This window comes from Bactrocera latifrons, unplaced genomic scaffold (assembly GCF_001853355.1).
Source record: "Bactrocera latifrons isolate USDA-ARS-PBARC rearing strain unplaced genomic scaffold, ASM185335v1 scaffold_599, whole genome shotgun sequence".
NCBI classification, from domain to species: domain Eukaryota; kingdom Metazoa; phylum Arthropoda; class Insecta; order Diptera; family Tephritidae; genus Bactrocera; species Bactrocera latifrons.
This window is the reverse complement of record NW_017537266.1, coordinates 35,277-107,365: the sequence shown is the minus strand read 5'-3', so window position 1 is coordinate 107,365 and position 72,089 is coordinate 35,277.

Here is a 72,089-nt window from a genome sequence, read left to right as displayed (position 1 = left end):
TGAGGAAGAGTCTGTTTAAAATTGTATGCATATATTTAAAGGATTATTACAAACCTGAATTCTTAACAAATGGCTATGAAAGTATCCTATGTCCTTACCCTGGTTATAAGCTACCTCCCCACTAATTTTCAGCCAAATCGGTTCAGCCGTTCTTGAGTTATAAATGGTGTAACAACATTCTTTTATATTAGGTTGTCAAACAAGTCTTGCGGTATTTTCGCTAGTTGGCGCTGAGAGTGCGTAGCTCTAGTTTTATTCGTCGCATCGGGGCATGCTATACCTTTTTGGAAAGCTCATTTCACGCGCTAACACGTGTTTGATTGATTGCCGTTTCTTTAAAGTCGTTCGTGAGTTATAGCGTCACAAACATGGAGCAAAATAAAGAGAAAATACGGCATATTTTACAGCACTAATACGATAAAGGCAAAAAACCATCTCAGGCCGCCAATAAAATTTGTGCAGTTTATGGACCCAATACAGTTTCCATTTCCACTGCACAACGATGGTTTCAACGTTTTGGTTCTGGTGAAGAGGTGGTCCGGAAGGCCTCTCGTCGAAAATTGTGATAAAATGAACTGGTCGAAAGAGACCGGCATAGTAGCAGCCTTAGCATCGGTCAAGAGCTGGGCATGATTCATCAAAAAAAAAAAAAAAAAAAAAAAAAAAAAAAAAAAAAAAAAAAAAAAAAAAAAAAAAAAAAAAAAAAAAAAATGTATGGACAAGATATACCGCAAGACTTTTTTGACAACCTATTATAAGTATATACATGTTAATAAGAATATTGGAAAAATCGACAGCAAACTGAGCGTTGTTTATTTTCTGCCAACTAAAAATATTAAAATTTGTTGCAGTTAATATACTTGCACATAATTCCCAATAAAAAACTCCTTACCTCTGATGGTGTAAACACAAAGAAGACAGACTTCAAGCGACATCTGTCAAACAAATAAGTGAAGAATGCTTTCGTAAATAAGATAGCTCAAATACTTTGGTAATATTAAATATTTCGCTTTCTATCTCTATAGTGATTAATAAGATAATTAGAATATCTGCCCAAATATTTTACTAAAATATATTTTGACAGTGTATTGAATATCCAAAAAAGTGGTTCGGGGGCTAGCATTCTCTATATATGATTTTTGAAACAGATAAAATGTAAAAATTCGGAGCTTTCCTTTTTCATTCTTCAATACTATTCGGTAATATTTAGATTACTGAAATTTGCATTTCTATGCAGATATCTGAAATTGAAGGTAAGCTAAAATGTCTGCTGTTTTACGCCTTATCAAATGGATGCAAGTAAAAGGGGTGGGAAAACTTCTTGAAGTTGAGTGCAACTTAAACTTTGTAAACTACAGCAAATTTAGTCAAGCAAACTTAAATGAAACAGTCAGAAATTAAAGGAAACAAAATTGACAACAGAAGATGAGATGGAGTCGAAAACTGAAAATTTACAGAGCTGGGGGTTGGCTTTAATGTTATGTAGGCGGTTTCCCAACTAATTTATTGTCAAATATAACGAAAACTAAAGATCAAATGTAGCAACAACAATGAAAAGAGAACACAACATTCGCCGGACCACAAACAGCTAAACGCATTCAACTGTGGAGCCAAAGTGGGAGTTGTCGGCGTGTTTGTGCGTTGTTGTTCTGGATAATATGAAACGATTAATTTGAAAATGTTGGCAACATTTTGCATTTCTTGGTTGCGCTTGTTGCAGTTTTTATTCGCACATTTCGTGGATTACAATTGCATAGCTCTAGAAGTCGATCTACAAGAAATGGATAGCCAAGGTGAAGTAAGGTAGGTTGGTGATATATGCATATATGTATGTGCTTAAAACGAACACTAAGGCCGAATAGCTGGTGAAACCGTTTAAATTTTTAAACATTAACTTTTTAAGGAACATTCGCTATTTGAGTTTGCAAGTTGATTTTTCTTGAGTATGCATTAAATATTAATTTAAAATAAATATAATCATTACTAATTTTGTATTAAAAAATGTTTTTTTTTATTCATAATCAAAGTTATCTGCGATAATTGGTAAAAAAAAATATTTCAAATAAGTAAGGCTATTCCTTACCTACTATTTCCACTGAGAAGCCAACTGGTTTCGCGATGCTTCACCTGATCCACTCACTCACGAAGTTCATTTGACCATTTTTCATAGACGTTGGGAGTCGTTAGTTGGAAAACGATTTTGATGACACAATTCAATAAACGTTACTCCCAACTCTCCCGGCGGAGAGTTTGCCAGAGAATTCGGCAGCAGCATAAACTTCCAATGTGCGATAAATGACAAAATAATTTTTCACTTTGCCCCCAAATTGTGTGCCAGAGTTCACTTTCGCGAAAAGTCCTAGTAAAGGTCATGAAAGAAGAGTTGTTGCTTAAGAAATCCTTCTGACTTTCTCATGTGTATGCCAAGCCATCATCAAATTACAGTTTGTTAGGTTATAACAATATACTTTTTGTAACACGTGATTGATTGATGTGATACTAAATTCATTTTTAGTCTACGCTTAGCAAGTGGGAAGCAGATTTGACGTATTTTCGCTTTTAACTATTCACCTTGACCTTTAGCTTCTCATATTTCTAGTCCTTCGTGATAATATATTTACATGAACTGAAATAAGGATTGTTGTTAAATTAAGCTTGTAAAGACCAAAGAAAGCCAGTATAAATTTTGATTTATTTAATGTAACATAATTTGACGATATATCTTCACGAAATTTGGTATGAGCTATTGTTCATAGAAATAATGTAAAATCGGAAGAAGTCATTCAGATCGTCTCACTACAGCATATAGTTGCCATACAAACCGAACGATCGGAATCAGGGGATTGTATGGATAACTTTCTCATGTGACGTGGTATCTTCACGAAATTCGACATGGGTTACTGCTTAAGGTAATAACATAACGTCCGAAAAAATTGCTCAAATCGGATTACATTCGCATAGAGCTTCCATACAAACTGGCCACAAAGTTACTAAAATGAATGGACCTGTGGAGGGTATATTACCTTGAAGTTAACATGTTTTCTTGTTTTTATCAAAATTAGTAGAAACTTACATTTACCACTATATATAAGTAGAAGACAGTAGATTGAGCTTCGCTGAGTTCACCACAGGGCTCACTATTCACTTGTCGAGGGAAGAAAACCTAATAAACAAATGAAGGATCTGAGAAAGGCACTTGAGATTATTTGTTACTATTTCCTTATGTTTTGTTTTGCCGTGAGGGCTAAGTTTGGACTTGGAACTTCATTTACTTTTAAATAAACTCTCGTCCAAACTTAAAGTGGTACGAGATTTTCTTCCCAACTGCAACTCAATCACACTGGGAGACGTTAGCGAAACAAAGACTGTGCTGTTTCCATTTTGACTTTCGCTTCTTTCGCATTAGTTTCAGCGCTTCTTTTGACTGCCTCATATTTCAAGTTTATAAAGAAAAGTTTGTGAAGCAGCAAGAAACTTACTTACAACTCAGTCAGGACAAGGTTTATTAAGCTCACAAATTAGTTTAAGACCTCTGAGAAGTGAGCCAGGAAAAATATTCAAAATCAGTTTTTTTTTTTGCAAATATAAAGATTTTTAAGGTTTTTAACAAAAGTAGCAAGAGAAAACTTATGTAAACCAAGTCAGGAAGGGGTAAATTCATGTATAACCGCTAAGCGAAGTTTTGATGCGATTTTACCGTTTTTGGTAGAAGTTATAGTTCGATTAGTTTTGATTCGATAGTTTTGAACGTAAGATAGAATAATTTGAGGACTCTTGATGTTTGATTTGTGTGCTGTCCCTGGAAATTGCAGTCTCCTATAATGAAATATTCGTTTTGTGTTTTAATGAAGTGCTTAGTCAGTGTGTTTCAGAGGTGAAATGGCGTTTTGTGAGCGTGGTAGTGGTAAGCAACATGAAACTAAATTTCATCGAAATATTACAATTCTTACTCAAGTTACCGCTTGCACGGATATACGGACGGACGGACAGACAGTCACCCAGAACTCAACTTGTCTCTTCATTCTTATCATATACATAACAAAATATCTATATCAAACAACAATACGCTAGTATACTTCTAGTAGCAATATATGGTAAGAGTATAAAAATTGTATGGGATAAAAAAAAGAACCACGCTGTAGAAGAAATACTCATCATTGTTGTATTGCTGTGCGGAATACTAGTTCAACCATTACACTTCTCTACTGTTACATTTTGTAAATCATGGTCCACCGTACTGCATTCTCGTTTTCCCCCTGCATTTCTGGACATGCTTCCGGCGTCTACTTGCGACTCGACTCCAGCTTTCACTTGCAGTGATGGGTGTTGAAATTTTGCTTTCAAGTGATTCTTTCTTGGCTTTTGTTTATATTGTGATGTCATGTAACTGTTTGCACATTTCGAGGTTTCTAAATGTTATCTGCTTTCAGTTAAGGTTAACAAATAAACAAAGTTATGTTTCAGTGCAATTAAGTCTAGAGCAGGAATAAATAAAGCATGTATAAAGCTTCAGCATAAGCAAAATCAAGAAATTGCCTTAATTGCTGTTAATTTTCAAGTATTTATGTAGTGAAGGAAGCAATTTTCGTGATAGAAGAAATTGTTAAATAGCACTATAAAATTTCCCCGCTTGCGTGGAATAAACATTAATACCCTAAACACAAAATGACGAAGCCTTTCTCATCTTCATTTGAAATTAGTAATCCACAATATTTCCAGTGTAGCGGTGTATGTGCTCGTAGTCAACTTTAGTAGTGGAGAATACAGTTGACGTTACCGTAGTTGTTGCGAAATGTGAAGTAGTACGGCACTGCCTAATCTGCATTTCTCAGGCGGGACCAGATACACAAGCGAAATTGATGCAGGCGCGAAAATGACTGGAAACTGCCAGACGCTTTGATTCAATTAATTCTGAGGCAAGCGAAAATGTGCCTGAGAGACCATCAGCAAAGGCTTTTATGAATGAGGGTAAGCGGGTATGGATTTAGTGGAAGGTGGGGAGATGTGTGGTGCAGTGCACACTGAAATGGAGCGGGTGATGTGGAAATATTTGCATTTGTCTTAATTGAATGCATTGAAGTGTGCATAAGTCAATATGAATCTTGCTAAGATATCTACGGCGTTGATATGTATACTGGTAGAATATATGGTATCTTCATAGCTTATAAGAGTATATTTTTACGTATAGACACATGAACGTATTTATAGGGCTAGCTGTGAGTCTATCCGTATTTGGTCACGAATAATGAGAAATTACTACACTTATACCAAAAACTGAAAAGCAAATGAGTGTTTTTGATCTAATTGGAGCCGTAAAACCAAAATTTCGGTTATTTTTCCAATCGATTGACCCAAATGTGTAATGAATTCACAATTGAACTGAATCTTTAATACTCGCTTGTGTATATTTGCATTTGTTTTCTCAACGCTTTGCCTTTGGTGACCTCAATTTTCGCTCCCACTCTAAAAGCTATAAGTGGAGAAAAAGGGCAGAAATACGGAAAAATTTTGCAAAATTTTGGGTCACTGGGTGGTTTCGTCTAGCACCAACCCTTTTTTCTGCATTAGCAGTTAATTCGATTTCCTGCCTTGTTGCTGTTATTTTGAGTAAGCAAATTCGGCGCATATTGTATTTCTTTTTGTTTCTTTTTTTTTTATATATTAAGGAGTATGTGTGTTGTCGTGAAAGGCACTTCTGTCATCACATTGGTTATTATAATGTTTAGAAAATTGGTCATGTTGAATAAGCTCTTAGTTAATTAAAAAAAATTTGGTTTTTGCCCTCATAACACTATACTGTGGCTACTCAGAACAGTTGCATGCCAACATAATCACTTTTACTTTATTTTTTATATGCGATAAGCCCATATGATATAAATATTGAAAGTTTTATTAAACTACTAATTATTATACCCTGAACAGGGTATATTAAGTTTGCCACGAAGTTTATAACACACAGGAGGAACTGTCGGAGATCCTATAAAGTGTATACTATATATATAAATGATCAGTATGTTGAGCTGAGTACATTTAATCATGTCCGCCTGTCTGTCTGTCTTCCGTTCACCCGTCCCTCTGTCTGTATATATGTGGCGACACCCACATTAAACATATCTTTAAATTTATTTAATTCATGCCTTCACAGGTTAATACTAAGTTCATTTATATTAGTGCAACTAATGGTTAAGTTATCCTACATTCTACTTTACATTCTTATCCTATGAGTTACAGTACTGCTTTCTCTCTTACATACATTAATTAAGCTATAATAATATCATTAGATATTGACAGCAGCATCACCTGATGCTTGTCGATCACCGTTGGATTTTGGTTATCACGTCACCCAGACGTATTCTAATAAACGAGTACTCCAGATATATATGAACTAGTTTCTCAGTTTTTAAGATATCGTTTTGAAATTTTGTAAACGTTATTTTCTCTTCAAGAAGCTGCTCATTTGTCGGAACTGCCGATATCGGACCACTACAACATATAGTTACCATACAAACCCACCGTTCGGAATCTAGTGCTGGTATGGAAAACTTTTGCATTTGACAAGATGTGTTCAAGAAATTTGGTACGAGCTATTGTTCATAGGAATAATGTAATATCGGAAGAAATTATTCAGATCGGCTCACTATAGTATATAGTTGCCATACAAACCGAGCGATCGGAATTAGGGGTTTGTATGCAAAACTTTCGCATGTGACGTGGTATCTTCACGAAATTTGTCATGGATTACTGCTTAAGATAATAACATAACCTCCGAAAAAATTGTGCAGATCGGATTACATTCGCATATAGCTCCCATACAAGCTGGATACAAAGACATAAAAGAAATGCACCTGTGGAGGGTATATTACATTCGGTGCAGTCGAAGTTATCGGTTTTTCTTGTAAAAGCTATTTCCTAAGCTACTTAAAGTACAACATCCAAGTTTGCACAAGACAAAACATATAAGCACTCCAACCGTCACTTAAAGTTAGTTGAAATCGGGTAATAATCCAAACCACTCCCCAAATAACGGTTCGTTCATTTCGGTAACAACCCATATCTCATGATCTCTACCGATATCAACCGTACTTGGTATACAATGGCATCTATTTCTATTCTTAAAACAACGCCTACCTCCCATATAATCCAATTTTAAGTGCCATCTGATTTTTTCGAATAAAATCGTGTGAAAACTTGCCCTAGATCCCATATAGTTTACAAACCTTCTTAGTTACAGCTGAAGTTAGTTTTTCCTTACTCACTTCGAAGCCTGTTTGCAAACTACCTGCAGCTCACCAAAGCAATATCATGAAGTTCGTTGCTTCCGTTTTATGCAAATCTTTCCTCAAATTATGATGAGTTTGTGTGGCTAAATAATTCGGCTGTACTAGCTGTACTATCTTTGCGCTCTTTACCCTCCCTCTTTGATCCACTTACCAATTATCAGGCTTAAATTATTCTGAGATACATAATTTTAAGTAAAAGACCTGTGAGGTACTAAGGGTGCTTACATTGCTTATTAAAATACTATGAGTAACTTTGATAATACGTGTAAAGCCTCTCGATTGTACAAAAAGAGAGTGAGTGCTCCTACAAGTAAAGACCAAAACATACGATATACATATATCGCACCCACAACAACAAATCTTCTGCTCTGGCCAAAAACAACTTGCTGGGTGGAATGGACGCAAGAATGAGGGAAATTTGTCGAAACGATGACTGCAGTGCAAATAGAAAAATGCGGCAACATCAATAATTGATAGCACATTTGAGGCGCATACACATGAAACCAAACATCAGAAACATTTGTTACTCAGATAACTAGTCATCGAGGAATAAATTGCCGAAGGACGAAGCTCGTTTTTAGAAAATGTCTTGAGTAATAGTTCACGTTATGTTTAATATACTCCTTACATTAAAGTTTTGATGTTATGTTTTTAGAGAGTTCTCTAAAGATCTTCAAGTGAAACCTGTTGTAATGTAAATAACAGCAAGCTTTAAATTTATACAATGATGTATGTGAATATGTATCCTACAATCTCATAACTGTATAATAAGACGGAAGTTAACTGAGTTTCGCTTGTAGCCTTCATGGTACTGTGATACTTGTAATGTTGTTTCTTAGTTTGTGGTCAAAAGAAAATAAAGCGCACTTGTGGGAAACATTCTCTTCTATATATTCAGATATATATGCATTTTTCTTGTGTTTTGAAATTTCCAGCAGGGACTATTGACAGTGTTTCCTGGAATCAACAACTTAATGCCCTTCCTTCGCATACATAATTTATAATTAAAGCTTAATTTATTGAAATGCAATCTATTTTAATCTTTGGTTTAAGATTCGAAATTGTTGAAGCCGGAGGTTTTGAAAATATCGTGACTGGAAATCAGTAAAATTCACAAAAATAACTAAAAAGGCAAGAAGTTGATAAGAGATATAAAAATTACGGAAATAAAGTTGACAGAAAAAAGGACAGTTTTCTGATGGGTAGCATTTGCGTTGCCAATAAACTTGGTTATATTCGAATAATATTAGCCACACTGCAGAATGATCCTATGATTCCGTACGTAAACGTAATAAATTGCGTATACGCAGTGGTATACATGTTTTTGTGTATAGAGGAACAAACTCGCATTTGGCTTGCCCGTGTAACTGGATCATATGCCGACATATTTCCGTTATGAGTGATGAGCAAATAACAGCTGATTCAGCGCGTCATAATTAAATAAAAGCTTAAAATAGGATTTGTGACAATTGTCGTCAGCAGCATTCAGCCGTTTGCATACGGTGATCCATTTCGGCAGGTAGACTATAGCCATGACTAATTAGCAATAGGTGGTTATAAAGCCCTTTTAAATCATATCAGTTATTTTCATGTTATGGAAATGTCAAGAGTGCATTACAAGGCACCCTGTAAGCAGAACTTAGTGTTTCGGGAAACACAAAAATGGAAATAGTCTCAAATAGTATGGTTGCAGCAGTTCATTTCTGCTTAAATTACACCATTTATTTTTACTAAAATTTAATGAAAATTCAAATAATTTTGCTTGCAGTGGCGAGTGTATTTACCATGAAGCCTCAAATTTTTTGCTAAGTGAGTGTCTCATATCACTCAATTCAAACCAGTACAACGTGTGAAGTGCTCAACCGTTCCGGTAAAAGAATAGCAAAAATAGCAATTAAAAGAAGTGTAGTCCATTTCTTACTAAAAAGACTAAGATTACATTAATGAAAATATTTCAACTTCATAACTAATTCTAGATAACAACGATTCTGCAGAACTTTTTTAGAATTGAAGGTAATGTTTTCTTTTAGCAAGTGAAGATGGTAATAACCTCGGAAAATAGTAAACTTATTATTAAATGACATACTTAACACTTCCACAGCTACATAAGTCTTAAACTCTTAATCAATGTCCTAAAAAAAGACAAAATGCAGACAAAAATGCTTTTCAATTTATCTCGGGTAAATTGGACTAATTACAGGCAAATAAAAAGGCAGCAACACTCATTAAGCCTCATAAGCGCCTTATGAGCTTTCTGCATTAATGTAAAATGTAAAGCAACGGCCCGCATTGCTTTCTCAGTAGAAAAGAGCGCAGTGAAATGGGAAAGAACGCTAACATCAGTATCATTGCACTTTCTTACACGGTTGTAATCTCTTTTACATCGCACATATGCTGCTGATACACTGCAAGGCCTAAATCACCCAGAGATTATGCAACACCACATAGCCGTCGGGCTCTAGCGGTGTTTCCCCTGCCCGACGCCCACATATAACATTTTTGGACATTCACATCAGCTAAAGGCAGAGCTGCATTAGAAGGCGCCCTATGAGAATTGACCAGGAGAATGTAGGTAACTGCACGAAAAGAAAAATGAAGGCAAAAACAGCAACTAAATGCTGGTGAAAGAACAGCACAGCATAAATTACGTAAAATTCTCAAACCACATTGGAAAGCTCTTTTCACTCCAATGACATTGGACAAATATGTTGAATAAGTAGTTGCGAAATTACAGCCGTTGAAGTTTCCGAGTATGTAATGTATTTGTAATATGCAATTATATTAAAGTTATTAAAATTATTATTAAAGTAAGTTAGTGTGATAAAATTGTCAATTTCTCAAATTTGGGTAGTGATGTCCGTATTCACCACTAAAGAATTAGTAAATAATTAAGATTGTACAGAAAATTATTAATATTGAAAGGGTAGTAATTAAACATTTACAAAGGAGAGTATGTATGCTTGAGCATGAATCAAAAATATGGAATAAGAAAATACATTGATTTTGTATTCGGTGGTGGTATTATAAGTGCAAAAATTCCGCTGTAAACATTTAATATAAAATATTGATACCTGTGCCAAAAAAGAACACAAAATGCACAATATTGTTATCAGTTTATATAGAGATTCATTGCATAGTTATTACACATACTCAAAATAACTCCAACAGTTTGTTTTTTCATTTATAACCTCGCTGCTCTGATCGCTTGCAGTTTGCCACATCTAAACGAAGCATATGTACATCATGTCAGATGTGGCGAGAATGTCAAATAACATTGCAGATGACTTTGTGCTCGAAATCATAGCTGAGTTAAGGAGGAACGGCACACACAAACAAAAATATTCCAATATGTATTATAGCAATGCTGTTAGTTAATGGTGGAGCGAGGACACTTCACTTCACTGCATACAAATGTGGTAAATAAAGCTAAATTGAATGCGGCATCGAACAATGTCAGAGATTTGCTAAAATTCAATAGCATACCTCAGAGTTTAACCAACCTTTCGGTAGAAAGTCAACTTTATGCCTCAGAAGTACAATTGTTGAAAATATTATACCCATTACTCTGCTGGTGCTTAATTTATATTCAGTTAAGTGAGTGATTCATATTTAAGTTAAAGATAAACAGAGAACGAATTATAAAAAAAAATAATAATAAAATAAAACACATACACATGCCGTTGGGAGTACTTGCAAAGCGAAATTGAAAACGAGTAGCTATGGCAACAACAATGTTGAAGTCTAAGTCGCCCTATTCCACTTTCTTTGGTGAAAAGAATTGTAATAATCGAATATTGCTTGGCCAACGATGCCACATCGCCATCATAACATTTAATTAATAATTTTAATTATTTTTCGCTTTGGTGCACAAAAGTGCTTCAATCAAATTCTAATCTAAATAAGATTGAACTCACGGTCAATGGAATCACGCTCTCCATATCCTGAACGGGTATGCCCTTGAAATTCAATGACGAGGATAGTTACCTCTCTAAGAAGTGTGAGCAAAGGGGCAAATATTCAAATGAATGAGATCGTTTAGGTATAATATATGAAATTATTGTAAACTATGGTCATAAGTATGCAGTTGATATAAATATTTAATGTTACAGTAGTCATCCGACTGTGTTTTGCCATATAATCGTCTAGAATTTTTTCATGTTCTTATTTATCCAGATGACAGTCCTTTTATTTTGTTCAGAAACCTGATGAAATTAACATACAAGTACGAATGCACATTAAACAGAAATCGTGATTACTGAAACATCTACTATTCTATTCGTTGATTTTGTTTAGAACTAAATTAAATTGCAAAAAATGCTGTGATGATTTAGGGATCTTCTAATTCAGAAAAGCTGTTAAAACTAAGCTGTGATATACCTTGAAAACTTAACATTTACAATTACAGCAGACACGATGTTTTATAGAAACTAACTCTAGAAATATATAAAAAAAAAAAACCTAACAAGAAGCTAATTAAGTCCGCCGAATGCAAAATCTAATTAAAATAAAGGCAGTGGACTGAAACCTTGTACTCATACAGCCGTATTTTAGACACTGTAAATCACCAAGTATATAAATATGTATGTGTGAACTTTTGCCCTTGTAGTTGTTTAGAATAAAAGAATCTTTGCATTTGAATTTGTTTTATTTGAATAAGAGCAGTCGCAACTCAAATTCACTGAAAAGTGAGGAAGAGAGGCTGAAAAGTGCCACTAGAAGTCGAGATTAATTATATAATATGTACGTACATGCATCTGCAATGCTAGGTAAACAAATGTACATCCATGTATATTAGTTACGTTTTTTTGCTTGTTCTTTTTTTGTGGGTCCAATTACATTCCTTATCTCCAACAAAAAATCGTTGCTTTCTCTACAAACACAGAAAATGAAATGAGAGTGAAACTGCCAGCATATTTGCATATGGGAATGCAGATTCTTCGTTTTGTGTGTGGTTGTATGTGAACAACAGTGACATTCCCGCATTATTTTAATTTATTTCTAACAATAATTTATGTAACCTAGTCAACTTTGAGAATTTAATTAAATTTTGATGAAGATGAGGAAAGTAAGGCCCCTCTTGTATTTTTCTGATATGCGATTGGAAGTGGCAAGGTTTGAACTAAAAATTGCTGGAATGGATTGAAGTGTTCTCGAAAGTGCACCAAATGTTTGTGTTTCGAGAAAGTAATGAGAAAAGGTACGATTTTAAGAGCTTCAGTATCTTAAAGAAAATTTAAATATGGAAAGAGAAGAAAAAGATGTAGTACACTTATGTGAAAAAGACACCACCCAAAGGAGGTATAAAAGAAAGTTTATGCCAACATATAATATAAAGATACATTACTGACAAATTAAAGTTAAGATAAAAATATACTGAAGTTACTGTTTTTGAAAATTGAACTTCGCTCTTCTTCTTGCTTTTTGTCATCTTTCCGAGGTCGTTCGACTAGCTTTCTGCAAGTTGTTTCCATTTAAAAAGAGCAAATAAAAGACAAGTTTGTTTCGGAATATCCACTATCAGTTTTCAGAAAGTTTCGTATTTTACTGAAGTAAAGTTCAGTTTGACTTTTTATCGAGATCTAGTTCACGCCTAGTCTCCCCAAGTCCAAGGTCATGATGTTATGAAGTAAAGTAAAAGGATTATATTTATACATACATAAATAGTTCCATGAAATTCTATTTATTTTATATAACTTTAAAATTTGTCTTTGCAGAGTTTTTGGCTTCACGGCATCTTCGTTACATCCCTGTGCTAGCTCACTAAGGATTTTCACAGTATTATCTTCAGCTACGCCAATACGAATCGTATTGCGCGAGTTCAAAGAAACTCTCTCAACACTTGTGAGAAATCTGTATTTTGCTGGGAACACTTGATGGCCAGTTCTCTGTTTGTTTATTTACACTTGCCACTTATAACCGGTGTGTTGGAACTAAAAATAACCAACAAGTGAAGAGGAGATAAAAGAGACTACGAAAGAAAATTTTAGTACAGATAGACATGCCACAGTAGTATAAATTATGAATACATAAAATATATTTCTTCATTTACATGACACTTCTCCGCTTAAAAGCATGCTACAAGTCTGCTTACCTGCTGATAAGCAACATAATGTACTTCCTCTGTTAACTTTAGCAGCCTCGAATTCAACAGCAAAGCAAAGCACAACGGAGAACCTCGAAACCAACAGCCTCGGAGAATGCTATAACAGCAGCGTCGCTGCCAGCGAGAAGAACAACGTGGACAACAATATTGTGCTCAAGGATGCAGCAATAGTAACATTAGCCCAACACAAGTATAAAAGTCAGATATTTAGCAGCTCTGCTTCATTCAAAGTTTCTGCAACCGCGATGCTCGCATTTGCGCTTTCCGTCTCAGCTCACCACTCGGCTGGAACTTGGATTTTTACCTCAGCCGCAGCGGAAAATCAGTTCAGTTTAGAACGTGGGCTTTAATGCGGTGGTTCGATATGTGGCGGCAGCAACGAGAAATGTGTAATTAAACGAAGATATTCGAGAATTTAAGGAGAAGCCAAGCTTTATTTATTAAAATAAATAAATTTAAGGAAAAAGTTACTATTTGTAGTAAAACAGTAAAGATGAAATAAAATGCGCTTTACCATGTTAATAAGCGCTTGGCAACAGAAAGTTGGCCGCTTAGTTTATAACGATTTTATAGTTGGTGGCTACAAATGTCATACGCACGGAAGAAATGCGGTGGAAAGAAGCGAAGCAACGAAAGTTCTTGGAAAGTGCTAACTAAGTGATTAAGGATAAAAATCGAGCCGAAGAAGCCCTGAGTGAGAATTGTCACACCAATATGTGTTCAATGTGTGCGATGTGCTCGAGTATTCGTGCAGTTATTACTGGCGCCTTTTTTCAAGCAGAAATTGCAAACCGCGGGGACGCATAAATTTTAATTAAATGCCTAGATGCGTCCTTTGACAACCGTTCGCGCCTCAGCTCACGGTTTCCGTCACTCAATCAGCGTCGTCATCAGCAATATCCGTTGTGATACTGAAAAACAGATCAAGGATTCGGAGCGTGGCTCTGGCAGAACAGCGAAAGCAGTTTCAAGGGTCAATAGTTCCAAATTATTTAGCTCTTATTAAAATGTTAAATGTGCTTAGATTTTATTCTTCTCGCTGCAAAAAATTTGTGGCAACTGAGGTGATTCTACTTCTTGATTATTATTTTTAGCGTGACTGTGTTTGCTTTAATTTTTACACTTTTGCCTTTTATATTTACTTTGGCTGCGGACTGCATTTTGTGGTTTACCGTTATATTTTTCTTGTTAAAAACAATTTCTCGCTTTATCTGTGCGCGCTTCCTCGGCACTTGCGAGTGCAAATCTTTTCTTGTTCATTGTTTTGCCTGTGGCTGCTCACAACAATTGCACTTGTGACCTTGAAAGTAGGAACACTGAGCAATGTACATTTTGAATGTTTTTTCTTAGGCTTCATATTCCCCACCCCCTCGAGGGCTAATTCTATCGGAACATTCGAAACACTGTACTGGATTCCTTTCGTCTTTCGTGTCCCCACTTTTGATAAAAATATCTCTTTTATGTTATTTATAACACAGTTTAAAGAGCGTTTAAATATTATATGTAAGTCTTCCTCTAATATGTCTCCAGAAGTTACTCATACGCCACGTTGCCCCTAGGCACTAGGCCCTAGGAGCTCGAGCAGATTTAGTTGGATTTTAACCATTTTTGGCCATAAGGTGGCATTGTTCGTTAAGTTAGTTGTTTCTTGATTTGCACATTGGAAAGGAAAGGTTGAAATTAAAATTACGTTATAAGGGAAGTGGCTGAAGTCCGATTTACGGACGGTGACATAAGGTTGTGAGGGGAATGTTATGCGCGTAATTTCGTTAAAATCGGTCAAGTGGTCTCCAGATATGTGTTTCACCTAAAAGTACAAATTACAGTTTATACCTGAATTTCGCGCTTAGTTTTTGTGGACGTGGCAGTGGTCCAATAACGCCCATCTACGAACTCATGGCTTTTTTTCGCCAAGGAACGCATCTAACAAGTTTGATCAAAGTCTCTCAATGTTTGCTCAAGTTACAGATTGCACAGCAGCATTTTGCAATTGTATAAAAATATTGATATCAGCAAACAAGTTTTTCTTTTGCAAAAAATTCCATTTTCACTCCCAGAACATTCAAATGGAGTGAAATTGAAAACTGAAGAAACTTTCATTCGGTTACAGTTCAACAAGCCAGGACGATTGCTGTAACGTAACATAAACAAAAAATAACGACGATAATGTTATACTTCGGAAAACGAGATTTTTTCTCAAAAGTGAAATGACCTGGAGCGGGATTCCAATATGTGTGGAGAATATGGGGGCCACAGCAAGGTATAAAGAAGCACGAATCCCCACAATTATTTTAAGACAGGAGCAAATCTACAAAGAAAACGAAAGAAATGCAACAATAAAGAAAAAGAACATTACTTATTTTTCGCCGGAGTAGGACAAACAAGTCATCGTAAATCGAAGAGAAGTGAAAAAAAAAAACTAAAAGAGAGACAGTCTCTGTATTGCGGTCACAAGCGGCCTGTAAGCATTGGCCTATGGCAATTAGAACAGCGGGAAGAATAAATTAACCATAGGAACATAAACATGGAAACACCATTGACAGTGACTTGAAAAGAAAAATTCAAACAGAAATGAGCATCGACATACTTACATATGGACCTTTTTTGGCGCATCCAAAATTATATGTAGCCAATGTTGTGACAAAATCGCATATATTACTCTCGTGAATATATGCGATTTTGTTTTGTTGTTTAATGTAAGATTACATTCGTAGAGTTTGTTGTTGTATGGCATTGCGGCCATCGTAAATAACGCAGTACAAAAATTTAAGCAAAAATTTGCAAGAAAAAAAGAATAAGAGGAAGCAAGCCAAGTGTACGACCAGCAACTGCGAAAGAAGCAAGTTCATCGAAACCTCAACAGACGCACTAATCTTCTGCATGAATTGAGCGGACAAGGAGCTCAAAGTCTCAGAGTCCTAGTGCTATCATCTGAAATCCACTAACGAAATCTAAGTCGGCCACAGTAGCCCCTGCTGCGTTGCGCCGTTCCACAATCCCTCAATGGTCGGAAGGCTTATAGCTGCGCTGTATCGGCTTCTTAGAAACATATATTATTGCCTACAAGAAATTCATGCCTTCGTCCTTGACATTTTCCAATGTATTTAAGGGGCGTTCCACATTTGTGGTTTCACAAGCATGCTTTTCTTTTTGTATGGCAACTACGTCTGTGATAGCAAAATAAGATTGGGTTCCCATGAACTAAATGTGGCGCTGAGTAGTTCTGCTGGCTTATTTGCCTTTGTACGCTGCCAGAATCTTACAGCTTATGAATATGTGACAACATTCAATCAATACTCGCATGGTTTTCCGAAGCTTTATTTTCTGACTGAAAACTTCTAAGAGGAATAAATTTGTACGAACCGGTAGAATTAGATGCCTTGATGCCACAAGCAAAATATGCTGTTACCTGCTTTGCGAATACGTTGAGCAAAACTCTCAAATTTTGCAAAAGTTAGAAAGTTAAGGCTCTTTATTTTATACTCGTATCTGACATTTTGAGAGTTTAATAATTATGAAACGTTTTTTTTTTCTACCAAAATGCTACCAAATTTTAATTCTCAAAATTCTGCTTAATTTATTAACCATCTCGTATTTGCCCAATTTTGTTGCTGTTGTTATGAGCTATTTTCCCAAATCAAGTATTAGAAGTTCATGCGGCAACAACAATTCTCTTAGTCAGAGAATTCGTCTTTGAACCTGGTAAGTTCGATTGCTATACCCAGCAACAACATATATAAGAATTCTCGAAACATAAAGGCGAATTTCTTCCGAAAAGTGAAAAGTGTGACAAAGAAATATTGAATTTTTTCAGATTATCCAGCAAAGAGGTGCAACAAGAAAATTTGGAACTGATAAGTAGGTATTCGTTCACGGTGAATTTTGTGTTGCTAATGTGCCATTGTTGAAACCTTTGACAATGACGTTATTGTGCTGTTCGTTTTTTCTCATTTCCATGCTAATGCTTTTGTGGCACGCATAACTGTTGACAGCCCACAAATTGTCACCTTTTGTAGCATGGGCTGGCTTGTGTGGCATCTGCATTGTTCGTTTTATTCTTCACACCTTTTTCGAAGCTTTTGTTTATTATTGATGCTGGTGGGATTCGAGTGCCACAATTCGCGTTGTCTCTATTGCAACAATTAGTGCATTTCGTGGTTATTTGTGTTACACTTTGAAATAGTTCTGCAATTTCGGTAAATTGTTTCCTTTAATCTTTACCGTTATAGTGAAGTGGCATTGGTGTCAAAGCCGCAACGAGGGCAAAACTGACAAATAGAGCTACAATAGCGGTAGTAGCCTGGAACATGTCGCAGGGAAGAACATTCTCTCTTGTATGCAATATACAGCCAAACAATGTAGTACGGCAACTAAGGTTTACTCAGATAAGCCGTGGTATTATTTTATTATTACTCAGTAGCTACTTGTGCAGAGAAATATTATCCAAACCAATAATAAACAATAAAGCACATGAATTCTGGTTTTACATCACACATTTCATAGAACATAGAACTTTTTTTTTATCTTTTAATCATCATACTCTGTTGTTGACTTTTTGCTCTTACCACTTAAATGCTTTGCATTGTAACAAGCTCCCACAGTAAATGTAATAGATGGATTTGAGTGAGAAGGCCCCTCCTTCTGCAGTGAAACAGACGGCAGGGATTCATGTTGCAACTTGACCTAAATCATCGGAAATTGCAATTTGTACAAATTTCGCATGCTTACAACAGTGCTGCAGGTTTTCTACAGTCTTTTCTTGATGTGAGTAAAATGAAAATTCCCACTATATCATCACCTTTCATGTTGTTGTTCAACCCTTTTTAGATTAATGGTAATTATTCACAATTTCTTATCTTGCTTCTAACAGAAGTCTCATTTATTCCACGAAGCTGTCTGCTCATTTCCTTGACAAGCCCAAAAACTAACGAAACTTTGAACCTGGAATAAAAAAATAGTTGCCTTCTTTTCGTCTACTGCCGCATTATAATATATATACAGAATATTGTTTTCATCCTTATACTAAAGTGCAAGGCCAACGGCGATAACTTGTTTTCGGCTGAAGGAATTGCTTAATCGCTTGTTTTACTATAGATAAGACATTAATTTGCCGTGAAAAGTTAGAGCGATGAGCAAAGTGTCTCTCGTTTCTTGTTTGCTTTTGATAATGTGAAGTTACGCCTTTGTTAGTTTTTAAGCTGATTCATAAATTGATTTGATTTACATCCAAGCAGAAGGCATTAGCCATCCAATTTAAATAATTTTTGGAATTAAGTCAAATGTAATGGAAAATTGAGAAAATATATCCATTCATAGTCGGAATAATAAAAACTCAAGTTTTCAACTGTCTGATGTTCATTCCATCATACTTATTTCCAATTATTTATACAAAAAATATGCTATTTTATTTTATTTACTCAAATCTACAACAGGCAGAATTTAGTGCTCTTCGTGAACAAACGACAACTAGCGCAAATACTTAATTTCAAAAATTCTACAAGAAAATCCTCCAACATGATTTTCCTTTATCTTTTTTTATGCATTTTTCTAACTTTTTCTGACTTGCCACTCTTTTCGGTGAAAAAAAAAAAAAAACGACAAAGCAACTCAATTATTTGTCTGACCTTCCACACCTAGAAGAAGTCAAACTTGATAATATACTGGTTCGAAAGTAATTCATAACTACTTGATTTCACCACACAGTAGAGGATACTTTTATTCACCTTATAAGAAAAATCTCACCTCAACAAAAGCCTAAACAAATGCGCATGTGTATTTGCTGAAAGTGGTATGTATGAAAATCTCACGCTATAGTTTCATATAAAAAGAAAATGTGAATACAACAGCCCTATTCTGAAAAAATCTCACAACATAATTCTATTCTAAATCAAGTTTATGTGTTTGCCGTATACCGATGAAGTGAAGTTTTTAGTTCGGAAATTTAATAACAATTAATAAGGTATTAGGCCTAATAATATTAGGATGTCAAAAAAGTTTTGCGGTATTTTATTATTTATTTTTTTTATATTATAACGGTTTGATGACTCATGCCCAGCTCTTGACCGATGCTACGGCTGCTACTATGCCGGTCTCTTTCTACCAATTCAGCGATTTTATCGCAATTTTTGACGAGAGGCCTTCCGGAGCGTGGTGCATCTTCGAACACCTCTACACCAGAACGAAAACGTTGAAACCATCGTTGTGCGGTGGAAATGGAAACTGTATCGGGTCCATAAACTGCACAAATTTTATTGGTGGCTTGAGATGCATTTTTGTAGTAGTACTGTAAATTATGCCATATTTTCTCTTTATTTTGCTCCATGTTTGCGACCCTATAACTCACCAACGACTTAAAAGAAACGACAATAAATCAAACACCTGTTAGTGCGTGAAATGAGCTTTCCAAAAAGGTATAGCATGACCCGATGCGATAAATAAAACTATAACTACTTTTTTGACAACCAATTATTAATGTTAAAACTTTTCTTTACCGCTGGACGAGATGAGTCACAGTGACGCAACACGAGTTCAGCAAAAACTGTCGAGCGGCCATCTATGCTAAGCAAAGCTTGTTGTTGCTGATTGTGCAGCTGCCTTCGCCCACATTTAGTTATACACGGACACAGTCGCACTCACAAAAACATCACAAGTGTGTTTTGCTATCAGAAAGTAAGTGAGCTGTCTGCGTTGAAAATCCATTGGGAAGTGAGAGGTGCAAATAGACGAAGAAACAGCTAAACCACAAGGCGCTTAAAAGCCAGCAACACTACAAATTTTATTGGCACAAAAAATCAAAACGGCATAAAAACGACAAACACCGTTAAGCGAGGTAAATGCCAAGGAAAAGTGAGTTTGAAAGTACGTAACCGAAGTGGTGAACAGTCAAAATAGTGGAAAAAGGTTAGAAAAATATATAAGAAGAATGTAAAGAACCTTATACGAGAAGCAAGCAATTGAAGAATAACAGACGAAAACACTTCAACGGACGCTTAAATGTAATAAAGGTAGAAGCAGTAACTTTAACAGAGCAATAACACAAACAACAAAAACTATAATTAAACTTAGATATTTCTACCTTCACACTTACAAACGCTTATAGATGCCAACAAAAAATGTGTAGAAAGTTGTTCGTCAGCAGCTCAACAAGCAAGGGCAGAGTCGAGGGACTATTTGAAACTATTATTTGTCTTTTCTATTTCACCCATACACACATGGCAAATCATAGTTATTAGATGGTATTCATATTAGTATTCTAATTAATACCAAGCCTTGACCTTTCTCCAAACATACTTATATATACTGGTGTGTACACAGTTTAAAAACTTTCAGCGAATATCCAACAACAGTTTACTCTATATGAAGTTTGCAATTTTCTTATCCCAGATATATGTATGTACTACATTCACTTGGTTTAGGGAAAGGAGATCTGAGGCAATCTTGTGTCAAAAAGTAGAACACATACTTGAAGATGTTCAATTGTGTAAGTGTCAGCTATAAGCGATACCCGATATCAGGAATAATAAAAATGTATTAACAAATAAAAATATTACACTAACATAAAAGTGAAGCTTAAGTTCTACTTAGTTTCGTGTTATATATTCATACCACAAAACCAGAAGTTTTCATTTGTAAACTGAAGGGGGTATTCTAGTCAAAAGATCCAGTTTCGAAAGCCTTTTGGTAATTGATATTTTTACTATGCTTTTTTCTATTTATTTATTTTTTTATATTACAGATTTATATTTTTACTCTAAATATCTTTATAATAAAAGTTTATACATACGTTGTCTTTATGAAAAAAATAAATTAAGTTGCATTGCCCTCTCAAATTCAAATCTTACAGAGAGGTGACTGCAAATCGGACTAAGTTCAACCAAAAGTCAACACCGCAAGCCGTTGTGCGCACTTGTTAGGCATTTAGATGAACATATAGTGTAACCCACGGCGTATGAGTGACATAATTTCACCAGCACGCGAGTCTTTGACTGAGGTAATATTGAAAGCAGTACTTCAAATAAAACTGGTGAAACATTATATTTGCACTGACGCAAACTATGCATGCAACTTTTGAATGGGCTCCAAACGACAGAGTGAATACTTTAGAAAAGGAAAAAGAATTTTCTTTCAAAACACAAAAAAGTAAAATATATTAGAAGAAATTGAAATCCAAAAAACCAACTCAGTTTTCTACTTTAGTCTGTTTATTTGTAGCACGTTACCTCAAGCATTCAGTCTACATTTTTTGAATATGTTTTTCATTCCCCCTTAGAGCAAAAAACATCACAGTGAGCGCATCTTTCCTAGTCAACTTAGTGAAATCAGGAACTGGAATTTTTTTTTTTAATAGAAAGTATATAAGTTGGAAGCGATTGCCCAATATTTTTTCGAAAGTTGATGCAGTGGGGTATCATTGTATGTGGCGCTATCATATGTTGTGAAATTCTGAGTATAGTGGTCGTGTGTGGCGTGGTTGTAAGCGGTTTCTTCAGCCAAAGTGTATTTTATTTAAATATTCACTACTTATCTTTATTACTTGCTCCCAGAATGCATTCAATAAGTATTAGAAATTTAGAAATTTCCTCTCTGACGTTTACTAATCCTTTTTTAAAATAATTATATTTTTTGCCAAAATAATGAAACTGCCTAAGTTATAGAATAAACTTAAAGTCATTATTTATAATAGTTTCGATAACGAAAATTCGACTTTCAACATGAATTTATACAGCTACTGATGCAAGCGAAATTTACCAATGTTTAAGAAGCTTAATGTATAGGTGCCGCATAACTCCTCCATATTATAAAATGCAAAATAATGGCTTACTACACTACACTCAACCTCAAAATACTTATCTTTTGCTCGTATAGTATACATCTTAAATCTCTTAATATATTATAAAACACTGCCATTAATATACGCTAATTTTGGTGCAGGGCTGAGTTTAACTTACCTTAATTTATGTTGATTTTCTCGCTAAGATGGTGCAGCCGAGAGGCTCCTCTCCTACGTCTTCAAATGCCGTTCCTGCGTTTCACGAATTTCTATTGCTTAAATGTGCCGGCACAAAGTCACCGCCCCACCTTCGCCCTTAGAAAAACAGCGAAACAAATTACCTGAAAACACTTCGGCATTAAACAGCTCCGTGGCATTTCTCGATTTGTTGTTGTTTTCCTTAGAAAGTATGGCACAAGAAGTCGCGAGAAGCACAAAGTAAGGTAGCATTTGATCCTCAAGAGCCTCCCCTCTTGACCTTTTGTGGTTGTAGTTGGCCTCAATTCGCTTTCAAAACGCCAAGCAATTAAGATAGATATCTAAAATTAAAGTCGCTAAGAGCAAAGCTTCAGAAACTAATAAGACACTGAGAAATGTGAACGAAGTAGCATAAAATAGAGTTGAGAGAGTGTGTGTGGTTCAACGAAGCAGAAGTTAAACACATGTATTTATAGTAGATATTTGTGTGGGAAGACAATTTATTTGTCACACATTTATTTCCACTAAAGTAAATGCATCTCTGAACGAACTAGCTGTGTGTTGCAATTTTTTCGAAAATACATACGACCACACAGGATGTGGTGCACCACCAAATGGTTGCTTAGCTTTCATTTCTTCCACTTTTTCGTTAAATCATGTGGGTTAATGGAAGAAATGGGTTTTAGTATGGATTTTCACAGGCATATACTCTAATATCTTGAACAGACATATTTCTCAAATTGCCTAATGAATAATTTATCTGAAGTGCTATGTTAATATATGTCTAACAAAGTAATGAACAATGTCAATTGTTTTATTAGTTCACCCTATTAGATACCTAAAAACCTTAGCTTGAAGAGTATTGTAACACTTGCCACTTCAACATGCCCCTTATTTAACGGTATCTGCGACGTGTGAACACCAGCTACCCTTAAAATTATTAAACTAAAGAAGTTCATTCATCTCCTCCTTTGTCCTTTACAAATGCGTTCCGATTCACAGCTGCTAATTTGCCACAGTACAAGTTTTGCACTCATTCATCACCGAGATGGTCTCAAATGAGCTTAATTGATCATTTAGAGGGTAACCTTTAATCGGTATTTCTCGGTCCTCAATGTAATTTTCAGCATAACGAAGATTGTTCTTCACTATATTTGTTTAATCTTCCCAAAAGATAATTTTAGGTACTGACACGATATTTTCATGCATTTTTCTTGCAATGAAAAAATTTTAAGCAAAAACTAAGAAACATTTCCCTATAGTCTAATTGTAAGGCCCCTGACTTGCCCATATTAACTTCAAAAAGCAATAAAGGAAACAATGCCATAAATCGCTCATATCAAGCGCTGCCAACGATATCTTCCAGCCAACATACTGTAGTCCTTTGTTGCCCTGTAAAGTAGCAAACAGGTGGGCAAATAGAAATTCTGCTGCAAATAATTTGTCGTTGGTGATTTTCCGTTTCAATAACACTGTAATTAGGGTATCCTTATTGTCGAAGTAAAGAGTGAACAAATTAAGTTTTGAAACCCAATAACTACATATAATGGTGCAGCTGACATACTGAGAGCGCACATACCACACTTTTACAAAGAAGCAGTGATATGAAATAATGGCTAAAAGAAGTTGACAATAGAGGGAAGAAAATCAAGAAAAGGTGATAACAGGATGAGCAACAAATCGATGACAAAAGAATACCGCCACAAAAACACCAGCAAATAAGTCATCACAACTTCGAACAAATATGCGTTAAGTCAACAAAGCCCCTAATTTCTCCTCATTTACACTGCTCCTTGGCTCAGTGGTATACCCTCAGGAGTAATTGGGAGTTCGCGCATTGCACTGCGAGTTGCTCATCAGGATTTGATCATTCCACCTTTCGTGTTGTTGCATTCCCTTCTCAGCCTTCCACTTGCCTCAGCCATTTCTGAAGGTTTCCCATTTTAAATTACCTAAATGACGTATACGCCATTGTGCGACCGAGAGGTTGAAATGGTTTTCCGATTTCTTTACTCACGTTCGTATACAGTGCTGTCGTGGTTGTAAGCGGCACGCGCTTGACTAATCCTCCTCGGCATGACACACCACAAATGGAAAATGCGGGCGGCACTCAAATCAAATACTTAACACAACCGAAACCACACAATCGCTTCCGTAAATCAGAGTATCTGCGTGGTGTACAACTTTTAACTTTTTTACATTTACATTGAAGGCATTTTGTGGTTTTGCTGGTTTTGTGATAAAGCGAAGACTGCTGACGCGCTGAAGACAAATTGTTGAAGTATCTGTCAAGTATATATCAACAGTTGTTAGCTGCACCCAACTTGAAACATCAGCACACACACGCACAAATTCACAACTCATTGTTTTCTAAATTTACTTGGAAATTAATTATTTTTGTACAAAACATGGAGTAACTGCTTATAGATATACATAAGTGTATCTAAAAAGGTATGATTTTGATCTTTTTGTGCCAAACCATGACATATTTTATTAAAATCTTATATCTCAGATTAAGTTCGTCAAAGACCGAATGTGGCGAGATCGTAAAAGAACATATGAAAGCTTTATATTTTGTTCTGTGCTGAAGGTCTTATTTTAAAAAAATTATATAAAACTTTTAAAAATATACCATCTGCCATTTTGAAATACTGCTAATAGTTTTTTTTTTTGTTGGCAGTTGCTTCATAAATTTTCTTTATTTTGCACATTACTTTCATTTCATTGCTTTACCTGTCAACTGATCAAAAAAGTGGAAATAATGCTATAATCCTCAACCACTCAATCAAGGAGAATTATATAAAAGCGGTTTTGTACATAGTTTTATATTTTTGCGCTTAAAGACCTCCCTTTCCGTGATTTGTCTTTGTTTTAGTGTCAATAATGCTTGCGCCTAAGTCATACTCTGCATTTTCCAGCCAAGTCATTTTGGGTATTTGAGTAAAGGAGTACCCCCAATGTGTACTTGAATACGTCCATTTCATTCACTGACTTATTCACACTTGAATGTGTGCTAAAAGAGCTAAGCAAACGTTAGCAAAAGAGTTGGCTTCCAAAAACAGAAAAAAAGTGGAACCGCGTATGACAAAAAAATCTAAAAGAATGTTTTCTGTAGTTTTTTTTGTTGCTATTTTCTCTCCTTTTCGCTAATAAATTGCATAAAAGTTGGCGCAGAAATTTTGTACTTGGCATGCCAAGCCCTGAGTTTTGCCAGCAGTAATTTCTGTGCTGAATAAAAATCTCATTTGAATTGTGGTGGCTGACGCAGAAAATAAATTAAATTTTGCATACCTCTTTCTTTTTTGTGGACTTTCTCCACATTGTTTTGTTGGCATTTCTCGGCTTGATATATAGAGCGGAACGTCCCTAATGAGCCGAGTTGCACAGCAAAAGTAATGAGCAATCAATGGTGAAGAACAGATAAAAAAAGTGTTGAAAAATTGTCAAGTAATTTTCAGGTTTTTTACTACTACAACCATAACAAAAAAGCTCAAACTGTGGATAAATCACAAATTGTATTATGCGAAAATAAATATAACATAACCAGTAAAGAAAATAAATAAACACACTTTTAAAATCCTTCTCCTAAATGTTACTTTCTTACTTTCTTTGTACAAGAATAGACAAAATACAAGCCAAACGACAGAGATTCTAAAGTTACCGTGCGAAAGAACACTCATCAAAAACATCAAATTCAAAGAAATTATTTTGTCACGGTAGCATTAAACCAAAGCATTTCAGAAGGCATGACATAATTCCTTTTTAATCATTGCATAGTGTGCTGATCAAAGATTTCAACTTGGTCAGCGCTTTTTGATAAAAATGTGATGAAATATTTTTTTAAATAATATATCATATTTAACTGTGATGTGATTATTGAAATAAGACATTACATATTTATTTCGAAACTTTGATTTGGCTAACAACAACAGCAATCCGATAGAATTCAAAAGCGACAAATTGAATTAAGCAGATGTGAAATTCGTGCCTGGAGCAAATGTACAACAATTTGCAAATCGCCCGGAACATGCGCGGCTTTATTGTTTTGTAATAACACTGTCAACACCAAAACAAACGAGAATGTCTATTTATTTAGAGAACGCCAACGAGCGGCAATTTGGGAAAATGTTGCAACACTAAATTTGTTGGCGCTAACGACATATTGTTGTTGTAACACATGTTGAATGTTTCATATGAATGTGTGAGAGTAAATATGTGTGATTTCGTGTCCTCCAGTATTTAATATTTCGTCGTTCCTCATTTACTGACAAATTGTACAGTGGTTTTGTGGTTCAGGTTTGTGGCTGTATTTAAAATAAATTTTTCTTTTTTATTTTTGCGTTCGTTCTCACTTACATGATTTCTCTTCCCCCTTCCAATTCTCATTGTATTTTTTGTTCCATAGAAAATTCAACTTATTTTCGAAAAGGTTCCAATGATATAAAATCAAGATAAGCTCAAATAATTTTATTTTAGAAATGAAACTAATTAATTCCAAATCAATATAAAACTATAGGCAATTCTTGCGACATTTGAGTACATTAGAAAGCTGTAAAATAACTAATTATGAGCTTGATAGATTATTTTTTAAGATGAATCAGTGTTTATATTTAATGGTTATAATGTAAGCTTATATTTAATTTGGAAATAATCTAATCACTTAGTCATTTTATAATTAAATATTAAACAAAAATTATTTTAAAAAAGGTAGTAGACTTTATCAAAAGGGGTCTCTGTCTACAAAATATAATTGCGCAGTAAACCTCCTTAATAATTTCCAAAATAATTCTATACATTCGCACTTACAAATATGGAATATCAGTTGCCCATTTACGTAACGCACTTTTTAAAATACTTGATTAAGATCATGTGCGACCAGTGGTCAATTAACTACGCAAAGCCATCCTCAAAACTCAATTTATATAGTATGTGCGTAAAACTGTAGAATAAAATCAGATAAGTTAAATGCAATGAAATATTTGGATGTATTAATAATTGATTGAAGCCAAATTGGACGATTGCATATATTTCAAAAATATGATACACTCTTAAGCACTACGAGACAACTTCGCCTAAATATTTGTTTAAATGCATAGCAAATGGTTTGAAATGAAGTTACAGAAATCCTGAATTGAATTAATGTATTATGAAAAAGTCTCTCCCCCTACAGTTAGAGATAGTAGATGGACGCCTACCTACTATATACATACGAAAGATCAAATGCATTACAAAAATTCACCTCACTTCCTGAAAACTAACCGATATTTTGTTTATGCTCTTTCTCTTTGCAGAACGAGGAGAGCAAGTCGCTGTCGAAGATTGGCTCAAATTGATAAGTTGGCAATCAGAGCAACAGCAAGACTAATAATTTTTGTAACAATAAGAAATTTCTATCGTGAAACATATTCACACTCCACATATGAAGCTAAAGCAATGAAACGCAATTGAATAAAAGCCGAAAAAAGCAAATAACAAACGACATTTAATGTAAATAAAACGCGAACTGGAATTATTCGATACGTCGCTCGTTGCGTAAGAGCGTCTGCTGGTCGGAATACAAATTTTATTCAAACTCGATTAGAGATGCATTAATCCTCAATGTCGGCAAATCGTCTCTCCAGGGAGTAATCTCAACAGCTATTATTGACGAAGAGACAGCAAATAAACACAAATGGAACATGAACGGCGTATGAAATAAGAAGAGTATTGTCCTATCTTTAAATACTTTTTTTTGAGAAGCAATAAAGAATATTAGAATTTGATTTTTCACTTTCTGTTTACTGCTTTCTTATGCCGCTAGCTCTGCAATATGAATGATTTTGTGTGCTCAACTTATTTACTTGCCTTTGGGCATCAAAACTCATTGCTGAAAGCTTCAATAGTTGCGCTCAAATCGCAAATTTTTGGCGTATGAAGGCGCAGGAATTTTTCAACAAAACACCCTGTGTTGTTTTAGACTAGGCGCATTTTATTTCCAACTGAATTGTGGCTTGCAAGGTGCTTTATAATGTTCAAATCCTAAAAACTGGCTGGCAAAGTGCACCACTGTGTCCCCCAAGCAATATATAGATATTCAAGCATTTATACGCAATAAGTCTGGCTTTTCTACCTTCCTTAAATCTGATATTTGTTTAAGCATGCCTGTATGACAAACAATATAACACATAAATCATCAATGTTTCCATAGTCAAGTCAATATCAGCTTAGCTTAGAAAAATATTATGAGCGCCACGCATTGCATGTGAAAAAAGTATGTAGTGTTTTAGTTTTCCTTTTTCAACATATAGACATAACATATACCATACATACATGTAGTATAATTGTGATTTCAATTCCATTCGATTTATTTGTATGAAGTTTGTTAAATATTTGCTTGAATATTACGTTTGCAAAAGAGTTGTAAAATAATAATAAGCCAATTCCCACTATTTGTTATCTTTCAAGTTATGCAAAACAATATTCTTGTTATGCGAATTGACTCTTATCGCGCTTAGGGAAATGATGGTTTTCCCGCAATGAAGTTGTTTCACACCTTTAGATTACTGTATTTTATCACTTATTCTTCGTTGGGCGAATACTCGAATGAGTAGTTCTTATGGCTGTTGTACGTCTCGATAGTTGCTTTTATCACTTTTTGGTACTGTTGTTATTCTTGTCTGTGGATGAAGCTTGCTTCAAGCGGTGGTTTTTATTTTACTTTATTCCCTTTTACTTCCCTTTAATTACTTTCAACTAGAAAAATAATGGAATGAAGTGTTTTCGAAGATCACCACACATTTCAAGTACATGCCAATTTCAACGTAAGCAAACTTTTGGTTGCTTTGCAGCTGCTAAGGGCTGCTTTAAGTAAGTGATGGTGCTCACTTACAAAGAGTGATGTGGGCATTTGTTTTGCACTTGCACCAATAATTTACTTCACGAACTTGAGATTTACTTAGTTACTAAAACCGTTCACAGCGACACGCGGAGACAGAAGGTGGGAGGTTAGGTGGCAAACCGAAAACGTGAACTGCGGCGAATATTCGCAAACCAATCGCATCCAAATTGCTTGAGATGGTGGAGAGGAACGCTGATATCATTTGTTAAAAGTTGCAAGTAATGGCTGCAAGTTCGTTAATTTTCGATTGCAAGGACTAAGCTCTCGTTTAGTTGGTAGTACGCTACGTGATGATGCGTTGCGCGGAGCCTCCAACACCGGAGTGCGTAAACTTGGCATAAATATTTGATTTTTGCTGTTGACTGCAGCCGTGAAACAAGTTGCTCAAGTTGAAATTGCGATCTGTTGCGGTTGCCGCTCGCATGGCTACTTGCCACATTTGTTGATTTATATTTTGGCATTGGTATTCTTTCCAGCGCATATGATTCCATTGCAATATTTCACGGGAAAACTTTTTGTGGCGGAAAACGAAACTGTGGGCGGTCCGGTCTCACTGTAATTACGAAGCACAAAATCTCAATATTTATGTATATTTTGGCTCGGAAAAGCATTTTGCTTCCTAGAAGCTGATTAATGTGCTGTGCGTTTTGGTAACTGTTCAATACGCTCAGATATAAAAAATCTTCTAAAGTGACCTTGCTGCTTCGCGAAGGAAATTGAAAACGTGGTTTGATAAACTTTGAGTTGAGAATTACTATATTCCCAGTTTTTTCCATTTTAGAAACGACGACGTTTCACTCACTGAGCACACACTGAGCACATAACATTTTTGATAAATTTTAGTTGCATAAAACAAACTATGAAACTATTGACGGAAAATAAGACCCATTTCAATATTAAAAGCTCTGGTTTAAACTTTAAGTTCTCGAACAACAGAAGAAACAGCGAAATATTAAAAACTAAAAAAGCCGAATAGTCCGCTATATTTCTTAAATTAAAAAGAATTGTTAATGTATTTGATAAAATTTTTTGAAAAATAATAAGATTATTATCATTTTTTCAGACAGTGAGTTCTGTTAAAGTTAAAATTGTATCACCGGGACCATTTGTTTAAAAAAGTTTTATATATGTGCGCAAAAGTTTAACTAATAATTTAAATAATTGAAGAATTAATAACAAGCAACACAATATAATTATATTTCTATAATACTAGAAGCATAATAACACTCGGTCTCGGTTTGTTCGAACGGCAGAAATGTACCCTTTATTGCAATTATTGGAAATTTCAAGACTCAATCAGGCTTTATCAATTCAGCGAGAAATATTTGTCTACAAAGCAAACTGCCCTAGCAGCTTATTCACATATAGACGTCTACATAAATATATTTTCACGGAGCCGTTCGTTGAAATAAATTCTAAAGCTGCAGTGATTGCAATCGAAGCCAATTTCATTTTGCCTCAGAAAGAATCAGACGAAAAGGAGCAATTCAAATTAGAAACTCTACAGCGACCACAAGCGATCCGTGCAAAGAAGCTTATAGATAGTGAGTCCAGCGATTCCGCGTGTATCGCACTTGCAGCGCTTGTGTGTTTTTTCTCGGCGAAGGTATCATATATCAATTTCTCATCTGCTTAGAGGCAGCAATACTAAACAGGTTACAGCCATTGCAGCTAGAAGTATATGAATTTTGATCAAAAAAAATAAAAAAAAATGATTTACTCGTACATGAAAATAATTCGAAGCTCTGCTGTCGCGCTTTTCGTGAAAATCCCACGAAATAGTGAACTTTGTTATTAAATTATGATAAATGTAACAACAAATCCAAATAAGAGTCTTCAATGTTGTAGCTGTACTAAACCTAGAACGAAGGTCCAGCGAATAGTGCAGAAAGAGGAAGAACACACTGAAAAGTAGTAAAGTCTTGCTGCCAGCTCGCGTCGATAGCAGCAAATGAAAACGCCATGAAATGACACCACTTCTGATCAATGTCAGCGGTGTAGCGCTTACAAGAATAAAACATCTAGAGCCAACTGGTAAAATGGCAAAATGTTTCGAAATTTAGGTGGCAGTAGACGAGCTTTGAAATAACTCAGCAGCATATATAATATGTACAAAGTGCGTTCTAAAGTAAACAGGACTTGAATCTAGCGTTCCCTGGTGGCGTCATCTATGTGTCGATGCATTAGAATTTACTATCTTTACCGATTGTCCAATGAGAATTTCATGACATTTCATTTATTGGAAGTGAAGTTATTGCGTTTTATGTGTCAGTGTGTTTGTGTTATCGGTGCGAAAATGAGCTTAGAACAAAGAGACAACATTGAATTTTGTTTTGAAATTGGTAAAACTTTTAACGAAACGTTTCAATTGATGAAAACAGGTTTAAGGTGATGATTTCCTATCCCGTAGTAGAGTACACAAGTGGTTTTAACGTTTTCAAAGTGGCCGTGAGGACGTAAATGGCGATCAACATGTGGGCAAATCAAAATCCGTGATCATCGGAAATTCAATCTGCCGAAATCATCATAGAAATTCATGGAAATGGAATTGTGCATTAACCATTCACCACTCCCGTATTTACCTGCTAGCGTTGCTTAAAGCGCATTAATTTTGCTCGTTTGTCAGGGCAATTATATATGAGTAACTAAACTTAAAATAACTTAATATCTAATGGGGTGTAACGTTAGGTGACTCAATACATATATATTTACGAGTACTTGTTTTTAAATTTAAATTTAAATTTTAGGAATAGAAAACTTAGAGATTTTGATACTGGGTAGTATTACTAAAAGCAATTACAGTTACTATTTACATAACTATTCCTTTGTGAGATTCATGTGCGCGTGTAATGGCAAATACACAGCTGTGTGTTAGGCTACTACTTTTACAAGGATTCGCCTATGTTTTCTCTTTCTCCCCATTTTCGCACTTGAAGCTATCTTTGTGGTTGTGGCTTTTGCTACTTATGCACACTAAGGCACTTATAATGTTACTTGAATGTTGACACTATAGCCGTAGGCATCGTGTTGTTGTTGTTGGTCGCTCTATGAACTAAAATTAGCAAAATTATGGCAGCTTACGCGGTTAAACGCAGAGTCTCTGCCGGCTTGCAAATGGCCTCAAGTATAATCATGTGACTAAGTGAGGAGCCAAGAGTGGTTTCAAGCTGAAATTGTTCCGAAAAATCGTGATGGTTTATGGTAATTTCTACGAGGAATGTTCAGAAATAAATTGGCATTAGCGTTTTTAAAACCTTCACTAAATTAATTTGTGCAATTTGTGTTACAAAAGAACAATTGTAGTTTATTATATCATTAACAGGATTTCCAATTAACTTCCAATTTCTTAGCTAAGCATGTGTCTCAACAGATAATAAATTGCGTTTAGAAATTAGATTCGTGAAACCTGCCGGATGAGCAACCTGAAATGAAGGCTACGCATTTCCAAAGTCAGCATGACGCAAACATGTCAAAATTACATAAATTTGGTGACAACCGCGTGTAATCACAACCATTCTGATGCAGTAAAAAATAGCCCATCTTTTCGGGTTATTATCAAACAAAAACGCAAATGGTAAAAACATATGAATATAGTATTTGAGTACATCCATTTCCAAACAATAGCTGCTTAAGGTGCCAGGGTATGCTTCCAAAGGTATGCCAAGCTTTACCCTTGCTGTTGTTTGGAATACATTAAAGTTAAGCCAGTACACGGAAGAACTTTTTGAAAGTAAGTAACGCATGTATTTACTATATAGAACTTATTGCTCAGGCTAAATTGTAAAGTTGGAAATATCGTCTTGTATACAAAATAAGAGTAAATGTTCTGGATATGTAATAAAAATTAGTTTCAAAACGCTTTAATCGTAATAAACGGAAACGAAGTACCTAAATGTCGTATTTGCTTTTGCCGATCAACTGTAAACATTTTATACTATCGTTTTTTGCCCCAGTGAGAAGTGTGTGCTGGGTAACCATACAACTTGTGGAATAAAGTTTTTCCAAAGAGTTTATTGTTGCTAATTTACACTGAAATTGAATAATCTACACAACTGCTATATGCTTTGCAATAACCAATCGTGAGGCTGTTTGCGCTAACGGCAATTTGTTGAACCCACTTTTATATTTGCTCGACAACTATTTTTGTGGATTTAATTCTTCTTTATGGAAATTTTACAAAATGGCAAATTTTAGAGAGAAACTTGGGTACATGTCTTGTGTTGGCGCAAATTAGGTTGAGGTGAGGGTGCAAGTGAAAATTAAGACACATTTTTAGCTCTGTAAGTACTGGCATCGAATTTTCCTATGGGTCCATGTGTAGCTTATGAGCAATTAAACATAACCTTTGTAGAAATCTCTCTAGAGTTATTGCAGAACAGTTTGAGCTTCCTTCGACAAACTTTGTTGTGCATTTGTGTAGGTGCTTATTAGATGAATAAAAGATTTAGCGAAATATGTTTCATGACATATGTCTAAATGTAAAGGAAACTTTAAATAGGAGCACCTTAATCAACGTGAGAATGCTAGTTGTTTAATTTTTAAAATAAAATGCATGTTGCTGAACTTTCCTCAGTTGAATGAGTAAATTTGACTTGTGCTAATTTTACTGGAAGCAGAAGGTATGATTTCTAACCATTTAACCTGACTGACAATACATACAATATTATTCACGCTGACTGAAGTAACAATTTAAATAAGATGCTAAAACGTTAAACACCATTAATTCATCTTTAAAATATATTTAAAAATAAATTTGACCTTTTATTATCGGCATTATAATTTTTTCAAACTTACACCATATCTCAAAGTGGTTCTCTCCCACCTTTTCCGATGTTCACATATATGAACACGCTGGTTCATTGAGTAAAACCCAGGCTCGGATTTTCAGATATCTGCCATTAATACCGACAATTTTCGGCAGCTGGCGAAAGTTTCAATAAAAAGAGCAATTTGCAATGGATACTTGTTTCCAAATGCATCTGCATAGCAAAAGTAGTCACCGCAGCAGCTTATGCTGCCTTTAGTTTCGTTTTCGACGTGCTGTTGACTCCCATAATCGCTGCCCATGCAAATTTTGTGTTCAAGCACAGGCATGCCGGACCGACTCAGAATACTCCACAGAGGACGATTATGTGGTGTAAGTACGGCCATGTGAAGTGACTGTGAAAAGGATCAAGCCTTTTGCATAATTTATAATGTGGCATTTTTTCTGAAACACACCTCTTGTGTGCTGCTATTTTTTTGTTATATTGTTGCCTGCTCCTTTCATGCCTCTACAGTGAGTCTAAATATGTTAACGCCGCCACTCATTGCATTATAGTCAGTAAGGTAAACACCTTTAGGAACTGACGGTTGTGTTGCAACCAGCCTGAATAGTTTGAGTCCTGCGCATGAATACTCCGTTCTTATGTACTAAATGTACATGTGCAACGATACTCCTTTGTGGGCTTCACTCTATTCATAAGCCATTAAAAAAGCCCTAGCGCCTATTAAAGCAACTAGCGAATTCTTTTGTTTCTAAGTTCTTAAATCGTCTCACGAGGCTTTTAAAATGCTCCTAAGGCATAAAGCGTTCTTTGCTGCTCTTATTTTGCCCAATTTGAGCATTTTGAGTTTGAAAGTCTTTTACTACTGAATTAATTTATTTGAGGTCATGAGTGCATAAGTTTTGGATTTCCTGCTTTTTTTTTTTCCTGCAGCAAAAATCCTTTAAGTTTATTATTCGAAAGCAACAGCCTTTTTTTGCAAAGCACAAACTCTCTTATTTTCCATTTATCACATTTGCATTGAAATTTCTTGTTAATTTTCTTTATGATTTTATAAATAAAAACTGATTTTTAGTTAAAATATTTTGAAGTGCTACAAAAACAATTTCTACACACGTCTGCCAGCAGCACATTACTTTATTAACCACTGTGAATATTATTTAAAATATCAATAATTTTCCTTAACGCTGTTGAGACACTCCACACATAAGCAGACGTAGTAATTGCGAAGAAGTTTGACTAAAGTTTAAAGAATTCTTGGATCAGTAAATAGCAATAATGTAATCATCCCTTCAATTTTTCACGCTTTTTGACAATAAATAAATAATAATATATATAAATACTAAATTTATTTTATTGTTCTTTTGTTATACTTCAGTTAAATACAGTAATTGCAGTTGGAGGATACAGCCGGAAAGTAGGTTTAAGAAGGTACTGCTTAAGATTCGTTTAATTACAGTGGTTTTTCCGGCTTTTTTTAAAACTTTAATTCATTTATATTCCAAAATAAAACTGAAAATGTTTCCAATAATTAAAAATTTTTTTTTTAATTTTACATTAAAATTACGAAAAATGTTGCATTACAAAGAGAGTGTCAAAAAACTGACTCTTCGGATTAAAATACAGAATTTCACCATTCATAGTTTATCGAACCACTTTTTAACTCACACGTTCATGCTTCACTCCATATGTATCGGACATTTTGGCCAATTTAAGGAAGTATACTTGATTTCGATTGCAGTTTTCATTTCACTTTGCATAAGTCAGAATTCACAAATAGTCGACTGAGAATTCTCGCCATTTCGCTCATAAATTACACATTGTTGAGAATTTCATTTCGTTTCATTTGGCTATGCCATCTTTGATCAAGACTCAAGCAATCCAAACTCAAATCAACTGAATGCCCGTCGATTCAGAATTCAGCAAAATATGTTTGTGAGCATCGGTGATGTAAGGAGCGGCAGGTATGTAATGTGTGTGGTATGTTCCCTAGGGTATCAAAGTGAATTCGGATGATTGCACCATTGTTCGTATAACAAAGCAGGCAAGATATGCAAATAGACACTGAACTGTGATCACACTTCTGTCATTGCACCAGGCGCCAGTGGTCACAGATGATCGAATGTATTTGCGATTTGCAAGTGCAGCTCACCTTTCTCAATTGAGTAAACTGGAATATTGAAAGTAAGACGATTTCATTGCGCAAAGTGTATTTTTATTGCGAATGATATGTAAAATGCTCAAAAGGCAGAATCAAGCTAGACTGGTCGCTTGGGAGACGAAATTTATAGGAATTTCTTCAAAGCAGAAATGTTGCTCATACGCCCTGGTGTGCCGCGTCGTACTTCGTTGAATCGGGAGGAAATGCGAAATTTGGCACTATTTAGTAAAAAGCCAATCCATCTACCACAATTCTGGCGGACAGACTCAACACTTCCATATACATTTTTATCGGTTCAGTTCCGTTTATTTCTGCGGTACAAATGGCCAATTGAGCAATTGTGCAAGAACTTCTTGCAGCTGTCCATTCAATTTGGTGGGATTTGTTTGCTGTTTGGCAAATAAAAGCTGATGTTGTTAAAATACATGAACCTATTTGGACGATTATACCGGAACAGTTTACTGAAGAAGGAATAACTAAAGAAATCGGTGAATAAAAATTGAAATAGAATTAGAAAGGTGATATGGTCAATTAAAACTTAACCAGCCAAACTAGCATTACAAAAGAGCGGCAAATTTAATCCGAAATACTTAATGTGGAAAACTAAAAACAGTGACTATAGCTACAATAGCTGTTCTAATTATGCAGGAAGATTTCTCCACTACTTCAAAAATACGGTGTAATGGGGAGCATGATCAGTCAACACTTTTTCATTTGTGACTTCTGGCGGGGAAAAACAAAAAATAATAAATAATCAACTATGAATCTGTAAAAGTGAAGTATAAATAATTTCTACTCTGAAAGTTGCCATAAATTATGGAAGAGAGCAGGTGACAAGCGGGGTACATGTGCTAGAAATAAAATAATCAGAGCTGCTGCGAAAGAAAGAAATATGACGGATGAAAAAATGACTTGCGAAGTGAGAATATATTAAGAACAATGTAAATGTTTATAAAGTTGTCGTGGTTAAGCGTCCGATGAAAATGCTGGCGACGAAGTATTTGTGCAACAATGGCGCGCAACAGAAATATGGAACAGAGTCCAAAGGATCGAGCGATTTGGTAAGTATTGCTTCACACCTTTCCCGGATGTCTTTCATACGAAGGGAAATACTGGTGGTTGTGACGAATTGTGGCCAAAACTGTACTGCAGAAAGTAGATTCTGCTACCTTTCTCGTCTTCCCATCTCGCCTATGATTTCAGTTTGTTTTTATAATAAATTGCAGCAAACTTTTCAAAATGAACTTTGGAAAGTAACGAATTTCAGCGCTTCTTTTAACGCTAACAAACTGAGTAAATAAGCGACCGTATTACTGCCGGCGCTTGTCTTCGCGCTAAAAACCATTAAATAAGCAAGTTAGTGTGAGTTTTTGTTCCCTTGAGTGATGTTGAAATTTGAGTATTTACATCGGTGAGAGAAGTAATTTAATTGCCACGCTTGTAGTTTTTGTGATTCAAGGAGGAAAGAAATTTATTATTTAGAAGAACGAAACGTGATTTGAAATGTATAGAGCTTAAGCAGATTGCTGCAGGCACTTGTGGTTGGTGAAGCATTGTTTTTAAATTTAATAAGTCCTGTTTTCTTAATTTTTATTTTTATTTGTAAATACTTATTATCACAAAATTCATACCTTTATATATTTTAAAGGCATATTTAAATAGCTCAAAGCGAAAAAATATATTCAGCTATAAACGATTAAGGTAAAATGCAAACAGGCGAGTATGCTGGAGCGAAAATGTGGTGAAGTGACTGAAGAAGGTGCTCAACCATGGCGGTACACTCCAACACCTGCAATGGCTGTCTCCGCGGATGTGCAAAATTTACCCAGGCTGGCAGTAAAAATATATTCTGTATGTAAATGTGTTTTGGAAACCAAAATTGGCTGAAAGGTGGTATAAATATTTCAATATCGTTGTATGGGACTCAGTAACGGGAAGCAACTCGATGTCTGTGTGAAAGCCATATATATGAAAGTTGTTTAAGTCAGCTTTAGTAAGTTAATGCTCGAAAAAATAAATATTTATTTCTGAATATTTTTATATTTAGCCAACAATGAAATAACTGCTTAACTTCATATAGAACTAACTCAGAAAGGTTTAAATTTTTAATTTTTGAGTCATAAATTTTAATTAAGTAATTTCTACCTACCCTTTCGCGAAAGAATTTCAACTCTTAGCTTTAACGCCTAATAATTACAAATACCCCACTGGGTTCTCTAATGGCCTAAATGACTCAACAAACATACTATTATCGAACTACCGAATAATAAAAGTAAACTCTTGGTTTGAAGTGACAAATAAATATGTTTATTCATTCACCAACGTTTGCTCATTGCCTTCGCGAGTAAGAAGTTACAAGCTTAATGCTTTTTGACTCGCTGTTAGAACGTTAATTACATATTTTATTGAAAAGTCGGAGATAATCATTTTAATTGCGCAGCGGTTATTTGGTCTTAACCACCGAAAGCACCATCGTTAACACCAACCGCATCTGTCAATTGCTTCTCACTGTAGCTGATCATCATGACCGCTTTAATGACTGTGTTTTATGGGATCAGAGGAAATGGTTTGGAATCTCCGTTAAGTCCCGTTTAATTTCTGTGTGGAAGTAATTTCAGAAGAAGAAATTTTAAGAGAAGAAAGAGATAAAAAAGGAAATGCAAAATGTACATTTGAAAAAAGCTGTAAGAACGAAGGATTTCAAGCAAAAGTGTTTTATATATATAGTATTTGTTGTTACTATTTCTATTAGAATTCTAATTCTATAGGGATGTTTTGTGTACTTAAAATAATGTGCGCGATTTTGTATTTCTTCAGTGAAATGATCTGATGCCCTCCTTATATAGAGAAAACCATGTCTACGTGATTTAATATTCGTGGATTTTGTGTTGACATCTCGAAAATATAAATTTCAATTACTTCCAAATACTGCAAAAGTCCTACGCCGCACCATTAAATGTCGCAGCTGATAATAAATGAGAAAGCGTTGTTAACCCTGCCGCTCTGCACAATGCTCAGATTACACAGAAGTTCAGCAAAAGATTTCAAAGGTTATCTCAGCAAAAACTTCGCAATGCCAAGTGCAACTACGACCAACTTCCCTGAGGCACTGCGGATAGTTCACGCGACAACCTTTCGTGCACACTCATTTATAATTTCCAACTTTTAGAAAGTAATTTTACCCTTATCAACATTCGCATATACATACCTACATCGTGACTTTGATCCTGCGGAAGACCTTGGAATGTCTGCTTAACACTTTCAACAGAATTTGCAGTTATATGAATGTAGTTATGTGAGAGTTTGTGTGGATGCCTTGTGCTGGGCGGTCACTGGCATTGCGGCAAGTCAACTAGAAAGGGTGAAAGTCTAAAGTGCCACTTTTAATGCGCCAATCGAGGGAGATAGGAAATGAGCGGGACATTAGGCGTTTTTTTGGTGTGAGCCAGATCTCCGTTTGTTAATTCACGAGTAAAAGTTGTTTTTGCCATTAGCGAGCCTGTGTTGACGCCGCATTTCAACATTTTATTACACTAGTGCAACAAGTTGCAAATGCTGTGCGTTTCGGTCTGTGTGTTTGTTCTTCTTCTAGTGATGTTTTAAGGCTCGTGAGCAGCAGTGATTGGCACTTCTCGCCACAAAGAGTTAAGGACTGAGTGCGGTGGCTGAATCTGTGAATCAAGAAAACAAAAAAGTAGTGAACGCGGAAAGTGCTGAGATTTGACTTTTAAGGAGCGAATATGAGGTGCGTTTCATTTCACAGTTTTCACAGATACAGATGGAACTACTTATATATTTTGTTTTTTGATAAGTGAAATAGAGTTAGTGTTACTCCATTAACACCATTTGTGGAGCTTGCAGGTTGAGTTCATTAAAACTAGGGACTTGCTATAAAAGCAAATTCCAATCTCTTTTGATTTCAGATGAATTGATTCAAGAAAGAACGACGCCAAAGGAAACGCGAAATTTTTAATATGATTGAGAATTAAAACAGTTTGCTTCAACATACGTAATCTTATTCAAGGGGTGATATCCACCACCAAATTTAGGCAAAAAATAGAAAACATAAACATCGATAAACCGTGCTCTAAATTACATGAGCTATATTCACTATTTACCGAACACTTCATTACGAGAAGTCACTGAATTATCTGAGTGAGTAGTTTTTCCGTCATGTAGTAAAGCATACAAGCCTTCTTAATAGACGAGCATTTTTGAAGAAATAAATTGCTTTGTCCAAATCCTATAGGCTATGTTGATTCGAATCCACGTGCATATTCTGCGTTTATTATTATTTATGAAACTATATATAAGCGATATTAGGTTGCGAGTTTATGGTTTTGTTGAGCTAACAAAAGGCGACTTTGCTTAATCCCGGGGAATGAAAGTGAAAATCCTATTCACTTGACTATTTCATGAGAAACTAGCATATATTTCCTATGAAATAGTCGCATTAGCTCCATTAATAATACTAAGCTATACAGAAGTAGAATACGAGCTTAGCAGCAATTTTTTTATTTGGTATTTCATTTCAAGAAGCATTATATTGAGAATAATAACATTACCGTAACATCATTTTGGCAAAATAATATTTTTTAGTTTATAAAATCTAACATGTATTTATTGCTTAAATCGCACAAATACTCGTAAGAAGCAACAATTTAGTATCATGACTGAAACTATGCCGTTTTGTGATTTACTCTTACAAGAACAAATTTGGCGAAATGAATTTAAAAATTTTGAGAACGTGACTCAAGGAAAATGTAAATAAATTGCCACGTTCTTCTCCTTAAGTGCTCACTGTTAGCGTGTTTGCTTGTGGGACATGGAAGCCGTACTGGCGCGGAGGTGCAAAATTCGCTTACAAGCGTGACACCCTCCTACATCCTTCCCAAATTGCAAAGCGGCACTCTTGACGATGACTTGCGGAAAATGTACTTTTGCTATCAGGAGCGTAGTTGTCATAAAAACATGATGAATGTGGCATTAAATTCAATTTGGGAATCACTTCTGTGCAGCCCTAGGATTGAGTGTAAGTGGTCGAAGGCGGAAGAAACGGAGTGGAATAATAAAAGTGAAGTGCAGCAGTGAAAGTGGCAAAGATGCTGACAGAAACCAAAAATTGTGAATACCATAAAACACTTCAATGTTATCAGCAGACACAAATATACATTCTTATGTGGTTGAGTGCCTTCGTGCGAATCTTATGGGTGCAATAAAATTGTTTGAAACTCAATTAAAGTAAAGTAAATGGCCAGAACAATGGCGCGATTTGTCAAAATATAGGTTTTTGGATAGAAGCTGGAAAAAGAGTGAATTTAAAATGTATACTACTGTTGACAAAAAGCGTTTGATATGATCAAACAGGCTTACCCAGATGTTGCTTTAGGCAATGTTGCGAGTGGCTCACGCCGGCGTCTTCTAGGCCAAAAAAGAGAAGAAAAACAAATTAAAAGTGAAAAATTTGTTCCTCCTATACAAACAAGAACTGTAACAACTGGTTCAACAATTTTTTTGAAAATACATTATTGTTCTTTAAACGAGAATTCTTCCATAATACACGAAACAGATCTGTTAAATGAAACACATATATAATTTACGAAACTTTTCAAATAGAAATATGCTACTCCAAAACATATATAGTTCTTTAAATTGTCTGTCACATTTTACATTATGTCTTCTTCTTTTCTTTACTTTCAATATGAAATAGAGAGCAAAACAGAGCTTGGCGGCACAGAAAATCTCAACTGATTAAAGTCACGGAGAACAGAAAGTACTTATATTATTTCCCACAAAGCTATTTATATATGTATACCGTGGAGAAAGCCTTTGATACTGCGGTAAGCCGAGCATTAAATATACAACTCATTGGTAAATTCGATAAACATTTGTGGGCAATGAAATGGAAAAATCGGCATTTTGCTTTTACGGATCACAAAATTGGTATTCCGCAGAGGTGAAATTCTAAAGTCGAAGATTCTGATGGCGCTGTTTATGCTGATAGTTGTGTAGACATTGCGAAGTTGATTATTCTTTGCAAAGGATATGTGACTGTGGTAATGGTAATCAAAGGCATATGGCTGGAGTAAAGATTTACTAAAATTACAAATTGCAAATAAAAAAGCGTTTATGGGTTTTAAATATCGCTGAATATGTGTTTTACTGAATTGTATTCGAATAGTGTAATATTTTGAAGTAATATTCAATTGTTGCTTTTTGGTATTTAAATTTAGGTGGCTCACAATCATGTAAACACGTTAAAATATATGAAAGTGTGGAAAGTCTTGCAGCCATATAACAGCTTACCAGGGTGTAAAATTGAGCCTGAATGGATGAGTGCTTCTGCTGATGTCTAAGCTACACTGATATTATTCTCTCTACAACTGATGTGTATACAGTCAACTAATAACAGTCCTGCTGGCACTTCTGCACTTTCTACTCTTTCACAACAACATTAGCTGTGCCATTTAGTTATCCTTTGCATCCGCGGCTTACTTTCTTAGCAATCGGAGTACGCCTCTATTGTTATTCATATAGCAGCTGCAAATTACGTTCACTTCAAATATATCGGTGTATAAGCACCGACTTTTCACTCTGTTTGGAGATATTATTTACATGTATAAGTGAATGAATGACTGGATAGCGGTTGAAATAGAGAAGATTTACATTTCTGCGACGGAGTATGAACATTACATTGAACAATATATTTATTTCAATATTTGCAGTAGTATTCAGTCTATATATAGGGTTCAAATACATAGCTTCAAAGAAAAAATGTTCTAATAAATTTAAACGATGCTTGAGAATATAAAATGAATTAGAAAAAACCACTGTCTAATTGATTCAGGACCTTGAAGTAATATCAAGTAAGCATTTACTCGCTCCGCTTTAAAAGTCTCAAGGTAAATTCTCTTACGAATTTCTTTTACATTCTAAGTTTTTGTGTATATTTCTAATACAAATGTTGAAAAAATATTAAACCACATCTGTCATGGTTTTCTGATTTTCTAATTAACATTACATTCGAAGCAGATAACAACAATAAGCAGCAAAACAGACAACATGTCATGCCAACAATAGAAACAAATTTCGGCTAAAGGCAAGACTTCAACGCCCGTCATTTCAAGTAAAAGCTGAAGTCAAGTCGTAAATCGTGCCGAAAGTATGCTGAGAGGTGAACTGAGAAGGTCGATAGTTTTAAAGTTTGTTTATAGAGGGATTTGCAAGAGAAAAAGATGAATTATATAAAGCGGTTATAGTTACTTATTTCGATAGTGAAAATGCAAAACCCATAATTGCAATGAATAATGATATAAATTTAGTTTTAATTGTATTTTTCTGGAATGCTTCTTACACCAGGCTTTAAAAGGCCAGCATTGTTAGTACTTCAGCTTACATAGAAACCAATATTTTGATAGCTTAACATAAGATCTCACTTTTCCTTATAAATATATTCCCAACATTAAATAAGGTTGTTGCGTTATTCTCTTTTTTTATTAATTACAATATTAATTAATCCTCAAACTCCCAAATTGGTTCCATTAAAGTTCCGCTCTGCTCTCCAAGAGAATTTATTTGACGAACTTCGTCATAAAAGCATTAAAGGAAGGATAACATATGTAGACAGATGCATGATGTTTTCTTGACAATTCGCATGTTCAATTTTCCGCAGGTTTTGATGCATCTTCTGATAACGCCCACTCCGCAAGAGTATCTATTGCCGATTACCTGTCTACAAATTACTCAATGCAAAAAGCAAGCCTTGCCTATACCGGTGTATATGTCTCTACCATTTCAAGTTTTTTATACCTCATATATTTTCCAAGTTACTTAAGAATTACACAAATCTTCTCTTCCTACTGGTTATGCAAATTGCTTGTTGTCGCTGTTGTAGTAATTCACCACACGCTAGGCACGTACGTCGCCTAAGGCTTATCGCAATAAAGGGGCTTCAAGTGCAAATTTGAAGTAAAATAAATTAGCTTAGAAAACGCGTGTGAACGAGCACTGCGTTCGTGAAATGAGTTCTACCACATGTTGCACCTGTAAACTAAATCAGCAACGGATCTCTTTTGATGATTTATATAGACATGCAAAATCGTATTTTAAACGCACAGAACTAAGTTCAACCAGATAGTTTAAGTGTGTTTTGCTTGAATCAAATCTAAAATTCGAGTGCGAATCACGTGCCATCACTGAGGTACTTAGAAAAAGCAGCAGAGGCGTGAAAGGAAAATTTTTAAATTTGCAGACAATTTCATTTATTATTCATTAGGCTCGCAGACACGTCTGTTACTTTTGTAGTGACTGAAATCGCAGACACCTCTCACTTATGCTGCTTCAATTACTTTGCCTTTTGAGTTCTGAATTTCTTTCGTGCTCCTGCTAATATTATTGTTCTATTTTTAAACGTTTACGTAAATTACTTATCTATCTTTAATTCAAATGAAAAGTCATTAAATTGAGAGTTAAAGTTTAGTTAAGTGGTTTCTGCTGCTCCCACTAAACCACCGGTATGCGTTAGATTTAAGAAAACGCATTCAGCAGTAGTGAACAAAAACAAACCGAAAATTTTGATAATCAAGAGACAAAAATAAGTTTGGACTTTTTTAAATAACTATTTAACATCGTAAAACATGCGTATCTACTGAAAATTCTGGCATTCAAAATAAATAATTATTCTCTTTCAAACACACCTAACTTTCTCTAAATTGGAAGACAGATGAGAATGGTACAGCGACTTCAAAAAAGAAAAACACTGCAATCGTTTATTACTTATATTAAAATTGAAAAAAAAAAATACTATATATTTATATATTAATAAGAATCTTTTGGTATTTTGTTCGAAAGGGTGTTTTTTAAATTTTAATAAGTGAAAAGTAACAAAATGTTTTTCATGACGCCATTATGCCTTTTTTATCTGCTTTTTTGCTTTCTGGAGAACACTACTTTTAGAAAATTGCATTAACAAGGGTAACTCATTTATTGATAGCTTAGTCCTACCACTTAAATATGTTTATTTATAAACAATATTACAATATCAATACACTTATTTTTTAATTATTTTTCGTTAGTTGTGTAAAAAATACTCTTGTTTCGGAATCAAACAATTAAAAAATATTGGTAAAGAGGTAAAGAGTTTCACATTCAAAAATAGTTTCAAGTGTTTCAAATAAGATGGCCATTATCTGACACGTGGGCGTCTGTTTGGTTTACTATTAAACGAGTGTAGAAGTAGATGCTGTGTGACAATGAGCCATTTGTAGGCAAAATAAAAAAGAGGGAATTAAGAATTCACCTTAGCACCTAATGCAAAAAATTTCGCAATAGCAGCTAAGCAAATTGTCATTTTAGTCAATTACTTGGAATGGTTAGAAGTTAAATTCCAATTGACTCCAAATTTACTTACATCACAACATCCAATTAAACGACAATACACAAGTCATCCCCTTGGCCTCTACAAAACCAAAATCTAGTTTAATGAATACTGCTCCACTCAGTCCTTTTTGCTTTTTCAGCTACGAAATAGCTTCGTTAGTTGACATAATCGGTATTTGATCTGCTAAGCCTAGCATGTGCTCCAAATCATTTTCTTGTGTAACTTTTGGCCAGGCAGACGGTGAAAGTGTAGCAACAACATTTTAATTCAATTAATTCTTTGTGAAAAGCAAACGACTTTTCTAGTGGCAAAAACGAGTTCTGCATCGATTTTTGTCGCACATACGCACTTACTGCCACTTGCACTGAATGGAAAGAGTGCAGACACCAGCGATAAGCACACGTGCCACACATACGTACATACATTACCGATATTTGTTTCCAATGCACCCACATACACAAGTGAAAGAACTGTTACAACAACCGAGGTAACTACGCTGACAATGCTTCAGGTAACGGCAGCAGGAGCAGGTGGCGACAGCGACAGACTGCAACTACCCGAGCGTACGCGAACATGCTACCAATGTATGAAATGTGCACAAGATGTTGCAGGCGGATAATCACAAACGCCAACTCAGGTTCGCTCAGTTGAATACTGGTGTTTGTTGTAGATATTGCTGAGGCGGCACTTTGATACCGAAAGGATTGTCTTCTCCTGTGCGATTTCCCTTCGCTTTACCTTTGCTTGCGCTCTTCAATTAATACTGTTGCTGTTATTGTATTTTCATTCCATCCAACGCCAGCAAGTGGTTGTCTGTTGTTTGTTGCCTCAAAGTCAACAATTGCTAACAATAAAACTAAATATGTACAATGCCACCAACGATGATGGTGTGTAGCTCCTCAGGTGTCGAAGGGTTCACAGAGAGGAAAGGGCCTCGGGCGGAGCAATGAGTTGAAGTAGTGTGAATCAGGCGGGTGTTTAGTGCAATATTAGTTATTAAGTTTATGAACATTCGAGAAGTGTCAATAGTGCATCATGTATATGTGTGTTGTTATTGTGACTGAATAGACGACTTTAGCTTCATTGTGTTAGTGCACAGGTTTATTGTATTTATTCTATATTTATAAAATATTAAATTATCGATTTCTGATTAAGCAACGTTGACAGCTCAGATCGTTCGAAATTTAATAAAACTCGACTGATTATTTTGTGATAACGAATTCTTATATTATTTTTTATTTTATAATTTAAACAGAATAATGACAAAATTTGAACAAGTAACTCGTGTTGGCACATGTTCATTCCATTTGCTTTCGTGTCTCCCAAAAATATTCCATTAAAAAGAAAAAGGTTTATTTGCAAACTCATGTGTGACTGATGACTCTGTGTAAGTCACGGGTTTTCGCAAACAGTATTTACGGTTATTTAAAACAAAACTCGCTTTCGGTCAACATCCTCACTAGAGGCGTGGCAATCGGTTAAATAAATCATGGGTTCCTTCATGTTTGAAAAGAACCAAGAAAACAACAGATTGTATCCGCAGTGACCACAATTCAGGCTTATGGTTTTACAACAACATTTAGTCTATGCCGTGAATCTAATTTGGACGCACCAGTTGTGGCACAAACACTGACTTAAAACTACTTGCAACATGCAGCATTTGCACATGCCGTTACTACTGGCATACACATTTTCCCACAAAGTAAGTCTTGCTGAATGTGAGTAATAGTTGGATTTGAGTGAAATGCAAGGAGATGCAGCATTTTAGACAGTGGGCGTCCATATTGCGACCTCATGCGTGCATAAATCACCTCAAATGACACTACGCATACATTGTTCACACTTGCAACATTCGATAGATGGCTTGTGACTTTTGATATTTTTGTTCTTTACCATTTTTCTTGCTGTCCCTTAGTTTTTACTCATTTGCATGACAGAAAATGTGAACTTTGCTGCTTGATATTGTAATTTTACTCATTTAAGTTCAGAAAATGTCAGAAATAACAAATATTAAATTTTTTCCATAGCATGGTATACTCTCTTTTGCGTTTAAGGACACACCACAGAACTTCATCCGTTAACGGCATGCTAGTAATTCAGTGACCGCATTTATATATGTATATACATACAAACAAATTCAAGGAAAAACTCGATTATAATAATTAATTTGAACTTTACATTGATGTTTTTGCCGCTTTTTACTAATACTTAAGTGCTTATAATTCCAAGTTTTTATTCCAAGTATGAAGATCTGATTAAAGATATTGGCAAGCATACTTTACTCTGTGTTGAAAAACGCTAGTGTATTAGTGGCATAATTTCTTACATCGTTTGAAACAGAAACATCTCTTGTTCTATGACACTAACTCTACATATATTTTAAAAGTACTTACAAGTTCTCTTGCAACACAAGTAAACAAATTCTTCGCTAGTTACACATTTTGCCAAGAGTAAGCCAAATTTCATGTCTACTTTAATAGGTTGACTTGTTCATAATTTCACCCAAAACAAACAAAATTAGACGTCTTGAAGCCGGCTTATGCCCTTTACTTAACCTTTTTGGTTTCTGGTGTTTACTATTTTTAAATATTCGTCTACTCAATGACAGATTTAATGGTTGCGCACACTCAAGTGTCAAACAAAAGATGATAAATCGGTTTCGGTTCAATATGAGCCTTGTACAGCTAGTGCCAACAACAATATGCATATGTGTACATCATATATATATTTTTACTTTGAATGTTTACTTTTTACAGCTGTTAAATGGTAGATAAATAATAAGGAGGCTTCGCTGAATCCAAGGAGAGAGAAACTAACCAGTTATTCAAGTATTGGGATATTTATTTATGTGGGTAAGCCAATTAATCAAATGTAAAAAAATATATATATATTTTATTTATAGCCTGTGAGCTGCAGACATAACGGGATTGTGTTCTTTTATGTCGACTTGACGATTGCGATGAAAATGAGGAGTAAATAGATAAAGAGCAAAAACTATCGCATCTTGCAGAAAAAATGGACCACTATATAGAAGTGGAGGATGGCAAAGATTTATTAATGACAAATGCAGAGCGGCTACGTAACTAAACGCTTGCGGTTTCCTCTGAATAAACATCTTTAAATGAAAATGCACCTGCAACGACATTCATGTATTCGCAAACTACGAAAACACTCCTTCGACTATCAAATATTTAGTGCTACATTCGTGCTAATCGCATATTTATTCATACAATGGCAACCCCAAACCGTCATTCTCTATTACGATCCCCAACACATACAAAGAAAACAGTGACCTAATCAAAAATTTGGTGAGACGTTTCATTACAAGGAATGGCTGGTGGATGTTAACGTATGGATTATATACAGTAAAATATAAGGATGACTATAAGATTGTTCAGTTGCCAACTCAGCCGCCTAGATTGCTACGCCAAACACAATACATACCCAACCTTTTCATTGAGCGCAGCCGAACGGTTATACAACAAATAGGAGGGAAATGAAATATAGTTTTTCCAAAGCAATAAAATTATACTAGACCTACTCGAATTATTTGCCAATTTCATTCACACTTTGAATTTATGTTCTTTTTCGGTCACTTGCACCTTCTATGGTATCACGTGGCGCTGTGATTTTGTTGTCAAGGCGAAGGGTGTCTTTGGGTAATGTAAACTTCAGAAATAATACTACAGTTATTAACGAGGCCATGGAGCACAAATGAGGGTATAAGCTAACCGGGAGCTCCAAATATTCAGACAGTTAGTAGAACCCTTGAAGTAACTTATTGTACCAAAACAAACTCCTTTGACTGGTTTTGGGAGATGTAATACCGGTAATTATCCATTTTTCTGTAAACAGAATATGAATGGTAAAGTCAGTTGATTATAGAGAACACATTAATTATAAAGTCTAAATGAGCTAGCTGAGCACTCGTGTCTTTATGTTTGTGGATTTGGGAAGTTGCTTTCAAACTTTTAGTTGATGTGAAACGCGATTTGGTATTTGAATATAAAGTTTTTCTATTTTCAGCAACCACCCGCAAACATTTTCCGATTTCTCTATTCCTTCACTTCGCCCCGTCTGGGCCTTCATATTTGCTCTAAGTATATACAGGAAAAGCAAAGTACCGACGCACCAATGATATACAGGAGTATAACTCTTACGGCGGTGACGACAGATGCCGCGACAACCCGACGTTTTATCGCATTTGAGCATTGGCGCCAAGCCAAGTGAGAGCCAAGAGCATTGTTATCTTTGGCAACTCATATCTTCCCAAGTTTATGCAAATATTGATTTGGAGTGTGTGAATAGCATGGATTTGCGATGCTGAATATCGCGTATTGAAGAAGAAAGAATTGTAAAGCAAAGGAAGCAATTAAATGCGAGACCACTGAACGCTGACAAAAGCTGACAATTTCTATGCAAAATCCTGTTAAGCGGAAATTGGTTTTTCAGAGTGAATTTAATTATTTCACCGCGTAATTCTGTACCAGTAAATATCACCGCAGCTATTTCTGCAACTTTTTTGACACTCATCTTTTCGCTTCTAGCATGGAAAATGAGCTCTCAATTGCACTGTCGTATTTTAACTCAATTTAAGCCACCCAGACACTTCGTTGTTTCAGACTGCTCGATCAAAAGCTCAAATTTGCTTAATCTGTTAAATTTGATAATTGCTTTGCTGCAGCTAACTGTGCAGAGAAACACTGGGTGACATTTTCTGAACTTTAAACAGAGACAGACGCACAAATTACTGCGTGCCGGAACTGCGGCACAGCATTTCTCGTCATTAAAGTTGCAAGCGACAAAATTTTTGTGCAGCCTAGTCTTCTACTCTGCGACCACAAACAAGGCATAAAGAGCCCAAGACACAAAGCGACGGCGGATAATAAACGCAACGAAACGAAAAACAGAGAAAAGTCGTCGGAAAGGCACAAACGAGACGGTAGTGTTGGCTGATATTATTAATGCGAATATGCACAGCAACAAATTTGTGAATGCTCACTCAGACCAGGAACTAGTAAGTCCACATAAGTGCCACCCAGCCAAACAAACGCTCATCTTCATGTATAGCAAAAAATGCTAAAGCAGCGTCGAGAAGAAACAAACACGGTGGGTTGTAGAAATAGTTACCCAACGATCAGCATCAAGAGAGAGTGAGGTATAAACACATTAGCTGTTTGCACTAAAATCTGACAAAGCAACGGGAAGAGTTGAATGAATGAATCATTGTTTGAACTTGAAGAAAATTATACTCTGTTTTAAATCGTGCTTTGAAAACTCTGATTTTAGTTGGCAGAATTATTAATAAAAGACCGCATCGAAAGAACAGTGATTTAAGCACTGTGGTCGCAAGTGTGGTAATTTTCCTTAGATCTAATGCCAATAGAAATCTTTCATCCCTTTTAAACACAGTCTCAGCCTAGGAGTAGAATACGAGATCTCAAATGCCTTGAATACTTTTATGTATTATATTTCCTATATACTGCATACTATTTGTATATATTTTTTTTTTTTCGCACTCGCTTTGCAAAAATAGTATTAATAGAGATAGTATAATATAAAAGTACAGTTCTTAACTAAATGAGATGATCGCAAATTAAATATTTTTGTATTGATATTGTATTTCGACCAACTTGAAATTGAACTGGACCGAAGAGTACCAGCTTTGTACTAATTAGAAAACGTTTTGTTACAGAGTTATTTGAGCAGCCCATTTCGCGCACCACATCATCACGTAAAACTGAACTTTGAAAAATGAGGGACGGGCGACGGTTTGAGAGTACATTCAGACTACTTTTAAGTAAGCTTAAAACAAATTTATGCCACTGCTGAGTGCAAGTACTGTTAGAGCCACAACTAGCATGGCCTAGCACTCTCTTTAAGTGCAAATAATGGTTTACGGCTTCAATTCTTATATTTATTTGTGTCAGAGTTTAGATTTCTAATGGAATATACGCTCATGTGAAGACAGGCGAAATTTAATGTTAGATCATGATAATTTATCACATTCATTTCATATTTAAATCTAATGCTACAGTTTTCGATTTTATTTACTGTTTATTTATTAATTGTCTAATAAATCAATTTGGAGAGTGAGCAAGGATGAGTACTCGAAATAAATCGCAGAAAAGTACAAGAAATCTGTATGTATGACTATAATCGCTGCAAATGTTGCATATTACTTGGTGGAACTGTGTTGAATGTGGCGATATGACAAAGCTTAACGGTTGTAGTTCACATTAGGAAAGGCGAAGTGATTACATGATATTTTTGTATATACGAATTATCCTATTCATCCCAAGATACAATTTTCATATTCGTTTAGCTTAAAAGAAAATTTAGTGTACTACATAACATCATATATAGTATAATAAAATTTTGTAATGCATACTATATCATACAAAGAGCAAAACTCACCTTAATTTCCAAATGAGTTTAAACGCTTCTCAAAACGCTTATTTATGTATAAGCGCATATGTTCTATACTTATATGTGTGTGCATATACTTAGAACGTGTTCACAGGTGTTCACCGTTTTCTTAGCCCATATTTATATACTACATTTAGTTGCGCATGTGTTTGTGTTTTTTGTCGAAATTACGAATCACTAAAAGCATCTCTGCAGCCATTGCCGCATGTGTGATCCCGGCTTTTTTATGGACAGTAAAATTTTACTGTAACTCTTGGGCAGTTATGTTAAGCATATACACACTTAAACTCAAGTGTGGCGACGCCGTACGATTACCTCGAGCCAAAAGTCATGTAGCGTCCTCTCGTGTCAACAAGTAACTGAACAGTTTGGGCGCTCACGTAGATTGCAGTTAACTGCGAAAACAGGAAACAATAGGGTTTAATAAAAACGCTTAACTGGAAGCTTGGTGTTTTAAAAACAGCTCACGCAGCCATTGGCAAAAATTGCTAAATTATGGTCACTTATGTGGTTAAGCATATAGACTGCTAAGTTCAAGTGTGTCAACCCCGTACGATTGCCTCAAGAGAAAGGTGATGTCACGTCCTTTCGTGTCAACACGGACTGGAACAGTTTATGTGTCACATAAAATAGGAAGATGAGGGAATTTAAGGACGCATGCTTACGTTGGTTGCAGTTAAATACGAAGAGGTGTTTAATAACAACGTTTTACTTCAAGCTTGTCGTTTTAAAAACACCTCACATAGAGTATAATTTTTTTAGTTCAAGCGGCACTGTATGTATTTGAATTATCCTTTTCCCATAATTTCATAAAAAGCATGGGAAGTTTAAAGAGATTGAGACTATAAATATTTATGCTTTTTGAAGTCGCTTAAACAATGTGAACATATACAAGCATTAATATTTTTATATGTGTAAAAAGTTCAATTTTGAAAAATTTTGTGAATTAGTGTAAGAAATTGTAAAGTAACCTTTACGACTAAAGGTAGTATTTTGAACTCGAATAACTTCTGAGTGAATCGAGAATTGCATGCCATATCATCTTTTTGTGGACCATTAAATCTCTATATTTTTATTTAAACTACACATTAATTAGTTCAAATGCATTAAACATCCAAACAACACAAAAAAATAGTTCTATTTTGGGAAATCATAAATCTCTATTCTTTGAGAATTGTTCAAAATTCCTGTCACTTCATCACTGACAACAAAATACAATCAGAATGAGTGTCAGGGAGCAAGGTATTCGTATATGTACGCTTGTATATTGGCTAGGTTTAGTGAACTCCGTAAGCCACTAAAGAACTTTTGCTTCGAAAGGTTACCTTGTTTATGTCGTGCTTCGTTCAGAGATACGCATTTACTCCACTCTTTCAGTTAATGTTCCTTCAAACTGTCTGTGGGTTACTTCTGGCATTTTATAGCAGATTTAATAAGTAACAGCAATGTATATCAGTTTTAAGCTTAGGACATCACTATGATCTCCATTCATATTCCCATAGTTTTATTTTTAACCCTATGCCCTTTCAGTTGTGTACTGATATGTTGACTTAAACCTCCCCAATTCTCACATTTTTAAAGTATATAAAATTACATACAACTGAGCCACAAAGTTATTTAGTACTAACTGTTGAACTGAGAAGCAGTCGAGGAAAATATTATAAAGGAATTTATTTGATGTGAAAAGGCTACGAGTATTTTCGAWATGTAAAAATATGAAACTTAATAAAAATTAAAATCTTGTACAAAAACTTTCCATATTACTCTAACTGCTTTTGCGACAAAGGCCACAACATGCATGCATGCTTCTAAGAGCAAACTGCGTCACCCGTGGCGTATGAGTAACACGCTTCGACCAGTAGGCGAAACTTTTAGCTGAAAAATGATATTGTAAGTACGTCTGCGCAATAAAAATAGTGAAGAAACTACATTTGAATTCGAGGGAATAATAATAACCATTACTGTTACGACTTTTGCATAACTGTGTTTTTATTTTATTAGTAGTTACTTCCATCCGAAAAGTATATGAAGAGTTCATCATTTTGTGCGGCTCGTAATGGATTTCGTAATATTTATGTTGAAAGCAGCGAAGCATAACAGCAATTTATTAAATTAAATTTTCGTTGAAAAATATGCAAGATACATATTCATCTGATATGCAAACCCTCTTGTCGAGAAAATTATGCTAGCGAAAATATCTAAATAAAGAAGGAAGAGCTAAGTGCGGGTATAACGGAATACAGTTTTCACACGATTTTATTCATCATAAGCACAAATATGCACTGTTATCAGTGAAACACGCACTCTCATTTTCCTTGATATAACTCACATATTGATGCAAAGCCACGCGGAACTTCGAAAGTCTTTATATAAGGTATATGGGGGCTAAAGAAAGTATTGCCTGGATTCAACCCATTTTTGACACAAATACTACTACCATTAAAGGATTCTCTGAGTTTCAATTATATGTTTCGCTCATTGACCGATATTTTCGTTAAAAGGTCAACTATAAGCACTGGGTCTGCATATTCAGTACCTTGGAGTTTGAACAGTTTTTCTTGATTTACTTAATTTTTATTCATAAGGTGTCTCAAATACATTATTTTTCCAGACTTTCATACGGCTATATTAATTTAATTTTTATTTCTGTGCTGGAAAATGAAAGTTTCAAATGGAATTTTAAGTTCTAGAGATATTTGAATTCACCTAAAAGATGGCGGTGTCATCCCCATTTTTATCGTAGCAGTGGTCYGAATACGCCCATATACGAACTTGTATATGACCCTATATCTATCTCGAACAAAGCCATAATACTCTGTGGCAACATGTTGCAATAGTACAAATACTTCAGACGTCGGGCACTTGGTCGAAATTGTGGAGAAAGACTGGCTGCAGGCGCATGTCGTTGACCTCTTTTGGCACGCCAGCCAAACAGACGAGTACAAACATAAATTACGAATGAAAACACTTGCTATGCCCGAGAAACTCCGCACCGCGTTCCAACAGATAACAAAGTGCTAGGCGCAGCTGATAGCCAACGGCAGTTTTTTAGTCCCCTCCATTCCTCCACACTGCCATCAACGTGACATCCGTCGGCCTTGTTTTTGCGCCCCGCAATCAGCTGCCAGATGCCACCATCAAGTGTTAAGACACTGTCCTAGTAGACTGACGCTAATACCGCAACTCTCCCCACTGCCGCAGACTTTGTCATACTCGGTTGATTGTCCTCAAACATGACAAAGGTGTGTGTTTTTGTTCGTTTTTGGATGGACATTTTTGATTTCCGTCTCGTTTTCTTACTTTTCGTTGTTTTCTACCCGATGCACTTGCCTTTTCGTTGTTAGTAGGAGCTGCCGGCAGCAGTGACAGCTTACTAATTGGCAATATTGTCACCGAACCACTTACATATCAAGAAGAGCCCGCAATGCAACAAGAAGAATATACCGTTTCTGTTCACCGCGAACCAACAAGTGGTAATATTTACAAAAGTGTAAAAAAAAAATGTAAAAAAAAAATTACAAAAAGAGAAAATTCAAAAGCGTCGAAATCCTTTTCTCTCTAGTTTAATACTAGCAATAATATGTTTCCATTTTTCGGTAATAAAAGTAATAATTATTGTTATTTAAAGAAGAGAGAAAATGCTTAAGATGTTAAGGAAGTTACGTTCCCATACGGTATTGACTTCTAAGCCAAGTTTTACTGCTGTCCTTGCATATTTAACAAATGAAATAGTCTCAACTTGATTCAATTCGAAAATTGAAAATAAATTGTTTAAAAATTGTCAGCGTTCAAAGGCCCGTCTCTCTTTTTCCCCATCTGCATGCTCTTCCCTTATTCGATTCTGCCCACGCAAGTGTCATGGAAGTCTGCGAATTTCATTGGTCAACCCAAAACTATTGTGGCGATAACCAATTTACTCCAACCCTGATGCCAATATGTCAGCTGGTGAAACGTAAGTTTAATATGTAAGTCAGCCGCGAAGATGAGTACCATCGGACACCTAAATACCATCTATAGATAAATTGATAGAGAACACACAGAGCATGCAAATTTGAAGTTCATGTAAAAGGTGAGCCTAAACTAGTTTTAAGATTACCACAGAAAAAACAAGAGAAACTCAGAGGGAGAACATTAAACAAAAGTTCACCGAACAATACAAAATGTTGGACAAAAACGTTAATGAGCAAACAATGCAAGACAATTTGATAAGCTCAACAATATGAAGCTTCATGGGTATGGTTTGTATCCGAAAAGGTAGTAAAAGTTAGTCTGTAAGAAATGTTGCGTACAGATGTGTGTAATAGTCCAATTAGAATTTTCGTTCTCCATCTTTTGTTTGTGGGACTTATGTTGTTGATCAGATATGTTGAGATCCGACATAAGTTGGTTGTGTTTTATCACACAGATTATCACTTGACACACACAATCACACAATGCCAATTTGGAGGATATTTCTTTAATACTTCTATTTCATAAAAATGCCATCATAGCGATGACAGTTGACATTTACAATCTGGAAATATCAGCAATCATAAAACTGATTTTACAGACTGCATCTTCACTTAATGAAAGTGAAATCGTTATGCATTAAGCCATTTTCCTCGCAATTTCCTGCTTCTCGTTATCTTAGTAATCATTATAACCGCAATTTAAAGCAACTAGTTATTACTTGCCACTTTTCCGTTACCACCTCAGTCAGTTTTTGGATATTAAATTATGAACACTGATTAATTATGGCAGTTCGTACGTCCTTTTTAATTCACTTTTTTTCCCCTCCCTGCTTCTCCCTCTCAATTCAACTCTCTGTCTTTCTCAATCTTATCGTAAGAAGTTGAACGCAAATTTTATGGTTTATGACAAGCAATAATTTTTGGCATAAAAACCAACAACAAAGCTTCAAGCTTGGCAGCTGAAGTTATCCAAGTATCTTTTAACACTTTTCAATACAGAATCTTAGGGATCTAATTCAATCACCTTTAGGAAATCATAAAAGTTCCAAAAGGGCAAACTATTTCTCGGTCTTTTGTAGTATATCACAGCAGATGAATAGGTAGGTAAATATAAATCCTATGGCAATTACTTGTTGTTGGCGTTTTACATCTCGTCGGCTCTGATGTCGGGATAACCTTATTATACAACGTAGCTGTCTGTGACATTTAATAATATGTAGTAATCCAGTAGGCACAGCTTTTACAAGTCAGCAAGAAATTTTCAAAAGTAGAAATAATTTCGTGAAACTTTTGCCAATGTCGGCTGATGTTATCCCAACCCTGTCAATTGCATCGTCAACAGCAAAACCATGGCAAAGAAGAATAACCTTAGTTTCTCTCAGCATTTGTTCCTAAGCACTGGAAAGTCAAAAACGAATAACACAAAAGAGTCAGCAAGAGAAAAGTATGAAAATTTAACTTATAAAAATATTAGGTGACTCTTGAAAACTGTTATCCACTTTGCTAACATATATATTTACCTGTGCGCGTAGAGAAAGGCATTCTTATTCTTCCTCTAATAACATCTTTTGCGAATCTGCTTGTGGCTGTTGTAGATTTCCACGAGACTTGTGAAGTACCGCAGCACAAATAATCAGGTATGCGAGTGGAAACTACAAATTTAATGATGGAGGCAAACACTCAGCAGTTAAAGAATATAAAGGAATGCTAACTTCCTTGGTAACGATCGCTTTTGCTCGAGCTCCAGTTGCTGATACTCACATAGTCATAGAAGTACACAGCAAACTGGCGCTGCCAAAACCTAGAGGCCTAATGTGTAGGTAGAAGGCAAGCAGACGAATTGGCTGCAGAGTCACAGAAATGTGTAGTGAAAAGCGTGAAAGCAAAGTGCTAGTCCACGTAGTTAAAGTGCATTTTCCTTGACTCACGCACACACAGCAGGAAGCATCTAGCGATGAGTGAATGCATTTATATCGGAATGCTCTCGCCTTCGCTATGTCAGCTGTTAGCAGCCGCTTAGTTCAGGCATTTTGATTTTGTGTGTGTGTTTGCTTATGCATCTGTTGTCCTGAGTGTGACAAGTTCAAGTGCAAGACAAATTTTAATGTCGCGTTGCTATCATTATATACGTTAGTGATGCTAACTCACCGCTCTGCCAGCATAGAAGAATCATAAAATAGTTTCATAAAGTTGAAAGCTGCCATGTATCCATAATCGTGGACATGGAGGTGGCTTAGCTTGTTAACTATTACATGGAATGGATACAAATAAGTAATATACCAACATGGAATTTAATGCTGTGGAAAATATACTAAGTAAAATATATTTGCCTGTAGTTAGTCCAATTGGGTCCTTAAAGAATGAGAAAAACGCAAATGGATTTTTTCACTTCGTTTACGCAGAGCCCTGCACGAACTTAAGGTAGCCAAGGTCAAGGTATAAGTAGTTGCAAATAATGAAAGAGGACTCGAGGCTTTTACTATATAAACTAAGCTTTTGCTATTTTTATGCTAAATTTGTGATGGATGGTGTTGCTTGAATTTCCATCGTATGGTACTGCATATCGACAGACAAGAGTGATAACCGAATTTTTCGGTATTTGTCATCTATCGCACTCACACTTTGTTTATTACAAACTTGCCTAAGTTTTGCATAAGTAAATTTGTACTGCAATAAACTCAGCCACGTCTTAACTGACTTCCATTAACAATTGACTCACCTTAAGAAATTATTTAGTCCACCGTTGTTTATCTGCCGTAATCGGGAATTGCCAATGCTAATTTAAAATTAAAGTATTTTCGTGTACATTTCGTATTGTACTTTTCATCAATAACATTCGTTTAAGGTATATGAGCTGAGCTCTTTGGCACTTTTGTTTGAATTTAAAGCTCCTTTTATTTGCTTTCATTTCTATTCCAGTGGTAATTCACATTGCGGCTTCAGACAAACTTAAGAGTTCAGCAATGTCAATGTGTAGAGAGTGTAGTTTGCAAATGAGACGAGTATTCGTCAGTGCGTCGAGACAGCTCAAGCGTTTTGTGCAAGGCAATTTCGGCTTTAACGCAATGTGTTCTCTCTCCATTGTTGGCATATATATTTGCAATTCAATTCTCGCATGAGCTTGATTATCATCTTCTCCATCAAGTAAACCGTTACATTTTGCCGTTGCATATTTTCGGAGGCACATGTGCATTTATGAGTTTAGAACACTCAAACAAATACTTATGCCTGCATGAAAATTGTGAATAGTGCCCATATTCTTCAGCATAGCGCTCATGGCATCGATTGCAGAGACTCGTTGGACCACTCATTGCTTCTTTATTTATTTTACCATTTTATAACACAACAGTAACAGAAACAATATTTTACAAACTTCTGAAAATTCCAGGAGTTATTTTGACCCAATATTTCCGCTAACTGTGAGTTCTTCACACTATAATGGAGAAAATGGGAAGTTTCCTCTGAATTCCTACTATATTATGACTTCTATTTAGTTTCCATCTAATTGTGGCACGTCAAAAAGCGTGCTAAAGGGAAAGGTCGAAAAGTATGCCCAGGTACATAACAGACAAAATTACATCTTTAACAGAATTGTTTCGCTTGTTTTGTTTGTTTTGTTTTTTGCGTTGACAGCACACCTTGAGAGTGGGAGCAAAAGTAGTGCATAAGGAGCATAAATGTCCATTACGTACTTGGTTTACTAAAAATGCAATTACTTTGTTGTAGCTCATCAGTTAACACCCTCAATTATCTGCGTGCATTTGCTTCTTGGACGGTGCGTATGAGTGACATTACCAGAGTATCTATTAATGCATGATTATTATAAATGTGTTTTGTAGTTTAGAAATCGCTTCACATTTAAATGCCAATAGCCTTATTATATTTCCAACAACAGCAACGTAGTGGCAAGCAAACCGCGAAATGTGGCACATGTGGCAAAATGACATTGAGCACACTTGTATACATGATTATATATAATATATATCTATCGTCATTATCGATGTGCTGGTTCTATTTTTAACAATTTCACCTTCATCGGCGCCACTACTCACACCTTTGCAGAACTCTGGTTGAAACACTTTCATCACACAACTAGTAACAGTGCCTTCTTCTAATGCCTTCGTTAGGACTACTGATCTTGCGGTTGCTATTCTCTCAAGTATATTGGCAATTTTCGTTTGCGTTGATAAAATTGTTTTTTCCGCGAATTGGAAACCTCATTTTGCCTGTTTCGATAGTAGAAATACATACGCATATTTGTCGTGATAGTATAGTATTTGCATGAGAACAAATAAGGTGGTAAGTTAATTTTGATACTTCAGTAAGTAGGAAGCATACCGGTAAAAATTTTAGTACCACTGGAAACTTTATAATTATATACTATATATTTTTTTACCTGTTTTGGTTCTCCAAACCAAACAGTCATAAATACAATATAATATAAAAAGTGGCAGACAATTCAAGTGAATGAAGAAAGCTGAGATCACTGTAATCATCACTGTATCACTGTAAACTGAAGCTGAAACTGATGTGGGGGCTTCAACCTAGTATCAATAGGAAACTTAGTTGTTAAGCTTCCTATTCTCATATTCACAGCGAAGCAAAAAGTTTCCAATTCGTTAGATGACTGAACCACTTTTAAAGACTGGAGTTAATGGTTAAAGATCACTTTGGTAAAAATTAATACTGCAGCATGCGGATACGACAGGGAGTTATTATAGGTACCATAATAAAACCGATAAAAATGTGTATTCTTAGTTGGATTTGTAAGTCAAAAGTATTGTGAAAGTCGTGGTTAACTAAGTTGTGAAATGTATTGCTTGTGTAGTTCACTTGAGAAACTTTTCAAATAATTCTTATATATTCGTATTCGCTTAGCTCTGAGAGACACTCTTCTGCTATAGCTACTTTCAATTGTCTTTCATCAGGGCTTACCTTTCTCTCATATCATTTTTTCGCCATGTTCATTCCTGCTTCCATTATTTCCGAGTAATGTATTAAAGGCAATGGAGATTTGAACGGCTACATAAAGCTATCTTTATTAGAAGGCTACTTTCTATAACTTTAATCTCGAAACTTAGAAACATTTCAAGGAATCGAATTAACAAAATGTTTTACATTTAAGTGCTTAAGAAAGACAACGCTATTTTTTTTTATTCCTTGATTTTCCATGACGACGAGTTCTTGTGACTATGGGTTAGTTTTAAAAGTAGTTAAGTGCTTGAAGTTACAATACATCCTTAATAATCACCAGATGTAAATAATACCAGATTATGTTCGTCGCTTTGAATATCGATCAAATAACCAAAGCAATAGTAATGTAGATGGTAAAAAACAAGAGAAACAAGGGCGGCTGCAAATTGATAAAAATATGTCAGAAACAACTATTATGAACCAAAAGCAAAAAGGTTCACAAGGTTCGATCACTTTAATCGATGCAATTTGAAGTAGTTATTTTAATAGCTGGTTAGTGCACCCGCTGCGGCTCACACACTCTAAAATTTACCTTTTTTGGTATGTTTGGCTAACAAATTGGAATAAATGGTTTGAATACATAAACTGTGACGAATATATCTGCAAGGAATCGCATCTAAACACGAACTAACGTTGAATATATATGTCGTAGTTGCAAGTAGGCTCCCTTTGAGCGAAAAAAAATGGCTTGTGTGCCTATTGTCATCGGGCAAATGATTTTACTGAAATAATTCAAATTCAAGCTCTTTGAGGCCAACGTTGGAAACAAAACTGTGGGCGGCCAAAACACACCAGGGCGTCAATAAATTTGAGTGTTACTGTAATCGTTGTTTTTGTACGAATTGCCTTTCGCACCGAGTGCAAAATCCAATTGTTTGTTTGTGTGGTTTTCCTGCATTGAAATTGTATTTGTTTGGACACGCACGAATAATATTTTTGCTCGACCACACGCCTCTGCTGCGAATGTGTCCAAGTGATTTGGCTTCTGTTGACTCAACTAAAGGATGCGCGTTGCGCTGTGTTCGCTGGTAACCCATATAAAATAGTTTTGCTGTCTTTCCCAATTGTGTATGCCGAGGCACATTCTCTGGTATTTACGAGGAACCCGCTAAAATTGCTAAGGAAATTAGAAATATGGTTTGCCAAAGTTTGAGGGGGAAATTATGTTTTCTGTGCTTTGGCTTCGGCAGGAAGGAAATAATGGCTTTGTCACATACTGTCTAATATAGAAGAACCAGTCGGGTAAAAAAAGTGAATTTCGCATTTGAATTCTATTCACATTTTTGAAGGGGCTATGACGTTTGTAATCATGGCTTCGGATCTTCGTTAAATACACGAATTTTTAATCTTTACGATTATCAAGGTGGAAGCTGCGGGGTAGCGCAGAAGGAGTGCCAAAAAATCTCACAATTTTAGGGGGTCAAAATAAAGTTTCACCAATTTGCAATTGTCATACTTAAAAACTACCATTGTCACTATAAGATTACGGATTTGTGGTGCTGGATGGTGTTTGGTACGACCACATCTCAAGATTGTGATCGGACTTTCTTGCGGACATACAGTAGAACATTTGAGGAAAATGCGGAGAATGAAAGTAAAACTCTGCCTCTTAAGTATGGCTTTTTTGCATTCACCTGGCAGTAGCTTTTCGCTTGGTTCCCATTTCATAGTAACGGTTCAACAGCGTAAATGCCGCTGGAATAATGGCAAAGGCAATATTTTTGATTTTTTTCAAATTCTCATTTTTATTTTAGTCACTTTCTATTAAAGCAACTTTGTTATGCCGCCACAGCTAAGGGCATACCTTGAATTACGGATAAAATAAGACCATGACGACCCCTAGAAATTCATGGATAGCAAGTGAAACTTCTTGTGCACATGCGAGTTTATGTGCTCTCGGCGATTCTGTTCACGTTGTTTGTAGAGGCTCTACCTATTCTGTGCAAACTGGGCATATTCATACTATGTGGTGATTGAAGAAACCTTCCTCTCCTTAAGTTATATTTTATTCTATTTGTTTCTTATTTCTATTTGTTTCTTATTTAAGGAAGGTTATGAAAGTTCTATTTAATTTGCACTTCGAGCCAGTGTTCAGTGTTCTTGAAAGTAAAACTCAAATTCCCGTTCCTGGGAAACTGGAAGTATTCCACGAAAACAGGGAGGGGCGAAACTGCTATGGAACCTGGAACAGCTGTTGCAGCTGCTAAAAGTAATATTATGACATACTCAAATATTTAAAGATCTGCTTTCGCGCTTACAGCAGCAAAGAAAATACTGTTTAACAAATGCTGGTTGTAACGCCCAGCTGCTAAAATGGCAAGAAATATTGTGAAATTTAGGTGAAAACAAACGAGCTTTTAAATAACTCCGCAGCATATATGTAAACTCAACACATAAACACAAACACGTACGCTGCTTTTTCAGGGTTATCTTGACCCAAAACAAAGCATTGAAAATATTTAAATGGTCTTCGCCCAATTATGCCTGTTAAAGCCTAAAAGGAATCGCGTAATAATAACGGCAGCAAACGAATAATGAACGATCGAACAAAAATGATTTTAATGAGTGGAGTTAACCATCTTTGTAGGCAGATCTCATCCTTTACTTCCTAATAAAGTTCTCTTAGTGATTTGTTAGTCTGAATGCATAAATCAATGGAAAGGCTTAGTGCAGTTATAAAAACAAGGGACATACGGATACGTCAAGGTTGGATAAGTGATTTTCAGCCTCCAAGTCTATCTCTTTACTTTGATCTGACGTTCCACAGAACGTCACAGAACGCTGCATAACGGCGAACATGACTGTGATAAGGCATATTTCACATATTCAAGACGATGCACCAACAACAAAAGAACTGAAAATGGATATTCGGGGATAACCTCAGAATTTTTTACACTTTTAAACTGAAGCTAAGTAAGTAAGAAAAAGAAATAAATATATGCAAAAGAACATTGGAACAGTTTTAAAACATGTTTCAAAGAAATTATTTCCAATATATAGATTAGCATAGAATACAGAATAAAAATTTCAGAAAAAATTTAAATTTTATGCCACTTTTATTTCAAAATACAAAAAATTATACCTGAAAATTTACGCCGTCGAAGATAAGTATCGGCAGATGCAGAGTACGCGAAAATGACCATGTCTGGGACAACGCACGTGTGAATCCGATACAATATTGCACTAAGTTACGTCAAAGTAAATTAAATAGAAGCAGGACAAATCAGCAGAACAAAGCATAACTATTAAAAATTCAACATTAATTTAAACAGAATTTAAAGAAAAAGTGAAGTTTCACAACTCGATATTTAAGTGCACGTAAAATTTATTTTTGGAATACACAAAAAAAAAAAAAAAAAAAAAAAAAAAAAAAAAAAAAAAAAAAAATTAATAAAAAAAAAAAAAAAAAAAAAAAAAAAAAAAAAAAAAAAAAAAAAAAAAAAAAAAAAAAAAAAAATGCAGAATTTATAGCAAAACTTAGAAATTTTCCATACTTGCATAAAGCCAGTTTCATTAATTGTGTGGAGATGAATGCTATTTAGACCCTTAGTGATAAATTCTTTTACAAAACTCCGCAAATTTACAATTTATGACCATATTATATTATATTATTGTAAGATATATTATTTAATAGATAAAAATTGCAGCATAATTTATTCAAAAAAAGTTAATATTCGATTTTTGGATCCTGAAAGAAACAAAGATAAAATTTTATGCCGAACGACGAGAATTATTTAAAAAGAGAGTGATAGGTAGAAGAGAAATACTTTCTAATAACCAAAACATGGGAACACACATTCAAAAAGTGTATTTTGGAAAAGCACGGAAGACCCATTCCCCTGCTTTAAATCTGTTTCATGATTGGCTACTAGCGCTCCAGCATAACTCAGCATACAAGATTACCTCAAAAACAAAGCCAAGTGCAATTTTGTTTCAACGAATTGTCGTGCTTGCTTCATTTGCCACATCTGACTTTGATTTATGTTTTGTTTGCAATGGACGACCAGAGGTGCAGTAAGTAAAATGAAAAAGTGAAAGTTTAGAGATGTGGAAACTACATATCATCGCCTAATATGCAAAATAACGTAACAACGTTTTCGGAAATTTACGGTAGAAAGAATGAAACACAATATAAAATGAAACAGAGGTTGAAAAATAATTTAAATATTGGATCGTAATCAATGAAACATCCAATTTGGAATTTTTTGATCATAGGTTACTTTGCATTACAGAGTGTGCCTTCTGTAAGCTTCCATGTTAATCTTTGTATAGGGGATAGCTTCGGCTAAGAAGATGTCTTTAAAAAGTGACTTTATTGTCCACTTAATTTGTTTAAATATATAAATTTGTATATGTGCGTATGTGTTCCTATATACTATACATAAAACTGTAGAACTGTGAATAAAATGCTTAGTTAAAGGGCCGCTGATGAAATACAGTGCGCTTATATATAGTTAAAAGATAAATTAAAATACACCGCAAAAGTAGACATCATTCTTTTGAGCCGATACACGGCGGTTGTCGCTTTACAGCGACATTTTTAGCTCGTGAAACCATATACACCTCCTATATGTACCACAAGTTAAATTTCCAAGCAATTTCTAGCTAAGTCTTAGACGCCAAATACAAAGGCTGCGATAAGAAGCAACAATGTGTCAGACTTTCCAAAGCAAATGATTCATGCAACGCCTTTGCACACTTCGCGATAAACTGACAAATCCCCCATCGGTAGTGCTCAGTAAATATTCATTTATGCAAAAGCTCTGATAAGCGCATTCAGACCGGATTATGAATGACTGAATGAAAGACTGAATAACGGCGTAAAATAAAAAATCCGGCACCACTAGGAAGTTGAAGTGGAGGTAGGTGAAGTAGAAAAATGAATAAATGCCATTGAGACAGAAGAAAGTAATCTTGTCTAAGAGTCCCCCTTGAAAGCAATTGAAATGAAAGCTTTGTTAGAAGACACTGTGTTAAATGTGAATTTTGAGTGAAATTTTTATTTTTATTTCATCTGCTGTAAACAGTAAATGCTGTTTACCTGCATCTTAATATTATTTCAGAGCTTTTGCATAAAATTTTTTATGTAACACTTGGCGCATTTATGACAAAAAAGTTGTTTGCTTTGAGCCACAGATATTTGATTTATATTGGACAGTTTAATTTAAGAGCAAATCACTTACCATCTATGGAATTTGCAAATATATTTTAGGTAATATAAGATAATATTTGCATCTGAAATCTAATAATTCTTTAAGCTAAGCACTTGAATTTTTCCTGAGATCTTTTCACTATTTTTTTTTATAGATTTGTTGGAGATGGAAATCAGGCTTCTTAACTACAAATATGCAGGAATAATCGCTACTGCTTATTAGCCGTGTAACCAATTCTTGGTATGAAAAAGTCTTGTAAAAGATTTCGAGTATTAATCATAATTTATTCTATTTCTAGTTTTTCTATATGCAAATAACACAGAATTTCGCTTTGATTGTCAATTCCCCAGCCCAAAAGGGCTCCTTTTAAAATACACCAACCTTCTAAAATTATTGTGTATCGATGTTATTCATGGAAGTTATACAAACATGGTAAGAGTAGACGACTATTTATCACTTGATTACCTCTGTATAATTCAAACTTTGCAGTTTGCAAAAGTTAAATGCAAAATGTAAAATTACTTTAGCTCAGCAGAGATAGATATTTTTCACTAAGGTGGATAAGTCATATCTAACCTGAAAAAGCTGGGTAGTGCGCACAAGTGCAATTCATTATTAAAAATATTAAAAATTATTATAATATAGGTGGCACTACTTTAGAGCAGCCAGAAGTTGATTCTGGTGGTAATGCTAATGTTGCTTCAGATGATGATGATGTCAGTATTGCGTAGTATTAACAATGTCAATTTAGACTATTTTAAAGCTTTCAGAGAGAGAGTAATAATACCAAATGGTCTTCACTTGTGTTTAACTAACTAACATACCTACACATATCGTAGAGTGCAGTCAAATTAATACATATAAATCAAGATCAAATCTAAGCATGCTCTTGTTAACTTGTGCACACTTCAGTGCACTTAATTAAAACAAATGCAAATATCTCCATTCCACACTCCCGCCATTACTGCCAAGTTTATCTCCGCGCAGCCACATTTTCATAGCTTTAATATGGTCTTGGCGTATGTTGCATAAGTTTTTCCTTGACTGATAACAACAAAAATAATTGCACCAAGCGTAAGTTTGTCGCGCTGCTAGAACGCTGATTAAGCAGTGGCATTGGTGCTAGTACCAGTTTATTTTTAGCCTACAATCATTGCTATATTTTCTGCTGCACATCTGCGGAATGTGCTTCTGACTTAACGAAACTGTTTTTAGGGTCTTTTTCAGCGCCTTCAGAGACGAGAATGACGACCAAAAAATAAGGTGGCATTTGAATTTAAACTGCGCGCGTCGAAGGATTTCGAGAATTATTTTTTTTAGGGTGGTAGTACTGCCAGTCACATGTATGTCAAATTTCATGTCAAAATATTCATTAGCGTTTGAGATACGTATCGTTTTGTGAGCTGCTAAAAGTGAGTTTTCCGTTTTTTGCGATGTCGAAATTTGTTGAGCAAAGAATTTGCATTAAATGATCATTTCGCCAAAAACTCAACCCATATCGTTCCACAACCACGGTGTTCACCTGATCTGGCGGCGTGCGACTTCTGTCTGTTCACCGTTTTTATGCGATATTCAAGGAGCAGCGAAGACGGAACTGAAGGCCATCCCGGAAAGTGACTACAACCAGTGTTTCGAAGATTGGAAAATCCGTTGGCATAAGTGCATTGCATCGGGGGATGAAATTGATTTGGAAGAATAAATAAAGAATTTTCAAAATAAATGCAATGCAACCTTATTTTTTGGGCACAGAGTATTCATTATTTTTAATTGCACGTTGTATTCCCAAAGAATGTATCAATATGCTTTGGAATTTTTGAAACAACCAACACGGTAGTACTTTTTAAACTCCCAAAAATCGACGTGTTCTAGGTTGTCACACTTAGTGTACCCCTTAAGTTTCTATATTCTTTTTCACTCTTCTTAATTTTCTGTTACTTGTCTGTTTTATACTCAGTTCTCCATCGCTCTTTTGGATGTTCACAAATCGTCGCTTTTAATTTCTACATTTCGCCTAAAGTCTCAGCCTACCAGCTAATATTTGTAGGCAGCCTTTGCCATGAGTCAGTATTTACTGTTGCTGAAGTCATTTACATTTATTTAGAATTGCTCTTAGTCTTTCGGATTTCAGTTATTTGTACAAAAGACAAAAAGTTTCATTTTAACAAATCCGAACATTTTGGTTATTTTCAGTAACTAAGTGAAGCCGTAAGTTTTTAATGTCTCCCTTCTGAGCAGTTAATTGATATAGATTTCCTGTAATTTTGAAAACTGAAACTATAAAAAATATCAAAATTTAGATTGAAGATTCCTGATAAAATATTTGAAAATAGGAAGTGTTATTTTTTTATGTTCTTCGGAATTTGAACTAATGTTTGAAGTGATGAAAATATTAATTTTTAACTAATTTTTAGTTTTAATTAACTGAATATACAGTTTTTATATGCGTCTAATAAAGGTTTCAGTCCAGATTGTTTAAAAAATTACAGCGTCATTGGTGGGTTGTGCTGAAGTACAGAAACTGGCTTGAAAGTTCCTTCTTGTTCTTGAAATATCTTTTTATGTATTTATTTAGTTGTTGGTACTTTTACAGATACGTAACCACGCAAATTAAAAGTCAGACTTAACTCAGCTCCATTTATACTCATTAAAAAATTAATAGCATTTTATAAAAACATTCAACACCTCCACGTTCGCAGCAAACACTTTCACAGTTTAGCTGAGCTCTAGCCGGACCTTCGCATCCGCATCGTAGAACAGCTGATTAGAGCATGTAAATAGCCATGACTTGCGCTGGCAGGCAGCAAATTCCGAACAACTCAGATGTATATCTAAAATTAAATTTATCAGAGGAGAGAAAAACGCCAAGAATAAAAACAGGAGAATGTAGAAAAGGGTGCCAATAGCTCCTATGCTTTAGTTCGTTGTTTCTTTAAACTAGTACTCACACTTGAAGATATTAATTTTTTAACTGTCAACTTTATGTACCAGGCCTTAAGTTCTCCGCACCTCACAATTCCTGTATTTATTTTAATTCTGCTTGTGACCTCTTAACGAGCAATACTGTGGGGGAAAACTAAAAAAAAAGGGAGAAATAGAGTGAAATGTGGGAAACCTTAAAGGCCAAAGTAATTATAACTCAGGAAATGGTAATTTCCAAGAGCTTCCGCGCTTTTCCTTTCGCAGGTGAGCCAAGGGGTGTACTGCTGTTTCTGTTTAAAAAATATTTTGATATGGGCGAATTTAACTGAAAATTGAAAATATTAATTGTAACTACCAACATATACAATTTGAGTTTTTATATACGTAATTTGAATAGAACAGCTGTTTTCCTAACATTAAGAACTAAAAAAATTGTGAAATAAGGATGCAGACTGAGAGAAATGGCTCTTTACAAACAGACCTGTAGACTCCTAGACATGATACTATGTTGCGTTATCTATTGCGTAAAATTAATTATGCATCAGGTTAATAATTTATATTTTATAACTATAATATTTGCTAATTACTAAAACAAATAAATTAAATACTGTTTTCTAGCTAAACCGACTTTAAATCCCAAGCGGTCATGAGTATTCGAGTCAAGAGTAAAAATGTTTAACTTTTTAGTCTTGTTCAGTATTTTATTATACATTTTAGGAAACACGCTGAATCTCTCATCAAATTCCTCAATACAGAGTGACATACGCACTGACCAGACTTCAATATCGGCCCTGCTTTTCAGTTGCTTGTGACAATACCTTAATTGGTTTGTGTGGTTCGTTCTGATTGACTAGGCTCCTTAAAATTTAAATGTTCTTAGTGGTGTGTGTGGTCTTATTGTCAATTTCACGCAACTACGGTGACCTGGGCACACTCATTTTTCATTTGAATAAATCGGTCAATGGAAGGAGCTATTATCGAAAGGCATGATATTAAGGCATGGCTTAGGTACACATCATCAAAGGAGTTACTGACCTAGGGTATGGTTTCGGAGGCAATAGGTACACTTTGCACATACTTGTAGGTAATATTAGTGCACATGTGAATATATCTATATTAAGAGTATTTATTAGATATCTTTATTTTTCACATGTTTGGTTCATCTAACGGTTGTATGTATCATTTAAAAATAATCGAGAGATAATCATAATGTCGAGAAAAAATGAATTCCGAGTGGCTGTTCGTTTTTCCGTCCGTTCTTAGGAAAAATTAAGATATCTCGATAAAATTTCGTACACATGTTTTTGAAAAAAAAAAAAAAAAGAAAGTAAGGCAGAGTTCGTAGGAGAGCGAAATAGGACCACTGCCACACCCAAAACACGCTTTTAAAGGAAAACCTATAAAGTGCAATAACTAAGCACTAAAATAAGATGTACCACTGTACAGTTTAGCACAGAGGGTTACAGCAGTAAGAGGCACCTGTGGGCTAAAAATTTTGAAAAAGTGGGCGTGGCGTACTCTCTAATAGGTGTAACGTACAAATTTGCTTGACAGTCAAAGCTACAAAAGCCAAATTTGATCGGCCAATATGCGAGTTATATCCATAAAAGTCAGAAGGCGCAGTTTACTGATGACAATGTAGGTTTCTAAAAAGTTGGCGAAATCTTGACTTAAGCCCCAATTAACTAATATCTGGAACATCCGGCTGAATCTACTCTATATGATTGATAATAGTATTTGAGGTACTTATACATATAATGATTTTCGTTTTCTAACAATCCTTTTGCCGAATATGTCGGTCTGTGTATGAGTTACATAGATTATATAATATATATGCAAGTTACGAGAGTATAAAATGTTCGGTTGCTCCAAAACCTATCCCTTCCTTAGTTCTTTCTCTTTAAATCTCCAAATTTCACCGGGCCTCAAATGTAAATCTTATGGCAATAACATTTCAAAGAGTAAAAGTTCTATGAAGTCTCTAATTAAGATCAAATACAGCTAAATTTGATCCAACAAAAGCGCTCAAATTGCTAACCTGGAGTGCTTAACAACTGATAAAGTATAGCCAGGGAAACTCTTTATTACTCACGACGAAGATGTTTTTATAATTGCAATTATTCTCATTTTTTATCTCTTACTTATTCTCAAATGGCGGGAACACTAAATTTCGTTTCTGCAATTTTCCACTCCTTCGATGCCAAGCCGAGCGTTTTCACTGGCGTTGCAAAAGTTTGGAATTAATTAATTACTTCTGACTACAAACACCAACAGAGCGAAGATGGTTGCCAATGCCAAGGTGTTGAGCAATCCAAAGTAGCTTTATTCCATCAATACATTGCATTCTAATTAATACTCTCCTTATCAGAACTCATACATTTTCCTTTCTTCTTTAACGAGCCAAGCGTCTTAGTAAAATGCAAAATGTCCCGTGGCTAATATACAATGTCATGGACTCACAATTTTTGTTTGCCTTACTAGCGTTACTGCAGCTCTTGACACCTACGCTCGGCGGCATCACACTGGCTATTCATCACATCGCTTACGAACAGTAAAAATATAGCTCGCCTCTTGCCCTTTTCTGGCTATAATTCGCCACAATTCGCATTCGAAAAGCCAAGCAATTAAGTGCTTGTTTGGTTCAGTTTTTTCGAAGAGGAGGGTTCTATTTTTATGCTCTGATTATGTGAACATTCAGATATAGTTGTGATGTTTTTTCGTATTTATTATTATATTTCCTACGAAACCTGACACACACATTTCCTGGTATGTTCGCGAAGTTGCAGTAACTAAAAGGCAACGGCAAGGCAAGTTGAATGGCCATAGACGCCAAAAACGGCTCTCTTACTGACCCCGTTTCCTCTTGACCATCCGCTGCGACAAGCAAACCAGATGTGAAACGTTGTTGACAATGAGCACTACACACACCTCATGACTGTGTCTTTCCGCATGTGAGGGTCCCTTATTTCGGCTTCAAGCTGGCCGAGTGCCAGTTATTAGCACTTAAAAGGTCTTTTCTATGTTTCCGTCATTCGCAACTCAATTAGGGGAGATGGTGTTGGCCCTGTAAGTGACAGAAACACAATGATTTAACGCAATTTGTTCAACACGAAGATAAATGAATTGACTA